Source organism: Lithobates pipiens, unplaced genomic scaffold (genome assembly GCF_037356315.1).
Source record: "Lithobates pipiens isolate NorthernLeopardFrog02 unplaced genomic scaffold, aLitPip1_a1.2 Scaffold_16, whole genome shotgun sequence".
Taxonomy (NCBI): Eukaryota; Metazoa; Chordata; class Amphibia; order Anura; family Ranidae; genus Lithobates; species Lithobates pipiens.
In genome coordinates, this window is record NW_027507748.1 from 590,820,245 (window position 1) to 590,892,333 (window position 72,089).

At 42.4% G+C, this 72,089-nt stretch overlaps 2 protein-coding genes across 2 annotated transcripts; both read left to right on the forward strand.

Annotated features, from left to right (window-relative positions):
• The first annotated feature begins 1,288 nt into the window (after positions 1-1,288).
• On the forward strand, positions 1,289-18,257 carry LOC143983811 (keratin, type II cytoskeletal cochleal-like). The gene is made up of 9 exons (XM_077483908.1): positions 1,289-2,062; positions 2,156-2,376; positions 8,690-8,750; positions 8,906-9,001; positions 10,510-10,674; positions 15,554-15,679; positions 15,790-16,010; positions 16,602-16,636; positions 16,722-18,257. Exons 1-9 carry the CDS (start codon positions 1,391-1,393, stop codon positions 17,135-17,137), a joined length of 2,013 nt encoding a protein of 670 aa, XP_077340034.1. The 5' UTR covers positions 1,289-1,390; the 3' UTR covers positions 17,138-18,257.
• A 14,440-nt stretch (positions 18,258-32,697) lies between these two features.
• LOC143983812 (keratin, type II cytoskeletal cochleal-like) lies at positions 32,698-52,858 on the forward strand. Its single transcript, XM_077483909.1, has 9 exons — positions 32,698-33,262; positions 34,684-34,904; positions 38,151-38,211; positions 40,052-40,147; positions 41,905-42,069; positions 43,033-43,158; positions 44,529-44,749; positions 45,346-45,380; positions 52,403-52,858. Exons 1-9 carry the CDS (start codon positions 32,768-32,770, stop codon positions 52,621-52,623), a joined length of 1,641 nt encoding a protein of 546 aa, XP_077340035.1. The 5' UTR covers positions 32,698-32,767; the 3' UTR covers positions 52,624-52,858.
• The last annotated feature ends 19,231 nt before the right edge of the window (positions 52,859-72,089 follow it).

Consider the following 72,089-nt stretch of genomic DNA (forward strand, 5'->3'; position numbering starts at 1 on the left):
TGGGACCTGTCACGTGTCCCAGATGACTGACTGTGCTGAGGGGAAGTGACGTCAGGTGCCAGGGCACTGAAGGAGGCTGACTATGAGGGACCCCCTAGCAACAGGCATTTAGAGGTGAGTTAAAAAAAAATCCAATTTTTTATTTATTTATTTATTTAGTTTGGAATTTTCATCATATTTTTTTTGGGGGGGGACACCACTTTAAGTGGTTAAAAAATAAAAATCATTATGGGTATATTTACACTCTGAAGAGAATATGTAAGATATTTTTTAAAGTCAATATAAAAGCTGGTATTACAAGGTGTTGGCTATAATCTATGTTAGTACTAGAAACATCCTCTGATTCAGATTGCCCTTTATTATCATGAAAGCAACATCTATCATATGTTCTCATTTGACAGAAACAGAACGGTATGGGTTTGAGCCTTGAAATCAAGTAAGTCAAGACCTTAGTAAAAAGCAACACCAGAATTTGTGTGTGCAAAAAAGTAGCTTTTTTTTTTTTCTTTGCCAGGATTGGTCAAATTTTTAAAGTTCAGAGTCAAAAGTCCATTCTGCATTTAAACTTGTGAACTTGTTTAAACATACTGTACAAATACTTTAGGTATATATTTTATATAATTTATTATTAATTCTATCCTGTTTCAATTCCTTTAGGTTTATTTTTATTCTTAGTCTGACAAATGTTTGCTGTGCAAATTATAAAGCATAGGAAAATCTGCAACTCTAGGTGTTTTAGAAATATAGCAACATAATGATTTGATTGTTCACTATGCATTCTTTTGTTCATGTAAAATTTTATCTGGTATCTTGATGTCTCGGTGTCTTGTTTATATTCATTTTTCTAATTCTAAAGATACTCTTACACCTTTAGTGGTTTAATCACAGCGTAATTTGCATATTAATGTGCTGGCACAGAGGAAAGTATGCATTTGGATGACATAGTTAGGTGGGACATGGATAAAATTTATGCTTGTTCTGCACATTGATTACAAAATAAAAAAACAGTAGCCTGGAGAGCTTTTCTGGAGAAGGTTCACTAATTAATAGATAAAAGGATTTCATAACCCTAGAGCAATGAAGTGAAGTAATATCTCATACCATCATTTTTTTTTCTTGCTCTTCATTGAGAGGTGTGTCTAAATTTATCAATCCACTAAACAGCTAAATAAATGTTGTGCTGCCAGGCATGCCAAACTTGCCAAGCCCAGGATTACTGTAAATTGATCTTTTGGTTCCCAAGGCAGCCAAGCCCACTTATTAAAAGATATAAAAGGTGCCAGAAAGACTTTTGGGTTCAGAGGGGCTTAGACTTCTTCCCTCTGCTTTTTTGCTTCTGTGGTTCAATTTGTTAATTTCTTCCATAATCTGCCTCTCTACATTTGCTAAAATGAAGAGGGTCCAGTCAATGGGCAGTAAGTCTGTATCAGGCAGTAGAAACTTTTCATCTGCCTCACTTGGTGCTGGAGGTGGTGGTGGTGGTGTTAGGTCCAGTTTCAGTTCATTCTCTGTGGCTAGAGGTGGTGGTGGTGGTGGTGGTGGTGGTGGTGGTGGTAGTGGCTATGGCTATTCACAATCTGGAGGTGGTGGTGGTGGTGGTATGACTTCCAGAAGCTATTATAACCTTGGAGGGTCTAAGAAAATAGCAATGTTCCATGGTACCCGTGGAAGCAGTGGTGGCTTTGGGTCTGGTGGTGCAGGAGGAGGTGGAGCAGGCTTTGGTGCAGCTTTTGGTGGAGGAGCGGGTGCAGGATTTGGGGGTGGAGCAGGAGCTGGTGGAGGTGGAGGAGGATTTGGTGGACCTGGAGGATTTGGTGGACCTGGAGGATTTGGTGGACCCGGAGGATTTGGTGGACCTGGAGGATATGGGGGAGGAGGCTTTCCTGACAGTGGCCATGATTTTCCTGTGTGCCCACCTGGTGGAATTCAACAAGTTACCATTAACCAGAGTCTTCTAGCACCACTTAACCTGGAAATTGACCCAACTATTCAAAAAGTGAGAACAGAAGAAAGGGAGCAGATCAAGACTCTCAACAACAAGTTTGCATCTTTCATTGATAAGGTAAAAAATATATATGAAACCATTGCTAATTACCCTGATGTATGTTTTAGTTTGTATGACATTGTTACCATTAACTGTATGTTGGAATCTTAGGTCAGGTTTTTGGAGCAGCAAAATCAGGTCCTCAAAACAAAGTGGAGCTTCCTGCAGGAGTATGGCCAAAAAGGGGGCACAAAAAGAAGCAACATTGAGCCCCTTTTTGAGACTTACATCAATAACCTTAAGCGACAACTGGATACAATTAATAATGACAGAAGCCGCCTGGAGTCAGAACTGAGAAACAACCAAGACATGGTAGAAGATTTCAAAAACAAGTATGTTTTCTATTTTAGAACATTGTCTGATTTATCATATTGAAACTATATCATGTTATCTCTCTATAGGGTTGATATACTAAAGACAAATAAACTCTGCAAGGGAATTATCATCAGTGCTTAGTGAATGAGGTGGAGCTCTGCTGACTTCCATCAGCCAACCATGTGCAAGCAAAAATGCTGTTTTTTATTTTATTTTTCCTTGCACATAATTGGATATTCTTTGCATAGTGAAGCTTCACCATATTAGCTAAGCTAAAGGAAAATGAAGAGTGCAATTTACCTTTAGTAAAACAACCCTTTGGAGTTTCTTGAGAACAGGGCTTTAGAATTGTTAAAATAACATATATTGTTTAGGGACTCAGACTATTGTTGATAACTGGTGATAATTCCCATTTTTCTAGGTCTTTGCTTTTCCATTTTTCTAAGGTCTTTGCTTTCCTATTTTTCTAAGGTATTTGCTTTATCTTCAAGGTAACAATTTTCTTTTGTGCAATGGATTTAAAATTCTATGAATTTGGACTGTTACATAAACTATAGCATTATATAATTATATAAGATCAATTTAGAGAATCTCTTTTATAGAATACTAGCTACTGTTTTTATAGTACATAAAGTTCCATATATATGGTTAAAACAGTTAGCTTTTATCCCCCCTCTCCAATGAAGCAATAGCTGTAAAATAACTGTAATAATAGAGCTTATGTATGCATATATAAAAACTTCAGACTGATAGATCGTATGTGCTTTTTTGTGCTTGTACTAGGGCTGATGGAAACACTTATCAGTGATGTCAATGATGCCCTGGAACAATCATATACTAACTGTAGGGGGAGGGGACTCACAAGGGGAGGAGACCGATCGGTGTTTCTCTGTACTCGTAACACACAAACGGTCTCCTCTTCCCTGAGAGGACGTGGATCTGTGTGTGTAACACACAGATCCACATCCCGGCTCTGTATTACCGGCAATGGTGGGTGTCCAGCGGTACATGCACCAGCTTCCGAGTGACGCAGCAGGCAAGCGCATGCCCCCTAGACAGCCGGGAAGCCGAGGACATCATATGACGCCTGCCCAGGATGGGAGATCCCTCCTGAGGGGAAGGAAGGGGTTAATAATTGTACAGATATTTACATGTGCAAAGGCTTGTTGGTTCACACCTTAGGTGGATTTTCTCATTTACATGTATTGTGTTCATGATTGTTAGTTGTCCAGCAGATAGTCTTTGTTTAATATCATGATACAAAAAGCATGCTCATTTAGTAACTAAAATTCAATAAGAAATCATCTTTTATTAATATTATGACCATAGTAGGTTGTTCTCATAAATTGATTTGTGATTGGGGATCAAGTTCCTACCTAGCCTGTAAGAAATGGACTTTATACTTTATAGTAGGATGATTAGGACCTTCACATTTTTAATGTTTGTAAAGCAAATGAGATGAATGTTCACTAGGATGTATCTGATGTGTTAACTACATACAAATTATTTCATGCACTGTACATGTCCTAGAAGTTAAACCCCCATAGTTTTATTAAAAATATTGTTGTAGATTCATGGTAAAGTAAAGTGCAATTAGCAGATATCCATAGCAGTCAGGGAGATCTCTGTTTAATTTAATCAAAACAGATTTCTATATTTAAAAAATGCAATAAAATCTGCACAAACTTATCAGATAAGTCTTGATGTACTTGTAGTAAAACCAGAAGTTATGTCACATTCCATAGTAATAAGTTGCCTTTATTTTGTAAAGAAGCATTGGCTGATAAAGGTTAAAAAGGCCAGATGCAAAGCAATAGGATTTTTGGTCTAGATATTGCGGTTGATTTATTAAAGGCAAAAAGGCTGTTCACTTTGCAAGGGAATTTTCCCTTAGTTCACTGATTGAGGTGAAACTAAGTGAACTTCCATCATCCAACAATGTGTGAGCAAAAATACAGTTTTTTATTATTTTCTTTGTAGGTGATTGGATATTATTTGCAAAGTGAGTTTTAACCACATTCCCTAAGCTTAAGGAAATGGCAGAGTGAAACTTCGCTAGCAACTGTCTATTTTGTCTTTTGTAAATCAACCTCATTATTTCATGTGTTCTACAGTACTGTATAGAAGTTGCAAAACTACCATACTTATTTAAAGGAAAATTCCAAGAATTATCTCTGGAAAGGACAGCAAAAGCTAAGAGCCACTTATCTCCATGCTGTTCTTTCTGAGATACAGCTCCTTGAAAACCAGGACCAGAGTACAAAGGTACAGTTAGCTCAATGCTTGTGGTCCGCGCCTCTCTCTTTATCTGGTGCCCGCTGTTCTCTGAATAGTATTAGGCACTGAAGTAGTTACCCCATAGACTACTACTGTATTACCTATTTCAAGACCAGAAGTAGAAAGCGCACACACTGGAAGCAATGAGCTAATGGTACCACTGCACTCTGGTCCCAGTTTTTGGAGTTGTGGTGGAGCTGTTGTGGCTATGTACTAAAACTGAAGGGTGCAAAATTGGCTGCAGCTCTGCATATAAACCAATCAGCCTCTAGGTTTTATTGCCAAAGTTTAATTGAACAAGCTGAGGTTAGAAGCTGATTGGCTACCATGCATAGCTGCACCAGAATCTGAGTGCACCAATTTTAGTAAATCTCCCTCTCTGTATCTTGAACAGACAGCACTGAGTTAACTTAATCAAACTTTTATACATATCTCCCACTTGCCACTCTCCTTTTCAGATAGAATTCATGCTATCCTTAACTGCTTGTCGCCCCCGCACTGTCAAATGATGACGGGGCGGTGCAGCTCTTGTTCTGGGCTGGGCTGCCCACGGGGGCACGCAGTGCAGCAATCGCAGCAGCGCCATGTTGCTAAGACACGGCGCGATCGCGATCTGTGTAAAAGACCTGCATCCACGACTCTTTAACCATGTGATTGGCTGTGTCCAATCACAGCCTGTCACATGTAAACACGGAGATGCTGGTAATCGGCTCTCCTCGCCTCACACTGACAGAGTGTGAGGAGAGGAGAGACGATCAGTGGCATCTCCTCACAGGGGACAGCTAGGGAAGTAATCCGTGCCCTGATTACAATATAGAAATAAAGTGTAAAAATACAGTGTCCACCAATGCTAGCATACAGTGCCCACCAATGCTAGTCATCAGTGCCTGCCAGTGGCAGCAATCAGTGCCCACACTGCCCGCAAGTGCCACAAATCAGTGCCCATTAGCCATGCCAGTCAGTGCTGGCAATCAGTACCGCCTATCAGTGCTGCCCATCAATGCCCATCAGTGTCGCCCCTCAGTGCCACCCATCAATGCCCATCAGTGCCCATCTATGCCGCCTATCCATGCCCACCAATGCTGCCTATCAGTGCCGCCACTGCTGCCTATCAGTGTCCACCAGTGCCACCTATTAGTGCCCATCAGTGCCACCTAATAGTGCCCATCAGTGCTGCCTATCAGTGCTCATCAGTGCCACAGATCAGTGCCACCTATCAGTGCCCATAAGTTGTGGCATATTAGTGTCTCCTCATCAGTGCCTATAACTGCTGCCTCATCAGTGCCCATACGTACCACCTCATCAATGCCCACCAGTTCAGCCTACCAATGCCCATCGGTGCTGTCTCATCAGTGCACATCAGTAAAGGTGAAAAATTACTTATTTATAAAATTTTATAAATTTATAAAATTTACTGACAGAAAAAAAGTAAAAAAAACATATTTTTTCCCAAAATTTTTGGTCTTTTTTTTTAAATAAAAAACCTAGCAGTGATTAAATACCACCAAAAGAAAACTCTATTTGTGTGAAGAAAATGATCAAAAATTTGTTTGGGTACAGTGTAGCATGACTGCACAATTCTCATTCAAAGTTTGACAACGCTGAAAGCTGAAAAATGGCCTGGGCAGGAAGCTGGTGTTAGTGCCTGGTAGGCAAGTGGTTAAACATGCCTATATATTAGCAACAAATTGGCCACATGTTTGTTGAAGACCATTGATTATTATTGTAGCACTAAGCTTATTTTATAGCAAAGAACAGGCCGGTTCACACTGCAGGCGAGGCGAGGCGACTCCGACTTGCCTCGCCGCGACTTGCCGCGACCTCAGCGGCAACTTGCAGATGACTTCTGTATAGAAGTCAATGCAAGTCGCCCCGAGGTCGCCCAAAAGTAGTACAGGAACCTTTTTTCTGAGTCGGAGCGACTCGAGTCGCTCCTCTCAGAACGGTTCCATTGTACAGAACGGGGGCGACTTGCGAGAGCGAGGCGAGTCGTGTCGCCTCGCATCGCCCGCTGTGTGAACCGGCTCTAATGGTGTTGCACAGAGTTGTGTTTTTGTAAAAGGCACAATTTTTTTACCAGGTTCAAAAATAAGCCCTTAGAAAACATACTTTGCTATTTCAAATTATAAGAGGCAATTCCAGAGCTTTGATCATTCTCATCCAGAGTAGTTTCCTTTCCTATACCTTAATGCCTTTGTGTCTTCTACAGGTCAATGCATTATATTTTGTAGCTTATCAGGCCTTAGCTGTGGTGTCTGCATTCTTTTATTTTTTTCCAAGCTTTTTTTTCTTTATTTTTGCCCAATGACTTGGCCAATAACACACTTCCAGATCTAGGATGATAAAACCCAATCTACTGTATCAAGACAATGGAAACCAGATATAATTAAGAACTCCACCCCTCTCCTCTTCTTTGTAACATACATGGGTGTGGTGCTGTAGCCCTCAGAGATCGCTAAGAGCATTGGGGTTGATTTACTAAAACTGGAGCGTTCAAAATCTGGTGCTGCTCTGCATAGAAACCAATCGGCTTCCAATTTTTTTTTTTTGTCAAAGCTTAATTGAACAAGCTGAAGTTAGAAACTGATTGGCTACCATGCACAGCTGCACCTGATTTTGCATTCTCCAGTTTATTAAATCAACCCCAATGTAACTTATAATAGTCAGCATGGGCAGAGAGCACAGGAAATTATCAGCTCACAAGATTTCTAAGATCAACAGGTAATTTTAGCACTTATCAAACAAATATCGCGGAAAGCTTTCAATGGATTTTTCACCAGGCCAAAAGGGACCAAGTAAGAGAAGTTCACAGTTAGGGTTTACATACCCTTTAACCACTAGAGATCAGTGATATAGCCGAATGACGGCTACAGCGCGGACCTGCTTCGCCGGGACTACGTCAACTGACCTTGTCCCGTGCACGAGCAGCCTGCACGCTCTGTGACCAGCGAGTCTATGAGACTCGCTGGATCACAGATCGGAGTAAGGGGTCGATCCCAACCCCTTACCACGTGATCAGCTGTTAGCCAATGACAGCTGATCATGTGATCACAACAGAGCCCTGATCACTGGCGGCCGTGAGAGGGACATCAGTCCCGATCACGGCGAGCTGGCGCCAGCTCATCAGTGCCCACCTGTCCCCTACCAGTGCCACCTAAGAATAGGCAACAGTGCCACCTATCAGTGCCCACAGTGCCACCCCTCAGTGCCCATAGTGCCACCCATCAGTGGCCATAATGCCACCTATCAGTGCACATAGTGCCACCCATCAGTGCCCACAGTGCCACCTATCAGTGCCCACAATCTGCCTCAACAACAGTGCTGCACTTCAGTGCCACATATCAGTGTCATCTACCAATGCCCATCAGTGCCACCATCAGTGCCCATCAGTGCCACCTATCAGAGCCACCTATCAGTGCCACCTATCAGTGCCCATCAGTCCCATCTATCATGGTACCTATCAGTGCCCATCAGTGCCACCCATCAGTGTCACCCATCAGTGTCATCTTATCTGTGCCCATCTTTGCCCATCAGTGCCGCCGTATCTGTGCCCATCAGTACTGCCTTATCTGTCCCCATCAGTGCCACCTTATCTGTGCCTATCAGTGCCGCCTTAACTGTGCCTATCAGTGCCCATCAGTGCAGCCTATCAGTGCCCACCAGTGCAGCCTATCAATGCCCACCACTGCCGCCTCATCAGCGCATATCAATGAAGGAGAAAAATGACCTGTTTGCAAAATTTTCTAACAAACTATTAAACATGATTTTTTTTTTTGCATCTTTTTTTTTTTGTTTAGCAAAAAATAAAACTCCCAGCTGTAATTAAATACCACCAAAAGAGAGCTCTATTTGTGGAATTTTTTTTTATAAAGATTTCATTTGGGTACAGTGTAGCATGACCGCGTAATTGTCATTCAAAGTGCGTCAGTGCCGAAAGCTGAAAATTGGTCTGAGCAGGAGGGGCGTTTAAGTGCCCAGTAAGCAAGTGGTTAAAGACTTCTGCTGCTTTACAATCTATTTTGTACATTTTAACTATGTTATACTTTCTGATAGGTATGAAGATGAAATAAACAAACGCACAACTGCAGAGAATGAATTTGTGGTATTAAAGAAGGTGAGTAGTAATGCTAAGTTAGTAAAAAGATTATTGAAGAATAATACTGACACTTGTAAATCTTACTTTATGTCATAATAGCAATGTTATATGCCATGAAGATCATGTTGTAGAAACTATCTGTACAATGTCCTAATAAGTTGACTCTTCTCTAGGATGTGGATGGGGCATACATGAACAAAGTGGAATTGGAGTGTAAAGTGGATCAGTTAACCGATGAGATTAACTTCCTGAGAACGCTTTATGAAATGGTATAGTTGTCCAATGTCTCCTATGTACTACCTTGTACTTTATCCATATAGAGTAATATACGCTTCTTTGATATACGTAAATGATATAAAAATCACAGGTAGCTGAACATTTTGTGCAGTGTATCACCTGCATCTTAATCAGCTGAGAGAATGACACACCCAGTTTAGGTATAAACATCTAGTAATTATTACTGTCCTCTAACAGAGCATGTTAAATGTGTGTTTAATAAGATGTAGCTATAAATGAATCATTACAGAGGACTGGTTACGAGTCTGCAAGCTTTTACAAGCTTCATGCACCCATGGCCTCCAGGCAAACAGCTAACTACACAGATAAAAGTCATACAGTAGATGTAAGCTGTTGTACCCACTAAAGGATTTGTCCATTCAGTTATGAGTTTTGCACAGCTTTGCCACACAGGACAGCCTAGTCAGACAGGGCAGGAGACCTGATTATTTTTTTTGCTGTCAGAAAGTAACAATTACCAGTCTTGTTCATCCCCCAGCCTGTCGGTGGACAGGGAAAGGAAAAGCTCATATCTCTGTGTTTCTGCTCTCTCCCCCTATCAGCATGCTCCTGGTTAGCACATAAGCACTACATCACAGCTGATTGGCTACTTGTGCTGTTTCTCTCTCCAGTGTAAGCTACATTTTGGTCTGCAAGAGGCCGATAGCAAGCAAAATCTATTATTGATTGCATTAATGTTTGCTTTTTATATATGCCTGGAGTTCTTCTTGAGAGTTAAACTCCAGGCAGTTAAAACACAGCTAGAATACATATACACTATATTACCAAAAGTATTGGGACACCAGCTTTTACACGCACATGAACATTAATATCATCCTAGTATTAGTCTGTAGGGTTCAATATTGAGTTGGCCCAGTCAAGTTCCTCACACCCCAAACTCGTTCATCCATGTCTTTATAGACCCTGTTTGTGCACTGATGTGCAAGTCATGTTGGAATAGGAAGGGACCATCCCCAAAGCATGAAATTGTCCAAAATGTTCCATTGATGTCAAGGGGCACCATAGAGATGTAATTTCCATTGATGTGAACATAGAGATGTAATTTCCATTGTCGTGCATTGCAGTGTGAGGACAGACGTAGGAGAAATTACACTAGTGCAAATGGGGATTAGTGGGGGAGTGTAACATTTATTGGCCCTGTGGAAATTGCCTCACTTCTACCTTCAGCTTATTCTACCCCTGCTTACAGCTAGTAGACCAAAATGGATCATTTTCTAAATACTGTAGATAATTTAGTGTCCGCATGCCTTTTTAAGATTTTGAGCTGTACTGTATGAACCTGGAGTGTATCAATATTATTCAATATGCCCCCAATATAAGTAAAGTGTTATTCCTGTAACAAAATAGTCCTCCAGCTAAAGGAAAGTGACCTATCGGTACATAAATGTATAGATATAATTCTGCCGCTTGCAGGTTTATATTGTAATCTTCTCTTTGATCTTTTGCTAAAGTTCCATGCATGCTTGTGTATCAATTTCAGGAAATGAATGAACTTCAAGGACAGATTGCAGATACCTCTGTCATCTTGTCTATGGACAATAACAGAAGTCTGGATCTCCAAGGGATCATTAATGAGGTTAAAGGTCAATATGAAGAGATTGCCCAAAGGAGCAAATTTGAGGCTGAAAGTGCTTATGCCATGAAGGTAGGTAAAAAAAACATGAACACCAGAATTACTCTAGGAGCTGCATGAATATCATTTGTACTGACGTCATGTAAGGTCTAATAATTAGTGCTCACAGTGTTCTGTAAAGTTGTGTTTGGTGGACAGATATATTATAGAAAGAGAAAATTCTTCCTCATCCGTGGCTGAATTTCCTTACAGCAGACCAAAAAAAAAAACAAACAAACAAAAAAAAATCATTTTGTATCTACTTGTATTGAGAAAAAAGGGAAGTGTAATGCCCTGTACACACGGTCGGAAATTCCGATGGAAAAGGTCGGATCGGATTATATTGTTGGAAAATCCGATTGTGTGTGGGCTCTATCAGACTTTTTCCGTTGAAATTTCCGATGGAAAAAATTTGAGAGCAGGATCTCAAATTTTCCGACAACAAAATACGATCGGTCTTTTTCCGATCGTTTGTAGAGAATTCCGATCGGACAAAATGCCACACATGCTCAGATCAAATTACGAGACAAAAGCTATTGGCTACTAGCTGCAACGCAGTCCCATTGCAACAAACGAACGTAATCACGTTCTGAACGAACTGATTTTCCGACAACTCTGTCCAACCGTGCATATGCAACACCAGTTTCAGATAAAATCAGTTGGAAAAACCTGCCGCATTTTGTTGTCGGAATGTCCGACCGTGTGGACGGGGGCTTAGAAGTTTAGCACTTGTTAGTGATACTAGCAGAACGACTTTGGGTGTGGAGTAATTATTGTAGGTGGTACATCTGCTCATTTTCCTGTAAGAAAGAAACAAAACTGCTACTAAACTTTTACATTTGATAGGAGCCTCTAGTCATATAACTGGGCTTGAGGAGATGTCTGGAGATGTTAGTTCACAGCATGTATGTCACCAATTTGCATAGTGATTACAAATTTGCGGGAACATTGTCATATACTCTCCATAATAGACCTACAACCAAATCATTTTTCAGGTTGAGGAAGTTGTGTCAAATCTGTCTGCCTTTGTTTATCTCCAATACATGGTGGATTGATTGGACTAGTCGTTTACTCAAGAAAGATAGGGTTGTGTGTGCAGTGGACCTTGCTTGAGAAAAATTGTGTGGCTCCACTGTAACATACTGACCAGTTCCCGCCTGGCCTATAGTCAAAGGACGGCTCATATGATATCCTCTCAATGTGCATCTCGTGTGCCATGCTGCGGCGTGATCTGTTACTGGTGACAGATCATTATACTGGGCTGCTGCCATTACCATGTGACCACTGTGACCCATCATAACAGATCACGACAATTGGAAACAATGAATGGCTTTAATTTATGCCATCCATTGTGTACAGTTTTGTTGCTAGATGTGATTGGTCACAGTGATCACATGGTACAGACAGGGCCAATCACAGCCCATCTGTACCATGTTAATCAGCTGTGGCCAATCACAGCTAATCACAACAATACACACTGAGGCCGCGTACACACGCGGGGACTGTTCGCTCAACTTTGTCCGCTGAACAGTGTTTCGGCGGACAGTCCGCTCGTGTGTGGGCTTCAGCGGACAGTTTCAGCGAACAGTCTGCTGAACAAAGTTTTTCGGAATTTCCGAAAAACTGTCCGCTGAAACTTTGTTTCAGCGGACAGTCCCCTCGTGTGTAGGCTTGTTCGTCAAACTAAGTTCCGCGCATGCTCAGAAAGGATTTACACGCCGAAGGTTGTATTGCAGTGTATAGGACGTCGTATTTTTCATACCGTCGTACGTGCCGTTCACGTCATCGCGCAAGTTTCAGCGGACTGTTCGTTCGTCGTGTGTGGCCAAGTCCGTCCATGCTAATTTTGAGCGGACTGTCCGCTGAAACTGTTTGACGAACAAAGTTGAGCGAACAGTCCCTGCGTGTGTACGCGGCCTGAATGAATCAGTTTCATTCGGTAGAACTGTTTGCTTATGACAGTGAAATCCACTGGTATGAGCAAACAAAATGTGTAAGGCCTCTTACACACTGCAGCTTGAAAAAGCTCAGTACAGCTTTTTTTTAATTTATTTTTTTACTGAGTTAATCTCAGCCCATTAATTGTAATGTGCCTATGCAAACAAACGTGCATTCTTCAGTAAAAAAAAAAAAAAAAGAGAAAAATCTGAACTTTTTGTGAGTAATTTACACCTCATGCGCGATTGCATGCAAAAAATGTGTGCAAATTCCTATTTACATATTGCGAATAACATCGAGCGAGAATAAATTTTCGCTCACGTGCACAAATTTGCTTGAAATTGCGTGAACGCATGTGCGTGAAAATGCGCACAAATACATACAAGATATCAAGTCTGAAAAAAGTAGATGCTCAAACAGGAGTATCGTGTGCAAGAGGCCTAAAAAAAACTCCTGATCACTTCCGCAGAGTACTACAGTGCTACTATGGCCACTGTGTGTTAAAAAAATTATAAATAAAAAATAAAAAAATTAACCTCCCTGGCGGTACGATTATTTTGGATTTTAGGTGCTAAAAGCGGTACCATTATTTTGCATGAAAATTTGGCGTTTTATATTGTAGTCCTGTAATTCTTAGGAATAACTCTTAAATCTGTCCAAACCAGAGTCTAGCAGACATCCCGGGTATGATAAAGTTTCATAAATTATAATATAATAAATAACTATAAATAATTGTACCAAATAATAATATAACAATAATAAAAATTATTCAATAATGTAATCAAATCAAAAACACTGAAATTTGCTCAGTTGCAGAATTGTCACTGTCATTACTTTTCAGTATTTGATGACGGATCTCCCCACAAATCGCTATCGCTCAATTCTGCGAGTGATTCCAATTTATTATCGCTGTTTTCTAGCTGGTCTAAAACCATTTTTGATGTAAAATGACAGTTTGGTTGCTATGGACAATCTCCAGTTTCTAGGCATAAAGAACAGTTTTTATTATATAAAACTGCATGCAGAGCACTGGACAGACCACTAGGGACAAAGGGGATGTGAAATATTTACATACAGCAATGTAATCTGTAAGATTACATTATACTGTATGTATACTGTCTGTTTCACTTTTTTGAATTTGGCGCGGATCTCAGTCTCCGTGCGTCGCAACGCTCGCAGGGAACGGAGATCGGCGATGTGATAGATCGAGCGAGGCACGGCTCGCTCGTACAACGGGGAGACAACGCTGGATCCGAGGGAGAAGGTAAGTAAACCTCCTACTGGATCCAGCAATGCGGTCCCGAGTCTGGCTCGGGGTTACCGCTCTTGGTATAAAAATTCCACCCCGAGCCAGACTCGGGAATACCATCAGGGGGGTTAATAAAGAAAAATAAAAAAATAATTATTTATTACTGATCACCGTCACACCAGTTATACGATGACACTGTACAGCACTAGTGACAGTATGTATAAAAACACATTTTTTAAAATTTCTTGAATTTCCAAAAAAACTGACTAAAAATTACAGCTTTAAAAAACTCACCATGCCTCTTGCTAAATACCTTGGAATGTCTGCTTTCCAAAAAGGGGTAATTTTAGCAGGGCTTTTTTCTCACAAAATAGGTGCAGGAACTCAACCACGACTACTCAAACCCCCCCCACACACACACACACACTCACCCACCCTCTAAACTGCATCAAACAGTGGGTGTGGTCAAATTTCACCACTAACAGTGGGAGTGCCTTAAAGAGGCATTAAATACCAGGAGTGCATCATGTACAGTGTAAGAGTGCAGCATTCTGGGAGACGGGGGAGGGGTTCCTGCAGGGTTCAGGAGTGCACTATTTTCAGAGTTTGGGGGTGCTTTACCTACATAGTGCCGAGTTCAGGGGTGTGCTGCATATAGAGTGCCAAGTTAGGGGTGCGCGGCATATAGAGTGCCTTCAGGGTTGTGCTGCATATAGAGTGCCGAGTTCAGCCTTCTTCCACAACTGCTCACCTCTACATCTCCCATCCACATCTCACTTTCACCTCTCTTCAGCTCTGACCTCTGCATGCAACCTCCCCTCCTTCTTAAAAGCTCCACCATCTTCCACATGTCTTATTTTTGTTGGTGTATTAAACTGAAGCACCCAGCTGGCTCTAGCACCTCCCCGCACACTGTAGGTGGCACCTCCTCCCTCTCTTTCAGATCATCTAGTGGGGGTGTCAGCATCCACAATGGACCCCCATCATATGCATCTCCCTTGATCCCATGCTGCACTCTGCAGATCTATTGGAGTCAAGCTACCACTGGTAAACACAGAAGCCGGACTTCTGTGTTTACATGTGATAGTGGTGAGCAGGGAGCAGAGGGCCTGAGCCAGAGGTAGTGGAACTGAGTTCCACCAAGTTCCAGCTGAAACAAAGCCCTGCATTTGAAGGATATTTGTACTGTCCTGTCCGTTTTCAGGCCTCAAGAAATGAGAGGCTGTCAGTATATCAGGATTTATACATTTTCAGATATATACCATAGTTTGTGAACTTTCCTACAGATTAAATAATGTACACATATTTGGGTTATTTTCTCCAAAGAAATGCAGCAGAATACAGTTTGACCTAAATTTATGAAGAAATATTAATTTGTAAAATGTTCTAACAGAAATGTATGTGAAGAAAAAGAAACAATAACAATTTTATATAGGTAGAGTGTTACTTGATCGAGTAATTGTTATTCAAAATGCAACAGCACTGAAAGCTCAAAATTTGGCTGGGCAGGAAGGGGGTAAAAGTACATGGTATTGGAGTGGTTAAATTTCACTTTACAGTGTGGGAGAATATAAGGGGGGATTGATTGACTTAATAATGGGTAGAACATGTTATTTGAAGTGATTTTGTCTTGGGCACTTTCACAAATTATGTTTATTTTTGTAGGCATTGTTACTGTTATATGTGTGTCGTATCTAACCATATTTTCCACATGTTTTTGTTCAGTTCCAGCAGCTAAAAGACACTGCAGGACAACATGGCAGTAACCTAAAATCCAGTAAGACAGAGATAGCTGAGTTGACCCGAGCAATCCAGAGACTAAAAGCTGAAATTGAAAACGTGAAGAAACAGGTGAGCTATCACATAAATTACTTTGGTGAACTATTCACAAATCAGTCACTCAGAATAGCTTACCCATCATGCTATACTTTATAATTGATTCATCACTTTGCTTTTGCTAGTGTGCCAATCTGCAGACAAGTATCTCAGAAGCTGAAGAGCGAGGAGAGCATGCTGTAGCAGATGCCCAAAAGAAACTTGATGAGCTCAATGCTGCACTCAAAAAGGCAAAGGAAGACCTGGCAAAGCAGCTGCGTGATTACCAAGAACTGATGAATGTGAAGTTGGCCCTGGATGTTGAGATCGCCACCTACAGAACATTGCTGGAAGGAGAGGAGTGCAGGTGAGTTCTAGTTAAAGTGGAAGTAAAACCTTCTATCATTTTCAGTGAAGGAAGCCGCCATCTTGGCCTCTAATGATTCTTCAACTGCCATAATGCCACACATGTAATCAGTTATGAAACCAGACATTGGATGGTTTGAAAGTTTGGTTGAGAGCACAACCAATGTGAAAGTTAGCATTTCCGGCATGCCGGGAATGTAAGTGTTTTTTGAAACTGGGTTTACTCCCGCTTTAGAAACCCTCAAAGGGATGACACAAATTGGAGAATTACCCTCTGCAGCAGCATTAGTTGTAACAGAAATACGGGCTATTGAATATTTTTTGATGTCCCCCCACCTAATTAGGCATTGCTACCAGTACTAAAACTGTGTAGGTTTGATCAGCTAGCGATTTATGATAATGTTATGGTCGTAGTCTTTACTTACACTCCAAAACAAAAATAAACTTTTAGAAATGAAAACAAAAACAAAAAACATTTTGTGTCTTTAAGATGGTCTATATTTTTAGAATCTATAATGTTTTGGAGTTATATATATTGTGTTCCGATTTCATAACTACTTATAACTAAATTCTTGTCCCTGTTAAATTACAGAATGTCTGGAGAAATTGTGAATCCTATTAATATTTGTAAGTATACAGAAATTGATTTGTAAATGTTTTGTTAAAGAGCAGTGCTTAATATCCCCTAAAATGCTAATACCTCTCTCTACAGCTGTAGTAAGTGGCTCCACTTCATACAATATTGGAGGAGGAGGAGGAGGAATGGCCATGGGAGGTGGCGGTGGCGGTGGAGGTGGATATGGAGCTGCTGGTGGAGGCGGATTTGGATCTGTTGGTGGAGGCGGATATGGATCTGGTGGTGGAGGCGGATATGGATCTGGTGGTGGAGGAGGCTATGGATCTGGCGGTGGAGCTGGAGGTTCAGGATATGGAGCTGGAGGATATGGAGCAGGAGGAGGAGGATATGGAGCAGGAGGTGGTGGATATGGAGGAGGTGCTTCAATGAATTTTGGAAGCAGTGGAGGAGACTACAGTGGTGGAGGTGGCAGTTTCAGCTCTGGAAGTAGACAAGGCATGACCATCATCTCAAAAACATCTACTGCATCTTCAAGCAGAACAGCATACTAAACACAGCTTAAGCTAAATATCTTCCACACATGTTTCTTTCCTATCTGCTAAAATAGCGACTTATTCCATAATTCACCACCCTCAAACCACAGATCTACACAATTATATATGGTAACAGCAATAAACCTTTCAAAAATGGTTTCCAGGTTCCAGCTTCCATTATGTTAAGCTGAAGTTGAATTTCATACTTTATCTGTCCCGACACTGAATAAAGTTCTTACATTATATTGGAACTGTGTAACCCTTCTCCCATCATCAGTGTATCTGAACACCTGTCAGGGTTCTTATGATAAAGTCTTATGAACATATAGACATTCACACAAAGAAGAACAGCTGGACCCCCATGTGCATATTCTGCCCATAGGAAGGGAGTGATGAAAAATACCAAAGATGTCACCCTACCACATATTTTTGTAGAAGAATTCAAGTTATTACTAGATGCCTACAATACTTCCATATAGCTCCAGAGCAAAAACAGGTATTGTGTGAAAGTGTATCCTCCCTGCCCAGTCTGGTATAACAGGTGAAAGAGACAAAAATATCACACGTCCTTCAAAATGAACTCATGTAGTCAGGGGATAATGACCAAATTTCATAATACCATAGAGTTAAAATGAATAAACCAAATATTTTTTGTTATCTTTATAACCTGCAAAGGTGCATCCACATTAGCAAAAAACAGATAACAGTTGTTTGGAGTCCTTAAGTCATGGAAATCATACCACTGATGCATGAATAATAACAATTCCCTATGTTCCAGTATACGTAACATTACATTAATATGGGAATTTGTATTTTAGCAATGAAAACTACATGTACTTTTCTCTGAATTGCTCACATTATGTCTATGCTGTACATTTCCATTTCTCTAGCACGTTTTGTAAATCTAGAGCTAGCCATGAATATTCATAGATAATTGGCCCCATTCTGAATGGTAAAGACCATGAATTAATATTGAATGTTTTTCTACATGTGTATAGTGAACATTCTGCTTATATCACCGTACCATTTTTAAGAAAAATATGCGCAGTCTGTAAAAAAAATGTTATTCCCTTTGGACGTTGTTTAAACTTCTGAACCGTCTGTGCTGTTGTCTAATAAACTGCATTATTAACTCAAATTCAGTATGATTTGATTATTCGTTTTTTTTTCACCTTATATATTTATATTTCTGGTCAATAATAATACAAATGCAACATGTGTGTTACCTAGGTTATATAGACCGTGATCGAGATGGGGTTAGGGCAGATGATAAAAAAAATGGAATAATAATATCAAATTGTTTAATGGGGCTCAAGCTCAGCTTTAATTTCCAAATATAGTTACATAAAATGCACTAAAGATTCATCTTGTTATTGTAACTTCAAACCTGGAGAAGGCATGGCTCTGGGAGGCAAAATGTCAAATGATATGTTACTTTAGTGCATTTTATTTCTGTATAAGTGTGATTTTAACATAAAACACATTTTTCATTACTTTAAATGTTCTAGGGTAGGCAACCTCGGCCCTCTAGCTGTGGAGAAACTTAAAGTCTCCTGAGACATTGTAAGACCCTGACAATCATAGGCATGACTCCTAGAGGCAGAGGCATGATGGCATGTGGGTTCACCACAGCTGGAGGGTCGAGGTTGCCTACCCATGATCTACATGATACTCTCAAGCCACAATAAACTGCATAAGCCATCAATTATAATGCAAAGGAACACTCAGTTGGTCCTTGCCACACCAGCACTTCCTTAGATTTCTTACATTGTTTTCTTCATAATTAATGGCAGGAAAAGGCATTGGCAGGGGCAGACTGACCATTTGGTTACTCGGCCACTGCCCGAGGGCCCCCATCAGGGTTGCCAGCCTCATTAAAACCAGAGTAAACCACAGTAAAAATCTGTGTTTTTTTTTTCATCTGTCTCTAAAATGTCCCTTACCAACATCCTTTTGGTCTAAAAATCCTGAGATTATAGCTGCCCCAACTCTCCAGTACCTTCTCATTCAATAGAAACATGTCTGTGTATGCTGTGTGTACATGTATGTGTATACTGTGTGATTGTATTCTCTGTGTGTATACTGTGTGGCCCCATAATCTCTGATTGCCTGGGGGCCCATAATATCCTATTGCCCGGGGGCCCCATAATTTCCTATTGCCCAGGGGCCCCATGAGTTGTGAGTCCACCCCTGGGAATTGGTGTCCTTGGTTACACTCACCACTGTGTGGCAAAGTCAGCATACATTCAACTACAGACAGGACGTGTGCAGAAGGTCTTTTTAAAGAATAAATAACGACAATACTTTTTTTAGATTTGGATAGAATGGTGTGGAGTTAGAGCCAATGTCACATGAAATAAATATGAGAGTAAATCTAAAATGCTGTGTTGTCCCCAGCACTGGAATAGAGTGGAATCTTCCAAAGGAGACACATGTTCCCATGGCAACTGTCTAGAGGGGATTTCTATCACATTCGAAAGATGTGCTCTCCCTTCCTGTTGAGGTAGTGAAGGGAAATCTCCCTGGTGAAACAAAGGGGGCAAACAAAAAAACTGACAGTAGTTTAAAGTCTCCCCCTACTTTAACCATAATGAAAAAAAAGCTTTGGCTTTAGATATATTTTAATGTGTCAGCATGTATCACCCATAGGATTACAATGGGAAGAAAATCTAGTGAAAGTAACTATTAAAAAAAAAGGATTTATTTAAGTGGAAGTAAACCCTCCAGCATTTTCAGCCAAGGAAGATGCCATCTTGGCCTTTAATCTTGAACTGCCAGGATGCTGCACATGTGATCAGTTATGACACCAGCCATTGGATGGTTTTACAGTTTGGTTCATTAGCAAAACCAATGTGACAGTTACATTCCCAGCACATCTTGGGAATGCAACTGTTTTTATAAACTGTTAAATTGATGGGTTTACAAAAATACAACTATAGACATTGCAATATGTCCAATGGCCAAAAAGGCTACGCAGAGCCCAACTTACACATGGGGGTTGATTTACTAAAACTGGAGAGTGCAAAATCTGGTGCAGCTGTGCATGGTAGCCAATCAGATTCTAAATTCACCTTGTTCAATTAAGTTTTGACAAAATTCATTAGTAAATAAACCCCATGGCATTGTACAGGATTGTAATAAGACAAACAAACACACACACTCATACAAATATATATAAAACCACTGCTCTACCCCTTCCCATAGAGGCAGTAGCTACTAATGCTGATATTCAGTCAAATATAACACACACATTATATCTTAAATTGTAGTAAACTGGGGAAAAAAATAAAAGCATTTTCCCTGCAAAGCAATGCCATAATGTGCTAGTTTGCACCGCATATTACCACATAATGAATTGCTTACCTTAAAGGGATTGTAAAGATATATATTTTTTTTTAAATAACAAACATGTTATGTGGCTGCCTCTGCTTCCTCCCACAGGTACTTCTCACATTCATGCAAGCTCCCTCGCATGGTGAGAAGCACTTGTGGGCACGCTCCCGTTATACAGCCGGTGGCTATAGCCGCTCGCTGTATCACACGCCCCACCCCCCGGCGTGCCACGTCATTGGATGTGATTGACAGCGGTGCGAGCCAATGGCTGCCCTGCTTTCAATCCATCCACTCCAGCCATTCAGCAGCCAGGCTGAGTGGCAAAGAGGATGTCGGAGGTGAGCGTGGGACTTTCGAGGGGTCAGGTAAGTAAAGCAAAGAGGACTGGGGGCACCGGCACTGTGAGATGTTTTTTCACCTTAATGCATAGAATGCATTAAGGTGAAAAAACATTTACCTTTACAGCCCCTTTAAAATAAAGCCCTCCAGTGGCGTGTTGTCACCGCTGACAGGGCTTCCATCTTCACTTGGTTTTCCTTCTGGGTTCACGTGCTCCAGCCGTTGGACTGGCTGAGCCGCGATTACACCATTGTGGGTATACTACAATGACGTCATTGTGGGTATGACACCATGATGCCATTGTGGGTATGCCGTTCCTTCAGGGCGCATGAGCCTGTGATGTCACCGGCGTCCACAGAAGTAAATACCTCCAAAACATTCAGGAGATGTTTACAGTAACTACAGGTAAGTCTTATTATAGTTTTCAACTAGAAAAATAAACCACGTCTTCTATCATTGCTTATAAACTCAGCAATAGCAAGAAACCCAAAGTAAATATATAACTTTATGTCACTCCTCAATTTCAATGAGGCCAAAGCCGTAGCCCACACAAAGCGTATAAGAAAGATTTTTCTCCCACTCCTGGGCACTGCTAAGAGAAGGGATGTCCAGGAGAGGATGATAGTAGCTACTTATGGCATTGGCAGACATATAAGAGATTTGGTAAATTGTATATATCCAAATATTTTATTCCTATCAAAAATAAATTATATACAAGTAGGGATGAGCCGAACACCCCCCCCCGGTTTGGTTCGCATCAGAACTTTCGAACGGACCGCAAATTTGTACGAACTTTAGAACCCCATTGAAGTCTATAGGACTCGAACGTTCAAAATAAAAAGTGCTAATTTTAATGGCTAATATGCAAGATACTGTCCTAAAAAGGGTTTGGGGACCTGGCTCCTGCCCCAAGGGACATGGGTCAATGCCTAAAATGTTTTAAAAAATGGCCGTTTTGGCGGGAGCACAGATTTTAATGACGATTAAAGTGAAAAAAAAAGTGAAATCTTCCCTTAAATATCGTGCCTGGGTGGTGTCTATAGTATGCCTGTGAAGTGCCACGTTTTTCCCGTGTTTAGAACAGTCCCTGCACAAAATGACATTTAACGGAAAAAAAGTCATTTAAAACTGCTTGCATTTTTAATGTAATATCTGGTTCCCGGCAATATGGATGAAAATCATTGAGAAAAATGGCATGAGTAGCCCCCCCTGCCCATTACCGGCCCCTTTGGGTTTTGTACGGATATTAAGGGGAACCCCGTACCCATATTAAAAAAAGGAAAGACGTGGGGCCCCCAGGCCCTATATACTAAGAACAGCAGTATACAGGCGGTGCAAACAAGACAGGGACTGTGTAGGTTTGTTATGTTAAGTAGAATCTGTTTATAATTTTGAACTGGTACATTTTTAGAGTGTCAAAAAATCTATTTTTAAGCTTTTTGGAAAACATAGGGAAGGGTTATCACCCCTTTATAATTGTTTTTGCCGTCCGTCTTTTTTCATCTCACTTCCTGTTGTCTCCTTCTGTTTGCAAGTAGGAGACGTTTGTAAGTTGGATGTTTGAAAGTAGGGGCCTGCCCTATATGCTCTGCAGAAATGGCGGAACAAGGTGTTGGTGTTGCCACAACATTGTAAGCCCTCAAATTGACTCTTGGTGGGCGCTGGAGCGTCCTGCTGTGAACAATTATATCAAGAATTGTAATTACATGCCATTGTTGAACAGTGGTAGAAAAATTGGGCCTTTGGTGGCTGTGGTGCTGGTGCTGGTGCCACAACAATATAAGTCCTCACAGTTACTCTCGGTGGGCACAGGAAGGGGCCCTGCAGTGAAATATTATATCAAGAATTGTAATTACACGCCCCTGTTAAACAGGGGCTGAAAAATTGGGCCTTAGGCACTGGTGCTGGTGCCACGACACTGCAACCTCTCCCATATACTCTAGTTGTGGTCTAGGAATGAGCCCTGCTGCAAAGCATTGCATCAAAAATTGTAATTAAACGCCCCTATTAAACAGGGGCTGAAAAATTGGGCCTTAGGCACTGGTGCTGGTGCCACGACACTGCAACCTCTCCCATATACTCTAGTTGTGGTGCAGGAATGAGCCCTGCTGCAAAGCATTGCATCAAAAGTTGTAATTAAACGCCCCTGTTAAACAGGGGCTGAAAAATTGGGCCTTAGGCACTGGTACTGGTGCCACGACACTGCAACCTCTCCCATATACTCTAGTTGTGGTGCAGGAATGAGCCCTGCTGCAAAGCATTGCATCAAAAATTGTAATTAAACACCCCTGCTAAACAGGGGCTGAAAAATTGGGCTGGTGGCATCACCCAGAACCAAAAATGTTCTTCCAACATATCAACAGAGGAGGAAGAGGATAGACAATCAACATAACAGGACAGTCACTCAGCATCAGCATATGCAGTCTTGAAGGGATGTGATATTTCAAAAAAAAATATTCGGTTACATCAGCTTCAGGTGCTTGGTAGCTGTGGGTGATCCAAGACTGATTTATCTTTGTGAAGGTCAGTCGATCAACCGAGTCGGTGGACAGGCGCACCCTGTGATCGGTAACAAAGCCACCAGCAGCACTGAAGGTGCGTTCCGAAAGAACGCTGGATGCAGGACAGGCCAGTAGCTCAATTGCATACTGTGCAAGCTCTGGCCAGTGATCCATCCTCAAGACCCAGTAAGCCAGAGAATTTTCGGTGGGAAAGGTGTCCAAGTCTGACCTTGCCCCTAGGTATTCCTGCACCATGTAAATCAGACGCTGGCGATGGTTGCTGGAACCGATCATACCTTGGGGCTGCAGACTAAAAAATTGTCTGAACGCATCGGTCAGACGGCCACCTTCTCCACCGCTCCTTCTGACCGATGCCTCAGCAACACGTTGTCCAGGACCAGGAGTTTGTAACCTCCCAGTCTCTGGGAACACGTTGCACAGACCTTTCTGCAAGGCCTCCCGGAGAGGTCTCATCCTCTGCTCCATCTGCGATGGTAAGATAAGGTCGGCAACCTTACCCTTGTACCGTGGATCAAGGAGAGTGGCCAGCCAGTAATGGTCCCTCTCCTTGATCCGAAGAATACGAGGATCCTTCCACAGGTTTTGCAGGATCAGGGAGGTCATGCAGCGTAGGTTAGCTGAGGCAATCGGTCCAGAGTCCTCTGGGTCACTAAGGACAACATGATCCACAGTTACCTCCTCCCAGCCACGTACAAGTCCACAGGTTTCTTGGGATTGTAAATCATGCCTACAAGACTGCTGCTGCTGCTGATGCTGAGTGCCAGCCTCCACCTCCATGCTGACACAATCCTCCTCCTCCTCCTCCTCGTCCTCTGCCTGTGTGATGGGTGGGACAGCAGGAACACTGTCTGGATAAAGGGGGCCTTGAGAGGCAAGGAAGTCCTCCTCTTCCTGCCTCTGTTCTGCCTCAAGTGCCCTGTCCATTATTCCACACAGTGTATGCTCCAACAGGTGAACAAGAGGTACAGTGTCACTGATGCATGCACTGTCACTGCTCACCATCCTTGTGGCCTCCTCAAATGGTGACAGGACAGTGCATGCATCCCTGATCATGCCCCACTGGCGTGGTGAGAAAAAACTGAGCTCCCCTGACCCTGTCCTGGTGCCGTGGTTGCACAGGTACTCAATGATGGCCCTCTGCTGTGTGTGCAGCCGCTGCAGCATGGCCAACGTTGAGTTCCACCTGGTGGGCATGTCACATATAAGGCGGTTCTTGGGCAGGTACAACTCCTTTTTGAGCTCAGCCAGCCGAGCTCAGGCATTAAATGATCAGCGGAAATGCAAACAGACTTTCCTGGCCTGTAAGCCCGGGTACCTGCCCAAAAACCGCTGCACCACCAGGTTAAGGACGTGAGCCACACAGGGCACATGGGTCAGTTGTCCCTGTTGGGGGGTGGAGAGGAGGTTGGTGCCATTGTCGCAAGCCACCATTCCTGGCTTAAGCTGGCGTGGCGTCAACCACCTCTCGGCCTGCCCCTGCAGAGCTGACAAAATATCTGCCCCAGTGTGGCTCCTGTCCCCCAAACAAACCAGCGCAAGCACGGTATGGCATAGTTTTGCCTGCGTACTTGCGTAGCCCCTTGAACGCCTACGGAGCACCGCTGGTTCTGAGGACAGAGCACTGGAAGAGGCCATGGAGGAAGAAGAAGAGGGGGGTGGAGGAGAGAGGTGTGTCCAGTAGTAGCATTTTGGAGGCGTGGTGGCGGAACAACCTCCAACACTACTGCACATTGTCCTGCATCCTTCCCAGCTGCCAGAAGAGTGACCCAATGGGCCGTGAAAGGCAGGTAACGTCCCTGTCCATGCCTGCTGGACCATGAGTCAGCGGTAATATGCTGACCGCCCTGTCCAGCGAGGCAAGGACATTGCCTTCCACATGCCGGTAGAGAGCCGGAATCGCCTTCCATGAGAAAAAGCGTTTGGCGTTTGGGGACCTACCACTGAGGAACCGCACATTATACAAACTCACAGAAGGGGGGCGAGTCTACCAACTGAAAAGGCAGCAGTTGAAGTGTTAGCAATTTAGCCAAGCTAGCATTCAACCGCTGGGCATGTGGATGGCTGGGAGTGAACTTCTTTCGCCGGTCCAGCAGCTGGGGCAGGGAAATTTGCCTGCTATAATCGGACGTGGGTGTACTGCTAGCAGAGTGCCTGGAAGCAATTGGCTGTGACACACCGAATTCTACACCTTCATTCCTCTCAGAGCAGGTTTCAGAGAGTACTGAAGGTCTAGTTGGGTTGGAGATCCCAGCTGATGAGGAGCAAGGAGAGGTCCACTTTGTTCTTTGGTGTGGGTCTTTGAGGTACGCTTGCCAACGAGCTGCATGGCAGGTCAACATTTGTCTGGTCAAGCATGTGGTGCCCAAGCGGCTGATGTTTTGGCCACGCGAGATACGCTTGAGACATATGTTGCAAATAGCAGCGGTGCGATCTGATGCACTCGTCTCAAAAAAGGCCCACACCAAAGAACTTTTAGAATAACACGCAGAGGCAGCACCCTGCACAGACGGAGCTCTGCGGTGTAATTCATTCGGTGTACTGCCCCTAAGCTGGCCCCCGGAGGGCATCCTGCCTCGTTGGGCATGTGCCTCCTCCTCCTCCTTCTCTCTCCTACCAGGCACCCACGTGGAGTCAGTGCCCTCATCATCCCCTCCCTCTTCATCGCTGGAGCAAACCTGACAGTATGCTGCAGCTTGTGGAACATGACTGCCAGATTGCTGTCCTTCTTGAGCATCCCCTCTCTCTGCGCTCACGCTACTGCCTTCCCCTAGTTGAGTATCATCATCAGAGCCTACAAAACACTGGGCATCCTCCTGGAGCATGTACCCAACACTGTTCTCAAAGAGTTCAGGGGTCTATCGAAGGAGTCACTGATAATGACATTGAGACAAGGGAAGACGATGCGTTGGCAGCTGCTTTGCTAGTACCCTGAGCCTGGGTGAAAGAGGATGAGGAGGATGAGGAGGGCTTGGTCATCCACTCTATCAAGTCTTCGGCATGATCTGGCACAACACGTCCAGCTGCCGAAAATATATACAAGTGTGTCCCATGGCCACGTGCTGATGATGACGATGCACCGCGTCCACGAAAAGCACTGTTGTCTCTAGAAACAGAGCCTGCTTTCCCTCTTTTATCGGCTCTGTCTCTCCTTGTTGGCCTTCCAGACATGGTAATGGCCTGAAGGGAGATGGGAAAACCAGCAATTGGGTAGTATATATTGTGCTGGAGGCACACAACACCTACTAACTCCTGCAGATGCCTTTATTATAGAACAAGAATTAAATGGTAGATACTGGTGTATACTGTGCTGTGCTGGAGGCACACAACACCAACTAACTCCTGCAGATGGCAGATGGCTCAATTAGAGAAGAGCTATATAGGTGGATAATGGTGTATACTGTGGTCAGGGCACACAGACAACACCCATAATCTCCTACAGCTGACTGAAAGCTCTATTACAGAAGAGCAATATAGCTAGCTATATAGGTGGATATAATGGTGTATAGTGCGGTCAGGGCACGCAGACAACATGCACAATCTCCTACAACTGACTGAAAGCTCTATTACAGAAGAGCAATATAGCTAGCTATATAGGTGGATATAATGGTGTATACTGCGGTCAGGGCACGCAGACAACACGCACAATCTCCTACAACTGACTGAAAGCTCTATTACAGAAGAGCAATATAGCTAGCTATATAGGTGGATATAATGGTGTATACTGCGGTCAGGGCACGCAGACAACACGCACAATCTCCTACAACTGACTAAAAGCTCTATTACAGAAGAGCAATATAACTAGCTATATAGGTGGATATAATGGTGTATACTGCGGTCAGGGCACGCAGACAACACCCACAAACTCCTGCAGATTGCTAAAAGCTCAATTACAGAAGAGCAAGAATGCTAAATCGGCCGATAACGATTGGTGTATACTGTGTTGAAGGTACACAGAGAACACCCACTAACTCCTACAGACACCAACACACTACACAAGGCCGCTGCGCTGGCAGCCTTATATAGTGTGGGGCATGTACTACACAGCCTGAGCTATGATTGGCCACATGCATCCTGCCCGCTGTGATTGGCCAAGCATGTGAGGTCACAGTGCATGCTTGGCCAATCATGAGCCAGCAATGCACTGCGATGGCACAGTGCATTGTGGGCCGTGAGCGTCACGCGAATTTGGCGCGAACGGCCCATAACGTTCGGTATTCGCCGAATGTGCGAACAGCCGATGTTCGAGTTGAATGTATGTTCGACTCGAACATCAAGCTCATCCCTATATACAAGTAAAAATTTGACCCAGCATAATAGCTTTGTTAAAAGTCGATCCTAGATGCTCCACAATATGATCCGTTATCAAACTAGATTATCCCCACCAACATAGAAGATATACACTGACAACTGATCGTATCCTTTTACAAAAGGAAAAATGGTGGATTTTTACCTTGAAGAGCCTTGTACTATTAGGAATGAACACTGAATTCAATTTGCAATGTTTTTTAAACTAATATCGAATTGGAACAGGGAGGTGAAGCTGTTGCCGATATGATCCATCTGTCTCTCTTATTCTTTTAACATCTCTTTTTTCATATATTTTCACATATTTTTGAATATCCTTTCTCTATTTGTTGTACATATCTTTGGATATATTAAAGAACCGTATCCGTAATATAATAATGTCTCTTGTTTAGGGACAGGGATGTGATGACTTTGATGTCTTCAATAATTGAAAGCATTGTTGTCTCCCCCCCTTTTTTCTTCCCTTGTTTGTCCCCTGTTTGTTGGCATACAATAATTGAGATATAATATGGATGCTTTACCTTTATTTTGTTTCAGGTAAAGACAGGATGATGTGATTTATTCAACTGCTAACATCTTTCTTCTTCCATAATCTTATGATTTTATTTTTATTTTTATATGTTTAGTCTTTATATTTATTTTTGTTTGTAATTCGGATACAGATCTCAGACTGGGCAAGGGAGTAGAAAGCTGTGCTGTAGTGGTCATGTACTAACAAGAAACATGCAATTAGCGGGAGAGGGCAGAATGACAGAGATATTAGCTCATCATTCTGGTGTTTTTCCTTTCACTGTCCTTTCATGGGCCTGAAAGACTTGAAAGTTCTACCTAAGTAAACTTAAAAAAGAAGTGGGTGGGCAGCATTAGCCACATTGTGCAAGCATGCACAACATAATTGCATGCTGTGCCACACTTACCTCGGGGTGTGCTATTTTCCAGTGACGTGGGATTTAAGCTCTCCAAATACACTCTGTGACCCCCATGTTCTTCCCCTCTTGTTCTGGGTTTGGCATCTTCTTTCTTTGCCCATTGGTCAGGCACTCATAATGATATGTCTGTACATGTGCGCTTCTCACTTGGCTACATTTGCCCAGAATGAGCCAGGACTGTACAATGTACTGCATGTGCACTGAGGTCAGTTAAAGGAGAAGTCCAGCCTGACCTTTTTAGGCTGAGCTTCTCCTCCGGGTAACAGGAGTGCAATTTGTTTTGCTCTCCTGTGACCTGTTTTCAGTAGAGAGCAATCTGAAGTCTGCTCTCCTCTCATGTCACTGCAATCAGTCGAGGCACCGCATCATCCCTACTTCCCAAGTTTGAATCCACCAGCTGCCTGGACTTATGGCAGTCTGCCGCTCCTCGCCCCTCCACAGCTCAGTGCTCCAATAAGCATGGAGGATCAGAGCAGGAGAGATACTGACTGACAGGCAGCATCTCTCCACTCGGGTAGGGGAAAGAACCGAGCCATCGGCAGTGCTCGTGGCTCGGTTCTCAGTGCAGAGACGCCAGGGCACAGCTACAGCATCGGTCTGATGCTCCATCCACCTAGTTAGGTAAGAATCTAAAAACAAAAACAAAAGCCATACTTCTCTTTTAACAGAATAAAATAATACTAGCAGACAGGTAAACGAGTCTCCTGGTAGAAGTTTCTTCTACCAAAAGACTCTACCTGTTGTATATTAAAGGTTTAGTTCCACTTCACCTGTAGCGAGGGCTTTTTTTCTCACAAAATAGGGGCAGGGACTCCTCCCTTCCGAGTCACCCCTGGACCCCGCCTCCTATCCACCTCCGAGCACCGTTCTTTGATTTAACTCCTTATGCACCTCCCAGTACCACCCCTTTTAGAGAATTTAAAACCGAGTATCAGTTTGTGGTCCTAAGTATTTTGTATAGAATTTTTTAATGATAACAAGAAAGGCAGTAAAATAGATCTAGCAACAATAAACACCTAATGACAATAGATCCACCCCAGCAACAATGGACTCCCAACAGCCTGCATCAATAGACCCTCCAGGAACATTAGACCCCTCCCTCAACAGTAGATCCTTCCCAGCAACGACAATAGTGCACCCACCAGCAACAATAGACCTCTACACTAACAAAAGACTCCCTGCAAAAATAGATCCCCCAGCGACAATAGATTCTTCAGCAGCCAGCAACAAAGTCCCCTCTCTCAACAGTAGATCCCTCCCAGCATCCATTGACCATTTGTAGCATAAGACCAACCCCCCCAGCAACAATAGATCCCCTATGAGCAACAGAAGACCTCTTCAGCAACAACAGACCCCCTTTCCTCTACAAAAATAGATCCCATCCAGCAACAATAGATTTCTCAGCAGCAATAGACTCTCCAGCACACCCTGACACCCCTTGCTATTACACAAATACAGTTCTGGTGGTGCTGAAACTATGTTCTCCCACATTCCTGCTAAAAGCCCTGCCTGTAGGAAAGAAAAATCATATCTTCTACTCTTAGACAAGGTTGTTCCGTGTCACAGAGCTAAATTTCAGGACTGGGTGGACAGAAATTCACATGTTTTACCAGGTAAAACAGCTTCTTATATGTCATATTGCATCTGCATGTAGAGCTGTTTGCCTGGAATTAAACTTTCTAGATGCTCCCTGGGGATCTGTACAGGTAAAGGACATATAAAGATTGACCTGGGAGAAGCCTAAAAGGATAAATTCACCTTTCCAGAAAAAATAACAAATGCATATATTTTTTCTGAAAAAAAAGTGCACTTATTATTTTTTCACGATCTGGAAAGCATTGCACCCTTGATCATTGGAGCAGGGGTGCAATGTCAGGCTTCTGCAGACAAACCCTGCAACATTCTGCCCATACCTTCATACATGTTGTCTGTTTGAAAGCTGCTTATGAATGAACTACAAGAGAGCACATAAGCACCCCCACAGTAGATGATGGTACTTGTATTGCATTTATTCACAGGAAACTGTGTGATTGAAACCCTGCATGGCCACACTCTTTTCCAAAGTGACAGCGGGAGTGGAGAGAGGATCCCCCACCCACTGTCACACTGAGTGGGGGATTGAGGGAACTTGTGTCAGGAGTTGGAACATATTACATGTTCCGCCCTAAATAGTGGTGGAAGATGAAACATGTTCCAAAAGGTGAACTTAGCCTTTAACTTTGGCTCCTAGTGGAGTTTATGTGGCAGAAAAGGAAAGAGCACATGTGGATTTTGGAACAGTTTTTTCCCTGCTATAATGTGTGTGGCTAATTCCTGAAGCATTGCCTGAATTTTTCCAAATTTCTATATTTTACACTTCAGTAAGCTAACTTTTTGATACTTCACAGGATGCCTAGAAACACCTATCTATGACCCCCAGTGGATAAATAAGCACTGTCAATGGTCTGGTGTTCTGGTTTGGCAAAGGATGTGCAATGCTTTAAAATGAAACCTGGTTCGGCATTCACTTATAGTATTTCCATGTAACAAATCAAATTTATCTAGAAGTCCTTTCACCTTTTAGAGATGATTTTTTTGCTATGCAATTTATACTTTCCTACGTAAAACACTTTACATAGTTAGAAAACTTTGCATAGCTATCACACCACACCTTTTGCATTTATTTCTCAAATTGTTTGTCGCTGTTGCCCTGAAGTGTGTCATGTCTGTTTGATGAATTGGTTGTTATTTTAAGGAGTAGCTAAAATTACAAGGGCATTCTAAAAAATTACAAGGGCATTCTATTGGGCTTCTAAATGGTAGAAGAAGCCAGGCACAACATGCAGCATTAGTGGCAGCCTACTGTACTTGGCCTGCCAAAGGGAACTGGTTGCTGTGGGTTAATGTGTCTTCTGCTGTGCTCTTTACTCATCTCACTCCTTATTGAATAATCCCACATACATATTATTCTTCTTCTACGCAAATACAAAAGCAAACATGTATGTAAAAGGCATAGTACATTGTGTAAATTTGAATAAAACATGTCTGACTCCAAAGGGTAAGGATGACCTTTACAAATGGGTATATCCTCAGCATAAGACTCCCAGGGGGAGTTCTTCTTTAAGACTTTCTTCATTTTATTATTTTCAGACTTTTAGACAAGAACCTGTCTTGTAGGCTTTCTAAGTCTAGAGGCATCTACGGGAGAAACTTGCCAAGTATTAGAATCTGATCTAAACTACAGGGCAGAAGTTCAAGGGGAAACTGAACAAATTACATCTGAAATGCATACTAGGAAATTCAATAAGGCACTTACAATGGAAAAAATATACCAATAAGTGCGTATTGACTGGTTTGCGCAAAAATTATACCGTCTACAAACAATGGGATATTTTTTTTTTAAATTTTTTAATAGTAATGGCAGCTATAAGTGACTTATAGCTGGACTGCAATTTTGCGGTGGACAGTCAGGACACTAACTGACACTTTTGATACTTTTTGGGGACTAGTAACACTAATACAGTAATCTGTGCTGAAAACAAATGCACTGTCACTGTACTAATGACACTGGCTGGGAAGGGGTACCCACCGATAAGTTTCCACTGTGTCTAATCACAGCGGAAGCAGGCCTCAAACCTGGAAGTGCAGGATCATGTACTAGGTACTTGATCCTGCAGCTGAGCTGACTTGCCATTGTATATATACGGTGTACAGTCAGAAACTGGTTAAACATGCAGAGACTGGGGATGATTTACTCACGTTGAAAACAATATCCAATTCCATGCAAGTAAAAGGAAAAAATGATTTTTATTTATACGTGATTGGAAGATGGAAGTCAACAGAGCTTCCCCTTATTCCCTAAGCTAATGGAAAATGTCCTTGCAAGGTGAACAGCCTATTTGCCTAAATTTACCAAAAGTAATTTTGTTGCTAGAAAAAAATGCTAGAAAAAAATGTTAATTTGTATAATTTCTCATGAGAATGAAGTTATATAACTTTACAACCCAGACAACCTGTAAGCCTTCAAGCAAAACAACATATTTTCCTCCAAGTATGTTTAGCAGGTTGACAACAAGAAATTGCTTTAAGGCACGGCAGGGACACAAATGTAAACTGATCACCTTTAAAAATGGCCAAGCCCATCATTTTATGAAGATAAAAGGATAAGAGTAGTAAAGGAAGTGCCCTTGCTCACTTATTGAACTTGCCCACAGTGCATCTCCTGCTCTACTGCTGCAATCATGAGCTGGAACAACCGATTGGCATCCTCTAATGCATCATCTTCCAGAGGTTTCAGCTCAACCTCTGTAGGAGGAGGAGGTTCCAGCAGGGGCACTATCAGCTCATCCTCTTTTGGTGGGCTCCGGGCTGCCCCAAGTTCTGGATTTGGCAGTAGAAGCCTCTTGAATGCAGGCTCTAACAAAAGAGTTTTATCACTAAGCAGTTCCCGGGAGTCTGGTTCTGGTGGTGGCTTTGGCGGTGGCTTTGGTGGTGGCTTTGGTGGTGGCTCTGGAGGTGGCTCTGGAGGTGGGTATGGAGGTAGCGGTGGTTTCGGAGGTGGTTTTGCTAGCTTTGGGCCTGCCGCTCCATCTGCAGGTATTGTAAACGTCACTGTTAACAGACAACTCCTGGCTCCAGTCTCCGTGGAAATTGATCCAAACGTTTCTGTAGTCAAGAAAGAAGAAAGGGAACAGATTAAGAACTTGAACAACAAGTTTGCTTCTTTCATAGACAAGGTACAGTGTTATGTGTCCAATTCTTGTCATGCTTTTAACGTATTTAAATTTCTTCTATTCAGCCTTACACTGAAATTCAAGTTCTAAACACATCAGTAAAGCTTTATTTATAGATATGATGCAAAACACAGAGGTGTCTAGTGTCAAAGCAATCAGATATCAGTTTTTATTTGGCTAATGCAGTTAGTCCAATGAAATATGATCTTTTATTGCAGGGATATGCAATTAGTGGACCTACAGCTGTTTCAAAACTACAAGTCCCATCATGCCTCTGCCTCTGGGTGTCATGCTTGTGGCTGTCAGAGTCTTGCAATGCATCATGGGACTTGTAGTTCTGCAACAGCTGGAGGTCCGCTAATTGCATATCCCTGTTTTATTGGTTACTATTAGAAATTTCTTATCAGTTAGCATATTTTTGTTGACTAAAACTCTGTAATACGCTTACTTGATTTTTCATTACAAAGGACAACATATAGCGCAGCAGAGCAACAAACTGAGCTATAAGCTTTTCTTTGTTCAGAATATTTTTATATGACCTGTGATTGCTAAATTAAAATCTATTTGCTAGCTATGGGTTACTGTACTGTGGGGTTGATTTACTGAAGGCAAAAAGTCTGTTCACTTGCAAGTTCATTTTTCCTTAGCATAATAAATGTTGTGAAAATTCACTTTCCAAAGAATACCCAATCACGTGCAAGAAAAAAAAGAACAGTATTTTTGCTTACACATAATTGGATGATGGAGGTCATTAGAGCTTCACCTCATTCACAAAGCTAAGGTAAAATAGCCTTGAAAAGGATATAGCCTGCTTGGCTTTAGTAAATCAACTCCATTGTGTACCGATTTTACTCATTGCAATGTCTTCCTGATTAAACCTGTTCCACTCGTATGTCATGATGATGATGTGCACAGAACATATGAGTGAAAGATAAATGTTGGTTGGCTGTATGAGTGCACCGTGCTCTTTGCATGTCTACATGTCTTTGAATATGTAGAAATGTCTAAATATCTGCAGTCACTGGGTGTGGAGTGTGCTTATACTAGATCACAATGATGTTTTCTGTGGCTATGTCACTAGTCTATTACTGGCATGTCTAAGGCCAGGTTCACAACATTACTGTATCTGTCTCACAGCAGGGTTCCGATGTGTCCTAGTTCACCATTTCCGGTCCGATTTCAGCCCAAATTTTGAGCTGAATTCAGACCTGAAACGGAACAAAAAACGCACAGTGTTTTTGTGCAAAATGCACCGGACCCACTGCGGAGATATGTGAACCGGCTCTATAAAGAGCCGGTCAAAATCTCCTGCTATTGCGAATTGGATATAGGGAACCCGCATCCAATTCGCAATGGTGTGAACCCAGCCTCAAGAGAACTTGACAATAGTATAATATGTTTTTCTGATGACAATTTTTTGATAGGTGAGATTCCTGGAACAGCAGAATAAAGTGCTTGAGACAAAATGGAACCTGCTTCAACAACAGGGTGGTGGACAATCAGGCCAAAGAAGTAACATTGAACCCCTTTTTCAAGCCTATATAAACAGTCTAAAGAAACAGTTAGATAGTTTTTCAAGTGATAAAGGACGTCTGGAATCAGAGCTTCGCAATGAGCAGGATCGCGTTGAGGAATTTAAGCGCAGGTACAAACTTATGATTCAGGTGCCAATCAAAGTTATAGTACAGTAAATTAGGATAATATGCTATAAAATGTATATATACACTCTATAAACATAGCATCAACATTTATTGTAAAGTCTTGCTTTCTTTTGGTTTTAAAAAAACCAAACATGTTATTTATTTGTGCAGTGGATTTGCACAGAACAGCCCAGATCCTCCTCTTCTCGGGTCCCTCTTCGGTGCTCCTGGCCCCTCCCTCCTGCCGAGTGCCCCCACAGCAAGCCGCTTGCTATGGGAGCACTTAAACCAAGCTGCAGCTCCCTGTGTCCATTGAGATACGAAGCTGCGGCTGGGCCCCACCCTCTCTCTTTCCTTATTGGCTAACTGACTTTGACAGCAGTAGGAGCCAATAGCGCTGCTGCTGTGTTTCAGCAAATCAGGAGGGAGAGTCCTGGATGGTGGAGGCACTCGTGTACATCGCTGTATAGAAAGGGGGCTCAGGTAAGTATTAAGGGGGCTGAGGGGGGCTGCATGCATTAAAATAAAAAAACCTTCTGCGTTTACAACCACTAATAAAAGAGCGCTGAGCGAAATGATGATGTAAAAAATGTAGTCATTCATAGAAATTATGTGTATTTTATTTATGTCAGTTCTGTAAAATGAGCTACAGACTTTGCAAATTACCATTTATCCTCAGACACACCAATACAAAAATGGGTTGTCTGGTTTGTCAGTTACGTGCCTACGTTAGTGCAGTTTGACCTAAAGTAGCGCTAAACAATATCCTTATTCTTCAAAAATAATCCAGAGACATCCACTAGTCAATGGCCATGTAAATTATTTTTCATTTGCTGCCTCCTTGTAACATGCTCTGTCAGCTCCCGAAGCTCTCCTTTCCTCCCTCACTTCCATTTCTTTGGAATGAGCAATGCATGTTCATTTTTTCCTATGTGCATTGCTCTTTGGACACTACACATTCCATAGTCCATCTCAGAGATAAAAAAAACACAGTCACTTCCAGTGCTAATAAGTCTTCCAAAGTGTGGAACAACAGATATCAGACAAAATGGTGGTGTGAAAGGTATATATGGTATCCAAAACTGGGTGGCTGTTGTCTTCCTCAGATGGGGTAATCCCATCTGAGGAAGACTACAAGAAAAAACAGAAATGGAAGGCGCGCACACCTAGTGCATTACCAAAGATAATTGAATAATAAAAATGTTTTATATAAAAGTAGGTACTCACAAAAAGCAACTAACAAAAGGTCATAAAAACAATGCATGGACATGCACAGAACACAGGGTACAGTTAACGCGTTTCAGGGCGCACCGCCTTCCTCAGAGTTAGGCCTAGCCTAGCTGCATTGTTTTTATGGCCTTTTGTTAGTTGCTTTTTGTGAGTACCCACTTTTATATAAAACATTTTTATTAATAAATTATCTTTAGTAATGAACTAGGTGTGCACGCCTTTCATTTCTGTTTTTCTCATAGTCCATCTCAATAGTGAGGAACATTCCTGCATACAGTGGTATGATGGAGAACGAATGTAGCCTGCCTCTAACAGGAAGTCACATAACAGCAACATAAAAATATACATTTGAAGGAGCAGGAGCCTTTTTTGAGTTAAAGTAGAACTAAAGACAAAACTTTTCTTTTCTTTTTTATTTATTTTTGGATCTTTTTTTTTTTTTTTTGCCATCTGTCTTACTGGGGGGACCTACCTTCACTTCCCTCACTTCCTGTCCCATAGTAAAAACAGAAAGTGAGAGGAAATCCTGGTAAATTAAAGGAATCCATTGGGGCCCCCTAGGTCAGAGTAGAGTCCTCATTGGAAGACTTCACATCCATTACTGTTCTGGGAATAACCCAAAATTTGGGATTTTCTTTTACTTTTACTTTTTGATGATAAACAGGACAAATAGAGAGGGTGAATCTCCCAAATGTGGGCAGAGTGTTTTAATCTCACTTCAATCTGTCCAAAACTAAAAAAAATACGTTTTGCAAATGTTTTGCCTTAAGTTACAGCCTATTTTAATATTTTAACACATTACATAGATTTTTTTTTTCAACCAGTTTCGTATTACTTTAAGGGCCGGGTCACACAATAAAATGCTCTGTGCAATCCTGTGCGATTCATATGCAATCCAGGTGCAGTGCAATTTCAGCCCATTCATTTAAGTGGGTTGACCACATCAAAAATAGTGCATGAATTACTTTAAAAACGCACAGCAACTGGATCACATAGTACTACTGTACCGTGTGATCTGGTACAGGCAAACACACTGCAGCTGCGACCTGTGTTCTGGGTGTCGCTAAATAAACACTGATACCAGCTGCAGATTGCAAGTGCAGTGTGTTTTTAACATGATACAGGAAACCCATGTTCTGTGCGAATTTCCTGCACCATATGTGAACTAGCACTTAAGGGTAACTACATTTCTGTAGAAAAAAATATTGAAAAAAAAAAAAATATATATATATATATATATATATATATATATATATATATATATATATATATATATATAGCATAGCAACTCATATTGTAATATTATGTTATTCAAAATTATCTTTCCATCTGCAACACTATAATTTGATGTAAAATGCAATGCAATATGGCAACCTGGAGGTGTTCTGTACACAGATCGTGTATGGAACTCCCCTCAGAAATGTAATTGATTTCCTTCTTGTGTGATTGGCTCATTGATATTCCAAGAAGTCTCCACTAAGATACTTATAGGATTTTGGGTTTGTCTGCAACAAACATTTCAGTTTTGGTGAGGGTTAATCATGTGTAAAGGGCTGCAAACCCTGCCACTTTCCTCATTATAACCTTGCAAATGCAGCAGCTGATTGATAACTATAAAGTCACTCCCATTCACATTCACATGGAGACAAACAGCTGTTTCTTCACATCTATAAAAAGTAAGAATCAGCAAAGATCACCCAAATGGGAATGTTTTTTTCTCAATGAAAGTGGAGTTACTCTTTAGGACTAAAAAGTAGCACTGAACAGATCAATTATTATTAGCTCCTACAACAGGTAACTGCCCCCGGCCCCTCCCCCCACACTCAGGAAACAACAATCAAGAACACGTAAATCAGATGTTCATGAAGATTGGTGATATGTACTTGCTGAGAGGCTGCTGCATCAAAGAAAGAGGACCACATGTGTTTCCCAAGTACTGAAGTGATTTAAGATTTATTGAATACAAGCATTTGTTTCACAATATCACATTTAACTTGTATTTAACCTATATTTCTTCATAGATATGAGGATGAAATTAACCTGCGCTCTGTGACAGAGAATGAATTTGTAGTCCTCAAGAAGGTAATACTATACCCTGACCTTCATAGAAGTACGTGTATATTTTGCAATATCTTCTGAGCTATAGAAGGAATATAGATGCTTGCAGATGGTATTATTCGTTTCCAAATTGCATGAAATTCTTTACATCTCCATGATCTCCTAAAGCTCTGAGACTTGACCCTCAAAAAGCATCAGATGACTTGCACCTACTGCACTTTGCTGTAGTTTACTCCTAATATTAGTCCTCCAGATCATGGAACTGTGAAAATACCTGGCATTTGGAATATGAAGGTAATACACTTGTGATATTTGTATTTTATTGAATTTTGTTCATAAACTACATACAGTTTACTGTTCTGTGTTCCAGTAGCTGCACAGAGACTTCTTGTCCCGTTCCCAGGAACAAAATCTAGACAGGCTGAGTGCTGCTCAGCGATTCACAGGAAGCCTATAATATCAATAACTACAAAGCTGCCTCTGAATGACTGAGGTTGAAGATGGTGACATCATCCTCCCACCTCTCCACTTTAGCCAATCAGAGGAAGTTTTGTGGTTAATAATAAAATGCAAGACTTACTGTGAATGGCTGAGCAGCACTCATATATTAGAGTTAGTAAATGAAATGGTTTGGCCAGCTTGGCCCAAACAAACTATTTCAAGTGAAAGCAAAGTTAGGCTTTGCATGTGATTTGTAGTTTACATTGTTGTGGTGCATCCACTTGCTTTTTGTAAAGGCAATCTATTCATTATAACTAGGCTGCCAACATACCTCAGCTGACCAAATAACATGCATGTACCATTTGTGTCGACACCCCGTAGTGCACCACAAGGCCCAATATGTGCATTTCATTGCACTTGCAAGCATTGTGCAATACCAGAATCGGTACAGTTTGTTGGAGTGCCATTCAGAATGGCTGACACTGCACATCTATCTATGTGTTCATGCATGTCACCGTGTTTTTGCTTGTGTTACACAAATGTATGCATTAACTGAAAGAAATCTTGAAAAAACATGGAAGGTGCAATTGCTGACTGTCCTCTGAAAATTCTACTTGTCTGGCTGTCATGCTGGTCCTGTTGCTTAATTTCTTTGAAAAAATTGATTTGGAATAAGCATGCAAATCAGAATTTTCAGATTTATCTAGCTGATTTGCATACTTATATTATGTCAATGATTAAAGTGTAGAAGACAATGGTCAGCATGACAGCCAGGCAACTAGCATTTTCAGAAGAGTGTCATACCCACATATGACAAGCTTATCTCCCAATTTAATGGCATTTGTAGACCTGGTATTTAAAGTAAGCCAACTTTATTAAAGTGGTTTTAAAGCCTTAAGGTTTTTACCTTAATGCATTCTCTGCATTAATGCATATACATATATGTATATATATATATATATATATATATATATATATATATATATATATATATATATATATATATATATAAAACTGGTTCCCCTGCAGGCTCATGTCATATTGTGCTAGTATGCACATTGTAGCACAGCTCTCTTAATGGACAGCATGCTGCCACTGGCAATCAAGTTATGTGACAAGGAAGCAGGGGGCGGGTCTGAGCCACACTGTCCCTTTCTATAGACACAGGCTAGCTATCCTACATGAGTGCCCCCATAGAAAGTGACTTTCTATGGGGGCACTTACTGAAGAGGAGGAGCCAGGAGCGCTGGCAGGGGACACCAGAAGAAGAAGATTGCAAAACCACTGCACAGAACAGGTAAGTGTGACACATTTATTATTTTATTAAAAACAAAATTAAAGCTTTACTATCATTTTTAGTATTGAAAGGTCTGTATTTCCTTTTCCTGTTATTAATTCACTTGACAATTTTTTTCTTTTCAAGGATGTGGACGCAGCTTATTTAAACAAAGTGGAGCTTGATGCCAAAGTAAATGCATTGAATGATGAAATTGCCTTCCTAAGAGCTCTTTACGAGCAGGTAATAGATAATCAGTAATGAACATTTTCTGTGGTTCTGTAGTTTGTGATTGTTTGTAGAGCTGACTTTTGAAACCTTAGCACAGATCCAGTAAAGGGGAATTACAGCCTACACCTGTTTTTTAATTGAATGGAGATGTGTCAGTAATAATAATAAAAAAAAATCCTTTAGTAATTCCCTTTATTTTTGATAAGACCCCATTAGGAGAAATGTTCTTACTCTCCCTGTGACAGGGATCACATGGACAGGAAAAATTGAGAGGTATCCCCAATGAGGTTACTGACAGCAATAAAAATCTGAGAGCAGTTTTATCTTACATCTGAAATCGAAGATAAGCAAATGTTGACTAAACTTGAGAGTCATGTGAAGTCTCACTTGAATTTTGGGTGTTCTTTTCATATTTCATATCTGCGCAGTATTGCAGTGTGAAATATTGCCTCTGTGCATGAGCTTCCTGTAATAAAGACCGGTCACTGCTGCTCTCTCTTCTTGTGCAGGGTGACTGGTCTTGTATCCACCCCCTCCTGTAGTTCTCTGTAGGCATCCTGTAATGCTAAGCTCCTCCCACCACTCTGCTCCCTGCAGAGGATATGTACAGCCCAGTGATGGCGTTACTGACAATTTTTCAAAGTTATACCTAAGGTTTGTAAACATTTGTTGCACACCAAGTGGACTTATATCCTTTATGGCTTTAGAGGAATATATGTAAATGAATGTTTTTGTTTGCCATTCCGCTTTAAAACAAAATGCTTCTGCAGGAATTACACTTTGAATAAGAAAGCAAAGCAATATTTAATAAAGTGATCCTAAAGCCCCAAGTTGTTTATTCGTCTGTGCATTAAAATGAACTAAAGTCTCTTTTTTTTTTTTATTAAAACTAACAAACATGTTATGCACACCTGCTCTATGCAGTGGTTTTGCACAGAGCAACCCTGATCCTCCTCTTCTCTGGTCCCTCTTTGGTTCTCCTGGCCCCTCCTTCCTGTTGAGTGCCCCCACAGCAAGCAGCTTGCTATGGGGGCACCTGAGCCGAGCCACAACTCCATGTGTCCATTCAGACATGAAGCCGCAACCCTGCCCCGTCCTCTTTCTCACCTCATTGGCTGACTGACTTTGATTGACAGCAGCGGGAGCCAATGGCTGTTTCAGCCAATGAAGATGAGAGTCCCAGGCAGTCGAGACACTCCTACAACATCACAGGATCTAGATAGGGCTCAACTGCTACACACAAAAGGCTTTTAATCTTAATGCATAACTGCAAAAAAAAAAAAAAACTCCTGACTTTACAACCACTTTGAGTACAATAAAAACTTCTGTGTCTAGAAATTGCTAAGACCATTAAATATAACCATGTTTCCTTCTAACTCCATTGCTTGCAATAGCAAAGCAGTTACAATATAGTCTTGGACCCTCTGTACCCACCATCTCATGCTTATAATATACCAACTTACATATGTCATAAAAAGAATGACAAAAAGAACATCAGTGAATCATGGCAAACCAATTTTGCTTTATTCCTGATCTAGACCTAGCACATCCACAACTAGTATATCATTTTCACCATATTCTAGTTTCTCTTTTTATAATTTGCATCCCCTCTCTTTATGTAGTGAAATCAAATCAATCATTTTAGGATGGTTGCAAATTTGAAACTGTAACACTTTCACACGTTTTTCTTCTCTCTTCCTGTTGTGTCTCTTATCTTTCATGTTCCTTACTAGTGCAGTGAAATAATTGGATCTTTGTTGAAATTACAGGAACTGAATGAACTTAAACAACAAGTGTCTGACACCTCCGTCATCCTCTCTATGGACAACAACAGATCTCTCAACTTAGATGACATTATTGCTGAAGTCAAGGAACAATACGAGGATCTTGCCAACAAGAGCAGAGCCGAGGCAGAGGATGCTTACAAAAACAAGGTGAGAACTGATCCTACAATGCATTAAAAAGATAGATTCCAGTGAGATTCAATTAATTGCTTAATATTTCTTCCTATATTTATATAGCAACCACATAAAAAAAGGGAAGGTATATCTAGAATACAGATAATACTCCAGTCATACAAGGATGCACATGCCAACACAAAGGTTACTCTTGCTCAGAGGCTAAAAGTATGTTCTGATGTGTAAAAAATCAAGAGTAATCCTTTAACATTATAATCCTTTAATACTGGACCTGAGCATAAAGCTCTATGAAATAATTGTTCTTTGTTTCAAATCAATTACAGTAAAACCTTGGTTTGAGAGCATTTTGCAAGACAAGCAAAATGTTTAAATAAATTTTGACTTGATATACAAGCGATGTCTTGATTTACAAGTAGCATCATGTCCCAACTAAGTATAAAAGAGAAGAGAGACACCTATAAGTGTAGCAATATGGTTATATTTATTGTAGGTACAACATTCAGCAACATATTGCTACACTTAGTGGTACCTCTCTTCTCTTTTATATTCTGTAGCTCCTGCTGGATTTTGCTTCTAATCCCCTTGTGGAGGCTTTCATTTGTGGATTGACATTTTACGGTTACACAACCAGGTCACATTGCTATAATCTTTTTATATGGATTATAAACTGAAGGACCTATGAATAAATGTTTGTGGAACAAATCATTTGAGTTTCCATTATTTCTTTGGAAATTTCTTTGGATTATAAGCATGTTTCTGGAACAAATTATACTTGCAATCTCAGGTTTCACTGTCATAGAAATACAACTGGTAATTTGCTAAGACTCAATGGAGATTCTTAGGCTATGAAAGCATAACACAGGCTCCAGTTCTGGAAGGCAGGAGTGCTAACCAAGAAGGCAGTACAATACCAGATCCCACACTAATTCCTGTATTTTAATTGTATGTAACTATAGCTATTTGTGTTTCCATCAACAGGTCCAGCAGCTGCAGAGTGTTGCAGGGCAACAAGGAGATGAGCTGAAAAACCAGAAGAATGAGATTTCCCAACTTACTAGAGCCATCCAGAAACTTAAAGCTGAAATTGAGAATGTTAAGAAACAGGTAAAAATTTCTTCCTGAAATGCGCTCAGAAAAAAAAAAATCCTATTACATTTATTGGTCAGTGGTCACCAAATGTTACCTAAATCAGAGGAGTATTTCTGTTATGATCATGTGTGTACAGTAGATAATACAGGCATACTCCGCATTTAAGTACACAATGGGGTTTATTTAGTAAAGCTGAAAAGTGCAAAATCAGGCTCACTTCTGCATAGAAACCAATGAGCTTCCAGGTTTTATTACCAAAGCTTAATTGAACAAGCCAAGGTTAAAAGCTCATTGGTTTCTATGCAGAAGTGAGCCTGATTTTGCACTTTTCACCTTTAGTAAATAAACCCCATTGTGTACTTAAAAGTTGGGTTTGTCTGTAAATATACATGCCAGAGTACATCAGGGTTCTCCGGATTCTTTTATGCTGAGGCTTTGACCACACATAAGCAGACTTTAGTTATTTCTTGGGATGGTACTGTAGAAAAATGAATGCTATCTTCTTTCATCAGGAATCTAAGACTGTTATAGGTTAAAACTGAAATGTAATACGGTATATCTTTTTGATTAAAGAAATAACCGTGTTTTGAATTTTCCCTAAGCACACAAGCAGAATTTCTGTTGGAAAAAGTGTGATGGGAGCTTTTGGTCGGATATTCCGACCGTGTGCATGCTCCATACAACTTTTTCTGTCTGAATTTCCGCCAGCAAAAGATTGAGAGCAGGTTCTCTATTTTTCCATCAGAAAAAGTTCCTATCGGAAATTCCATTTGTCTGTATGCAATTCCGATGCGCAAAAGATGACTCATCCTCGGAAACAATTCGATGCATGCTCGGAAGCATTGAATTTCATTTTCTTGGCTCTTCATAGTGTCCTACATCACCGCGTTCTTGACGGTCGAAAGTTCAGAGAACTTTTGTGTGACTGTGTATATGCAAGCCAGGCTTGAGCGGAATTCCATCAGAGAAAAACCATCCAAGATTTTCCGATGGAAATTCCGCTTGTGTGTACGGGGCATAAGAGCATTGAACATTTAAACATATTGGTGATTGAATGAGGTTTAATACCCAAATATTATTGAATGAGTAGTATTTTTTCATATAATTGTTTATTCATAGGAGTGTTTAATGCTTCAGCATTGATATTAAAGATATTTCAAAAGTCAAATATTAAAATCTAAATCTCAAAAATAAACTTTCTTTTTATGGATTTTCCCAGATAAAACAGTTTATTTTTTAGCGGTCTTTGGTTAGAAACAATTATACTTTGCTTGTTCATTTGGCAAAAATACAAACAAATCTGGAATTCACTTACAATTGCTATGTATTTTTTTTTATATATATATCTGAGTAGGCTATCTGCTTTGCATTTTGCATATTTTTAGATTGCAGCTCTGGAAGTCTCTATTGCTGAAGCTGAGCAAAGAGGAGAAAATGCTCTAAATGATGCTCGCGGTAAACTGGCAGAACTAGAGGCTGCTCTGCAGAGGCTGAAACAAGACATGTCTCGCCAATTAAGAGATTATCAGGAACTCATGAATGTGAAATTGTCCTTGGATATTGAGATTGCAACCTACAGAAAACTGCTAGAAGGAGAAGAAAGCAGGCAAGTTGCATTTAAACTTGGAGCTTAAGTTCATTCTAAATTTGTTCTCTTTAAAATAAGTCATCAGACATGAATATATTTAATTAGCTTTCTTACAAGTCAAATGATTACCTTATTCAGCTAAAAAAAGGTTCCAAGCTCTCAGTAAGGATTTAATCAATTTGACAATTGCTGTATGCAAGCAGCATAATGATTATACGTGTAGATGTATAAATTGTTCCATTCCTAAAGTAGGCAGATGAAGACAGAGGAGCTAAAGTTTGTTTGACATTGGTTCACAAAGAATATCTATGCGTAACAAACCCCCACCTGTGTTATCTTTATCTCAAAATAGGTAAATTGAGCATATACAGTATACGAAGATTTAAAGACTAGCCAAATTGTGCAACTAAACTATTATATTCATCTAACTCTGCATTGTTGGCCTCTGGTCTTCTTTTCTTTAAAACGTTCAATGCAATGGATTTTCAGTCAATGTCACGTAAAATATATAATTTGGACAGAATGTGGTAGAATTTAGAGTTCTAATTCACTATATGTCCATGTCTATGGTTTATTCAATTGCTTTATCTTTTTATTTTATTTTTTTTCAACAGAATTTCAGGGGAAATTAGCAACCAAGTGAATGTTTGTAAGTATCTTTATAATATGGCAAACTTTATATAAATATCAAGTCAGTACATCAAAACTACCGTACTTGCACTTCAGAACCTGCCCATCCAGATCACAAAGTTTATTTTACTGCGTTATATATTACTATCATTTCTTACTATCAAAGCTAACTTCTCTGACAAATCCATGATGGATGCAGTCATGCCTTTTGATTATAGTAGGGGACTCTTCACCCTTTGGCTCATGAGATGAAATCCATTGGCAACTGTTTGCCTTGGCTTTAGGACAAATATAATATAATTAGCTGCAACAATGGATAGGCACAGAATTTATTTTTCTGAAGCCCTAGACAAAAAATAAAACATATTTTCTCACCCACAGCTAAATATGTATTTGATGGAAGGTAAAGTTTGAAACATGAGTAATAAAACACTAACAAACACTGCTAATTCAGACTTTCCATGGGAGTATCTTGATGCTATTTGAATTGAATGTTGGAAATGGACATGGATAATTGTACTGTGATTTTATAGGGGCGGGTGCGATGAAATTTGAATTGCTAAACTATAGAATGTAAAATATTTTTCCTAACACTTAGACCCCTTTCACACTGAGGTGCTTTTCAGGCACTTTTGTGCTAAAAATAGCACTTGAAAATCACTTCCCATTCATCTTAACCACTTGCCGACCGCCGCACGACGATGTACGTCGACAGAATGGCACGGGCAGGCATAAGGGCTTACATGTACGTCCTTGCCTGCCCGCGGGTCGGGGGCCCGATCGGGAGCGATCCCGGACGAGGGGACGGCCATTCATTCATGGCCACCCCCTCGCGATCGCTCCCGACGAATGAAAATGCTCCGTGACATCACTTCCTCTCCTGTAATGTAAACACAGGAGAGGAAGTGATGTATTCTCTCCTCCGTGTCGGTATTTTTCGTTCCGACACCGAGGAGAGAGGATCGGTGAGTTGCACCAACACGACACTACACAGTAGAACATGCCAGGCACACTCACACCCCCCCGATCACCCCCCCAATTACCCCTGCCCCCCAGTCACAGTGACACCAATGTCATTTTTTTTTTTTTTTGCATTGGTGTCATTTGTGACTGTAATAACTGTTAGGGCAGTTAGGGTTAGCCCCCTTTAGTTCTAATGTACCCCCCTAACCCCCCCAATAAAGGTTTAACCCCGTGATCACCCCCCGTCGCCAGTGTCACTAAGGCTGGGTTCACATTGCAGCGGTTTATGAGAACGAATGTGATTCGCACCGCACTGCAGTGCAAATCACATCCGATCTCTGTGCGATTCGAGTTCAGCCATACAGATAGTATGGCTGAATTCGCATCGCACCCGCCGCACCCGCCGCACCCGCCGCAAATTCGCACAGGACCCTTTTTTTGGCCCGCAGCAGAATCGGATCGCATGGGTGTTCACACCATGCGATCCGAGTTTGCAGATCGCACTGCGATATGCGAACTGATCTGGGGGTGTCATTAACATTTCACTGACACTCCCAGCAGTTCGCATAGGGCAGTGTGAACTGCCGCCGGGAGGCATGCGATGCGGGAACCCGCCGCGGATTCGTGGCGTTCCCGCATCGCTCCAGTGTGAACCCAGCCTAATAAGCGATCGTTTTTCTGATCGCTGTATTAGTGTCACAGGTGACTCTAGTTAGGCAGGTAGGTATTTAGGTTCGCCGCAGCTTTTTATAGCGCCAGGGACCCCCATATACTACCGCATAAAGCCCCCTGATTGCCCCCTAGTTAACCCTTTCACCAGTGATCACCATATAACTGTTACAGGTGACGCTGGTTGGTTAGTTATTTTTTTATAGTTTCAGGGCACCCGCCATTTATTACCTAATAAAGGTTTAACCCCCTGATCACCCGGCGGGTGTCATTTGTGACTGTAATAACTGTTAGGGCAGTTAGGGTTAGCCCCCTTTAGTTCTAAGGTACCCCCCTAACCCCCCCAATAAAGGTTTAACCCCGTGATCACCCCCCGTCGCCAGTGTCACTAAGGCTGGGTTCACATTGCAGCGGTTTATGAGAACGGATGTGATTCGCACCGCACTGCAGTGCAAATCACATCCGATCTCTGTGCGATTCGAGTTCAGCCATACAGATAGTATGGCTGAATTCGTGTCGCACCCGCCGCACCCGCCGCAAACTCGCACGGGACCCTTTTTTTGGTCCGCAGCAGAATCGGATCGCATGGGTGTTCACACCATGCGATCCGAGTTTGCAGATCGCACTGCGATATGCGAACTGATCTGGGGGTGTCAATAACATTTCACTGACACTCCCAGCAGTTCGCATAGGGCAGTGTGAACTGCCGCCGGGAGGCATGTGATGCGGGAACCCGCCGCGGATTCGTGGCGTTCCCGCATCGCTCCAGTGTGAACCCAGCCTAATAAGCGATCGTTTTTCTGATCGCTGTATTAGTGTCACAGGTGACGCTAGTTAGGCAGGTAGGTATTTAGGTTCGCCGCAGCTTTTTATAGCGCCAGGGACCCCCATATACTACCGCATAAAGCCCCCTGATTGCCCCCTAGTTAACCCTTTCACCAGTGATCACCATATAACTGTTACAGGTGACGCTGGTTGGTTAGTTATTTTGTTATAGTTTCAGGGCACCCGCCATTTATTACCTAGTCTCACTAGTGTACCCCTAAATTTAGGGGTGTCTACTTTCCAAAATGGGGTCATTTGGGGGGGGCTTGTGCCATCTTGGCATTTTATGGCCTTCAAAACTGTAACGCCCTTAGAAAGCCTGAAGGCGGTGCTTGGTTTTCGGGGCCCCGTACGCGGCTAGGCTCCCAAAAAGTCCCACATATGTGGTATCCCCGTACTCAGGAGAAGCAGCAGAATTTATTTTGGGGTGTCATTTCACATATGCCCATGGCATGCGTGAGCAATATATCATTTAGTGACAACTTTGTGAAAAAAAAAAAAAAAAAAAGTTTGTAATTTTCCTGCAACTTGTGGCAAAATATAAAATATTCCATGGACTCAACATGCCTCTCAGCAAATAGCTTGGGGTGTCTACTTTCTAAAATGGGGTCATTTGTGGGGGTTATGTGCCATCTTGGCATTTTATGGCCTTCAAAACTGTAATAGGTAGTGAGGAGTGAAGTCAAATATTTACGCCCTTAGAAAACCTGAAGGCGGTTCTTGGTTTTCGGGGCCCCGTACGCGGCTAGGCTCCCAAAAAGTCCCACATATGTGGTATCCCCGTACTCAAGAGAAGCAGCAGAATTTATTTTGGGGTGTCATTTCACATATGCCCATAGCATGTGTGAGCAATATATCATTTAGTGACAACTTTGTGAAAAAAAAATAAAAAAAAATTAAAGTTTGTAATATTCCCGCAACTTGTGGAAAAATATAAAATATTCCATGGACTCAAAATGCCTCTCAGCAAATAGCTTGGGGTGTCTACTTTCTAAAATGGGGTCATTTGTGGGGGTTTTGTGCCATCTTGGCATTTTATGGCCTTCAAAACTGTAATAGGTAGTGAGAAGTGAAATCAAAAATTTACGCCCTTAGAAAGCCTGAAGGCGGTGCTTGGTTTTCGGGGCCCCGTACGCGGCTAGGCTCCCAAAAAGTCCCACATATGTGGTATCCCCGTACTCAGGAGAAGCAGCAGAATTTATTTTGGGGTGTCATTTCACATATGCCCATGGCATGCGTGAGCAATATATCATTTAGTGACAACTTTGTGAAAGAAAAAAAAAAAAAAAGTTTGTAATTTTCCTGCAACTTGTGGCAAAATATAAAATATTCCATGGACTCAACATGCCTCTCAGCAAATAGCTTGGGGTGTCTACTTTCTAAAATGGGGTCATTTGTGGGGGTTTTGTGCCATCTTGGCATTTTATGGCCTTCAAAACTGTAATAGGTAGTGAGGAGTGAAGTCAAATATTTACGCCCTTAGAAAACCTGAAGGCGGTTCTTGGTTTTCGGGGCCCCGTACGCGGCTAGGCTCCCAAAAAGTCCCACATATGTGGTATCCCCGTACTCAGGAGAAGCAGCAGAATTTATTTTGGGGTGTCATTTCACATATGCCCATAGCATGTGTGAGCAATATATCATTTAGTGACAACTTTGTGAAAAAAAAATAAAAAAAAATTAAAGTTTGTAATATTCCCGCAACTTGTGGCAAAATATAAAATATTCCATGGACTCAAAATGCCTCTCAGCAAATAGCTTGGGGTGTCTACTTTCTAAAATGGGGTCATTTGTGGGGGTTTTGTGCCATCTTGGCATTTTATGGCCTTCAAAACTGTAATAGGTAGTGAGAAGTGAAATCAAAAATTTACGCCCTTAGAAAGCCTGAAGGCGGTGCTTGGTTTTCGGGGCCCCGTACGCGGCTAGGCTCCCAAAAAGTCCCACATATGTGGTATCCCCGTACTCAGGAGAAGCAGCAGAATTTATTTTGGGGTGTCATTTCACATATGCCCATAGCATGTGTGAGAAATATATCATTTAGTGACAACTTTGTGTAAAAAAAAAAAAAATTTAGTTTTTTGTCATTATTCAATCGCTTGAGGCAAAAAAATAAAATATTCAATGGGCTCAACATGCCACTTATCAATTTCCTTAGGGTGTCTACTTTCCAAAATGGGGTCATTTGGGGGGGTTTTGTACTGCCCTGCCATTTTAGCACCTCAAGAAATGAGATAGGCAGTCGTAAACTAAAAGCTGCGTAAATTCCAGAAAACGTACCTTAGTTTGTAGATGTGACAACTTTTGCGCAAACCAATAAATATACAATTATTGACTTTTTTTTTACCAAAGACATGTGGCTGAATACATTTTGGCCTAAATGTATGACTAAAATTGAGTTTATTGGATTTTTCTAATAACAAAAAGTAGAAAATATCATTTTTTTTCAAAATTTTCGGTCTTTTTACGTTTATATCGCAAAAAATAAAAATCGCAGAGGCAATCAAATACCATCAAAAGAAAGCTCTATTTGTGGGAAGAAAAGGACGCAAATTTTGTTTGGGTACAACATTGCATGACCGCGCAATTACCAGTTAAAGCAGCGCAGTGCCAAATTGTAAAAAGACCTCTGGTCATTTACCAGCAAAATGGTCCGGTCTGAAAGTGGTTAATGGATGCTGGTGGGGTGAGAAAATTCTTGCAAACAGCATTTTTGGAGCACTGTAAAAAGTGCCTCAAAAACACCCATCTCCATTGAAATGAATGGAAAGCGATTTATCCGCCTCAATACAGGGCACTTTCAACCCCTTCCTGCCCAGGCCATTTTTCAGCTTTCAGCGCTGTCACACTTTGAATGACAATTGCGTGGTCATGCCACACTGTACCCATATGACATTTTTATTATTTTCTTTACAAAAATAGTGCTTTCTTTGGGTGGTATTTAATCACTACTGGGTTTTTTATATTTTTTACTAAAAGAAAAGACTGAAAATTTAGACATTTCTGTCAGTAAATTTTGTAAATAAGTAATTTTTCTCCTTCACTGATGTGCGCTGAGGCTGCACTGATGGGCACCGATAGACTGCACTGATGAAGTGGTACTTATGGGCACTGATGAGGTGGCACTTATTGGCAGTGATTAGGTGGCACTGATGAGCACTGATGGGAACTGATAGGTGGCACTGATGGGCACTGATAGGCACCGATAAGCAGCAGGGATAAACGTGACTGATGGGCGCAATCGATTGGCCATTGATGGGCAGTACTGATGGGTATTGATGGTCAGCACTGATAGGGGGCGCTGATGGGCACTGAAAGCCAGCACTGACAGGCACCACTAATGGGGACAGATTGCTGGCACTGGTGGGCACTGATTGCTGGCGCTGGTTGTGCTTTATTGTAATCAAGGCACTAATGATCAGTGCCCTGATTACCTATCTTGCTGTCCCCTGTGAGGAGATGCTGCTGATCGGTCAGCGTGAGGCAATTAGAGCGGATTTCCGGCACTTCCGTGTTTACATGTGACCGGCTGTGTTTGGACACAGCCGATCACATGGTTAAGGGGCCGTGTCATCGGCTCTTTACAGCAACACTCCCTATGGATCCATCCAGAAATGTGGGATCTCCAAAAAAAGGATAATGCAAACCAAAATCACAAAAACAATGCGTGGAATGAAATTGCTGCATATCATATACAAGATTGCAGTGTCCTTCCACGTAAGCAAAAATCCAGTAAAAGTGAGTGCAAGGGTGTGGGTATAGGATTAGTTCCAATCCCCTAACCCCAGTCCCCTAATCCCAATCCCTAGTCACAGTCCCCTAACCCTAACCCTAGTCCCAATACCCTCATCCCAATCCCCTCCTCAGAATCACTAGTCCCAACCCCCTAACCCTAACCCTAATCCTGATGCCATAATCCCAATAAATCATGGGGTACATATTGTTTTGCGACTTTGCAGTCCAAAGTTGCAGGATGTATGTCGAACAAGTGGGAAAAGGGCAGATCAAACAGACAATATAAATCAATATATTCATTTACGTTGCAAGGCTCATCCGGGTGTAATTTCAGAAATTGTCCTCTTGATTGCTTGTAGGATGGTTTGAACCCAAAAGCGATGTCGCTGCCTCTTTTTAAGGATATTTTTCAAAAATAGTAGCACAAACAGCAACATCAGCTCAGCAAACTCCAATTTCTCTCTCTTCCCTCTCTTCCTTCCATGAAATACAAGGAAGTGCACAGGAAGTGATGTGTGTGTGTGTGTGTGGGTGTGGGGGAGGGGGGGGTGGATGTTAGATAATGCCAAAGCTTCTACAGTGCTCCAAAAACGTCTTAAAAACCAGGCAAAAGCGCAACTAAAGCTCTAGCCATTTTTAAGGCATTTTTGAAGCGCTTTAGTGTGAAATTACCCTTAGATAAGAATTTTTATGAAAAAATGGAATAGACTAATGCATAGTGGAACAATCTAAAAATGTATAGGTAGTTGTTGATCCACTGACAAGACTTGTGTTAAAGATTAAGTTAATGTTAACGATTAAGCTCAATATTCCTAAACTGTATCTGTTAACAATGTATGTACTTTTGTTCTGCAGCTGTTGTCAATTCCTCAGCCAGTGGTGGTTCTGGCTTTGGTGGTGGCTCTGGCTTTGGTGGTGGCTCCGGCTTTGGTGGTGGCTCTGGCTTTGGTTCTGGCTATGGAGGCAGCATCTCAAGTTCATCGGGCACCATCACCAATGCTGCAAGACCAAAACGACCAGCAGTGAAGATCATCTCAACAACTGAAAGCCTTAAAAGTTTCCATGCTACCTCATAAAATTATCTGAATATGCTGTGAATCAAATAAATGGTCTATGAAAGTCTCTTGCCGATCACTGTGATGTTCAAATCACTCTGCATTTGAACAAAAACTCCTTGAGATTTTCTCCACCATCCAGATTTTGCAAGTGAAGGTGGTTGGTTTGGGAATACTAATTGTTTTAAAATGAGATGCTAATGCACACTGCCTTTTCTTTAATGAAACAATTAAAATAAATGATTCATATACAACATTTCCAAGATTTACTGTGTGATCTCTAGAATAGTATTACTTTTTGGCACTTATAAAAATAAAACATAAATAGAGAATTAGTACCATTTTTTTTCAGTTAAAGGTATAAACTTTATTACACTTATTTACTTTATCAAAAGATAAAACTACAGTTGACTTTGAAAATAAAACAGTGTCTTTGGTAAGCTCCATACTCAATGTGGTAAGCTCCATGCACAATGTGTTCTCTTTCTGTGCAAAAAGTACACTGTTAGATAACATATTGACATCCCCAATGGCCTTCTTTAATTTGAACATTTTGTGCAATAAATTGCTACTAAATAGACATATCCAAATATCCATGAGTCAGAAGTATACCTTACACTGCAGCCCAAATATCTAGCCTTTGCATAACATCAAGTGTCATAGAATGACACTTCAATCTCATGGAGATCAATCTGAATGTGAGGAGCCAGGTCATTCATTTTGTAAAGTAATCATTTAAATATTGAGAATTTGTTCAAACCCACACACATGTTAAATATTGATTGGACTCTGGGCAAACATTTTCTTTCTCAGAGGTTACAGTGTATGAGTACCACTCACTGACTGGCTGCTAGAGGTTACAGCACACATTATGGCTCACTTATTATTTTCTAGAGGTTACAGCACAAGACTTCTGCTTTTTGATTGGTTGCTAGAGATTACTGTGCATCAATACTGCTCACTGGTTGCTAGAGGGTATTGAACATCATTACCACTCACCAATTGGTTGCTAGAGGTTACTGCACATTATTACTGCTTACTGATTGGTTACTAGAGGTTACTGCATATCCTTATCACTCAATGATTGGTTGCAAGAGGTTAGAGCACATAATTACTGCTCACTGATCGGTTGCTAAAGGTTACAGCACATCATCTCCTCACTGCCTGTGCACCATGTACTAGGGAGGTGAGGGGACCCATTAATAGACAGAAAGCTCCTAGGGATTCTAGGACTTCTGGGATCAGTGACAATGCTGGGGGAGAGAGCGTGTGATCATCAGTGGAAATTCTGGGGGGTTGATGGGATCAGTGGCAGTGGTGGGGAGATGGGATTAGTTAGGAGGCAGTACACTGTGTCAAATTCTGAATCATGTAGACCATCATGTGGACATCTTTGGCAGGTATATAGTGGGGGATTCTACACTGACCACCAATGAAAGGACGAATTTACAATGACCACCAATGTGAGTTGTGCTGCGGGATCTCACTGATCTCTACTGTCTTCTGAGACCTGTGTGAGCCGGACATGGCGTATATCACCGCAGATACTGCGGCGATCTATGCCTGGAAGTCGGAGCAAAAACCTGGATTATACAGGTATCTTCTTTCCCCGCTCCCCCCGAAAGGTACCAAATATGACACCAGAGGGGGAAGGAATCCGAAAAGGGGAAGTTCCATTTTTGGGTGGAACTCCACTTTAAGGAGCTCAGTCACGTAATTGCCAGACCATTGTTTCTAATTTTTATGAACAGTCTAATGACTGGTATGGTACCAGATGATTGGAGAAAAGCCAGTGTAGCACCAATTCTTAAAAAAGGACCAAGATATATCCCTGGGAACTACAGACCAGTTAGCCTAACATCAATAGTATGTAAGCTCTTGGAAAGGATGATAAGGGACTATATACAAGATTTTAGTAATGAAAATGGTATCATTGGCAGTAATCAACATGGATTCTTGAAAAATCATTCTTTCCAAACATATCTATTAACCTTCTATGAGGTGATGAGCTGCCATCGAGATGAAGGAAGGCCCATAGACGTAGTGTACCTGAATTTTGCAAAGGTATTTGATGCAGTTCCCCGCAAACTTTTACTATACAAACGAAGGTCTGTCAGCATGGACCAAAGGGTGAGTACCTGGATTGAAAACTGGCTACAAGGGCGAGTTCAGAGGGTAGTGATAAATGGGGAGTACTCAGAGTGGTCCGATGTGGAAAGTGGAGTCCATGAGGGTTCTGTCCTGGGACCAATCCTATTTAATTTATTCATAAATGATCTGGCGGATAGGATAAATAGCTCAATCTCAGTCTTTGTGGATAATACTAAGCTAAGCAGGGCAATAGCTTCTCTGCAGGATGTGGAAACCTTGAAAGAAGATCTGAACAAATTAATGGGGTGGGCAACTACATGGCAAAAGAGGTTTAACCACTTAAGGAACAAGCCTTTCTGAGATTTGTTGTTTAAGTTAAAAACAGGGTTTTTTTTCTAGAAAAGAACCCCCAAGCATTATACATTTTTTTCTAACACCCTAGAGAATAAAATGGTGGTTGTTGTTGCAATACTTTTTGTCACAACCTATTTGCGCAGCTGTTTTACAAGCACACTTTTTTGAAAAAATACACTTTTTTGAATTAAAAAAGAAGACAACAGTAAAGTTAGCCCAATCTTTTTTATAATGTGAAAGATAATATCACGCCGAATAAACTGATACCCAACATGTCATGCTTCAAAATTGCGTAAACATGCCTTGTAATAGAAAAAAAGCATAACAGGAAAAAATTTAAATAATGCATTTAGGTGGAAAAAAACATGAATGCAATCTATACAATGGGGAGAGAACCTCTGCGAGAATCTACTATGGAAAAGGACCTGGGGTTCCTAGTAAGGGACAGGCTCAACAAGCAAGCAAAGCCAATAGAATATTGGCATGCATTAAAAAGGGAATTAACTCCAGAGCTAAAACGATAATGCTCCCACTCTACAAGACTCTGGTCTGGCAGCACCTGGAGTATGCCATCCAGTTCTAGGCTCCAGTCCTCAGGAAGGATGCGCTGGAAATGGAGCGAGTACAGAGAAAGGCAACAAAGTTAATAAAGGGACTGGAGGATCTTAGTTATGAGGAAAGATTACAAGCACTGAACTTTATCTCTCTGGAGAAGAGAAGCTTGAGAGGGGATATGATTTAAATGTACAAATACCGTACTGGTGACCCCACAATAGGGATAAAACTTTTCAGTGAAAGAGCATTTAAAAAGACTTGTGCATTCACTAAAATTAAAGGAAAAGTGATTTAATCTGAAAATGCATAAAGGGTTATTTACAGTAAGAGTGGTCAGAATGTGGAATTCTCTTCCACAAGCAGTGGTTTCAGCAGGGAGCATAGATAATTAAAAAAAACTACTATATAGGCACCTAAACGACCACAACATACAGGGATATACAATGTAATATTGATTTAAAAGTGCACACACACTGGTTGGACTTGATGGACTTGTGTCTTTTTTCAACCTTACCAACTATGTAGTGTCCCCCGTTGTAAATCCGTCGTCAATCACAGCACCCACCGCAGCTGAAAAAAAAACAAAAAACACTCTTGCTGGCACGAAAGCTGGCTGCTTACTGCAGGCTAAGCCTTTGACATTTCTTGTATAGATAAGGGGCAAGGCCACCTGGTTACATCACCTGGTGGCGCTGCCCCCCTTTTGATGACACGGACCAGTGAATGACGATGACCTTCTACCCATTTTATAGCTCTGGCTATAGCCAAATGACAGCTTCAATGTGGACCTGCATTGCCGGGAGGCCATCAATAGATGTCATCCCCTCTGCACACTCCCCACTCGCGTCCTGCAGGGAGCACCCTGAGTCATTGAGACACGGGTGATCACAGGTCAGAGTAAGGTGCCAATCCTGGCCCCTTACCGTGTAATCAGCTGTCAGCCAATGACAGCTGATCACGTGATGTAAACAGAAGATCGGTAAAAAAAAATTCTCCTCTCGCTGACAGCATGAGTAGAAAAAAAAGCCGATCACCGGCTTCTGTGCAAGAGACATTGGTGATGAAGAGGAAGAGGCACAGCCACCTCATCTATGCCCACCAATGCCGCCTTCCAGTGCCATCTGCCAGTGCCCACATTGCATATCAGTGCCACCAATCAGTGCCCACCAGTGTATATCAGTGCCACCAATCAGTGCCACCTACGAGTTTTACCTATCAATGCCCATCATTGGACTGGTGCCAATCAATGCCTCATCAATGCCACCTAGCAGTGTGGCCTATCAGTGTCAACTGCCAGTGCCCATCACTGCCCATCACTGCCACCTATCAGTGCCCATCAGTGCCAGCTATTAGTGCCACCTATCAGTGCCATTTATTATTGCCCTTAAGTGCCACCTATCAATGCCCTTCAGTGCCCCCCATCAGTGCCCCCGATCAGTGCCCACCAGTGCCACCTCATCATTGCCGAACAGTACTGCCTATCAGTGTCCACCAGTGCCCTGTCAATGCCGCCTTATCAGTGGCCATTGATGCAGTCTATCGTGCCCATCAGAGCACCCTATCAGTGCCCATCAGTGTAGTCTCATCAGCGCACATCAATGAAGGAGAAAAATTACCTGTTTGCAAAATTTTATAACAAAATATAAAACTTTTTTTTCTGTCTTTTTTCATTTTTTTTTACAAAAAATAAAAAACCCAGAGGTGATCAAATACCACCAAAAGAAAGCTATTTGTGGGGAAAGAATTGTAAAAATTTAATTTGGGTTATATTAACCGCTTCCCAACTGCCTCACGCCGATATACGTCTGTAGAAGGGCACGTACAGGCAAAATCACATACCTGTACATTGCCCTTTAAGAGGCGGCGGGGGCACGCGTGTCTCCACGAAAAGTTCCATGAGTCCATTCCCAGGTCTCGCGGACTCGATCGCCATGGGGATACCCGCGATCGCCTCACAGAGAGGAAGAACGGGAGATGCTAATGTAAACAAGCATTTCCCTGTTCTGCCTAGCAACAGTGACACTGATCTCTGCTCCCTGTGATTGGAGCAGAGATCAGTGATCTGTAAAACACAGCCACCCCCCTCACAGTTAGCAACACGCACCTAGGATACACTTAACCCCTACACTGCCACCTAGTGGTTAACCCCTTCACTGCCAGTGTCATTTACACAGGAATCAGTGCATTTATATAGCACTGATTGCTGTATAAATGACAATGTTCCCAAAAATGTGTCAAAAATGTCTGATGTGTCCACCATAATGTCACAGTCATGATAAAAATAGCTGATCACCGCCATTAAAAAAAAAATAAAAAATTTATAAAAATGCCATAAAACTATCCCCTATTTTGTAAATGCTATAACTTTTGTGCAAACCAATCAATAATCGCTTATTGTGATTTTTTCTACCAAAAATATGTAGCCTAAACTGAAGAAAAAAATAATTTTTTTTATATATTTTTGGGGGATATTTATTATAGCAAAAAGTAAAAAATAATGCGTTTTTTTCAAAATTGTCGCTTTGTTTTGTTTATAGCACAAAAAATAAAAAACGCAGGGGTGATCAAATACCACAAAAAGAAAGCTCTATTTTTGGGGAAAAAAAGGACATAAATTTTGTTTGGGAGCCAGTTGCAGGACCACGCAATTGACAGTTAAAGCAATGCAGTGCCGAATTGCAAAAAGTGCTCTGGTCAGGAAGGGGGTAAATTCTTCCAGGGCTGAAGTGGTTAATAAAAAGTGCTGATTTTACTCTGCAATGTGCCCCATTTATTTTGAGAAAAAAAAAATTCTAGTACAAAGCATGGCAAAAACTTTCATTTTATCAGCGGAACTATAGGGGTCGCTGCAGTCACACTTGCAACTGGGCCTTGTCATTCTGCCGCTGTGGGGGAGCCCCAGGACACGGCAACTCCCCTGCACCCCTGGCTGTCCGTTTAACATGCGGGAGTGGGGGGGTTGCCAGCGGTTTAGACATTAATGTCTGTGCGTTGAGTTATTTTGAGGGGACAGAATATGTACACTGTTATACAAGCTGTACACTCACTACTTTACATTGTAGCAAAGTGTCATTTCTTCAGTGTTGTCAAATGAAAAGATAGAATAAAATATTTACAAAAATGTGAGGGGTGTACTCACTTTTGTGAGATACTGTATTTTATATATATATAGAAAGGCCAGTATGGTGGCCTGGAATTATGGGAGGAGCCCGGTGGGGTATATAACTAGCCCGTTTGCCTGCCTTCCTCGTCGGTTCCGGTGCGCGATATCTGATACGTCAGAAATCAAGGACCGACTGTTGGAGACCAAACGTAGCGAGTTGTGTTCGTGAGTCCCCGTGTTTGTCTTGATCGTGTCCATGTTGTCAGTCGTCTTATCGTTGGCGTCCGTGTGTTTTCCGCCCGAGTGTCGCAATACTCAAAGAAATTGCCGTTGTCGTACAACGCGTCTGGGCCGGCTGTCGCAGGTAGGGCTTCGGCACCCATATTCTCATTTCATGTGTTACGATGTCACTCAAACACGATATCCTGAACTCACGAACCTCTCACCTTTCATTTCACGAATGTTTTAAACCGTGTCACTCGTACTCGTTACCTCATGTCACTACTCCTTTTTATTGCGAAGGAAAGTTGTTATTTCCTTTCGAGACGCGTCGGTCGTGCCACATCGGGCACTTCATTTCGTAGGCACGTCAGGTCGAGCCGAACGACTCCCCAATCATTACTTAAATATTCAAATCGGTCGAAATCACTTCGATACCGCAGCCGACTGCTCGTTACATTAATTCTAGCAGTCCGGATCATTTCGAATGTCGTGTCCTTTCAAACGGTAAACCGGTCCGACCGTTCCAAATACGATTCATTTCATACATATTGAGTAATTTCGATCATTTCATTCCGTTCGAATTATTTTGATCATTTCATGTCACTTCGCATCATTTCAATCTTTTTGATATCAGATCGATTCATTTCAGTTCTGTCACTCACCACGTTCCGGTGCGAATCCTGTCGCATCCCCGATGCACCGATTCGCTTCGGAGTGCCTAGTTATTCGGCCTCATTTCTGTACATGCTCCAGAGACTGAGTCACTCGCAGGTTCAGGCAAAATCTCTGATTCTAGTCTTTGTCATGGCATACCATTTCTGTCACTTATTACGCTCCGATTCGAATCCCGTCGCATGCATTAATGCACCGATTCGTTCCGGTGTGCCCAGCTGCTACGCCTCATTTCAGTACATGCTCCAGAGAAGGATTCTTTGTTGTAACCATTTGTCCAGTCGTTGATTCTTGTCTCTGTCATGGCATATAATTTTCTGTCACTTATCACGCTCCGATTCAAATCCTGTTGCATTTATTGATGCATCGATTTGTTCCGGTGTGCCCAGCTGTCACGCCTCATTTCAGTACATGCTCCAAAGACAGGATTCGTTTGTTTCATTCATGGGCACATCCTCTGATTCTTGTCTTTGTCATGGGTATCATTTCATCTCACCTATCACGCTCCGGTACGAATAGTCACATCCATGCACCAAATTCGTCTCGGCGTGCCCTAGGACAGGCCTCATTTTCAGTACATGCTCCAGAATCCGTTTCGTGCTCGGTCGCAAGATGGTGGCATGGCGATCCGGACATCTGTCATGGCGGATTCACTCATTTCACGGTCATATCGCTTCCCGGTTCAAGTCCAGTTGATTTTCAAGCTTTGGATTCCTACCGGGGGCCTGCCTCACCGACCTCATTTCACTATAAATTGCTTCAAAGGTTCATACCTGCCAAAAAAAAAAAAAAAAAAAAATCTCACCTCCATGAAATCACTATTTTGGCTAGCATTTCTGTTCAGGTATAGAACTCTCAAACTTCACCTTCATCTCCTCAGGTCAGTCGAGTTTTCAGTAGGTCCACCCTGCACCTGGTGGGACGGTGCCTCCTTAGGTAAGAAAAAAGAAAAAAAACGTCTTCTGGGAGGAAACGCTCATGAACGGAAGCATCCTTCTTGTTAAGCATATATGCTTTTTCAGGATCTCCAACGTGTCTTCTAATCCATGTCACCCTCATATAGGTTCCGCGTAGGAGAAAACCCGAACCCAAGGACCAATAGGCTCGCGAGGCCTGGATTACGCCACCATGTCTCGGGCTGGCAGCGAGGACCTCACTGCCCCATTGTCTCCGTCTCTAGTCTCAGAGAGTGGCAGCCAACGGTCCCTCAGAGCATGGACCATTCCTAGGATGACAGCTGAGCTTAGGCGCAGAGGCGTACCCTTTCCGGCAACAGCCAGGAAGGCCGAGCTGTTCAGGCTCCTCTTTCCTCCCCCAGCGGGGGCTGAGGCTAGTACCCAGCAGGCCTCACTGGGCTCTATCGCCTCTTCTATTTCGCAGCTCCATACCTTGGTGTCTTCCCTGACGACCTCAATGTCAGAGGTCCAGAATCGGGTGGCCCTCCTCGAGACCCGCCCGCCCGTGTCTCCTCCAGTACCAGCATCCCAGGCAGTGACTAACCCTCTCGCAGGTACCACCGAGTGTACATCAGTGGTGTACCCCTCTCATCTGGTATCAGCTAGCATCAGGAAGGACATCTTAGAGGGCAAGGACGTCAATCTGGCTTCGCTTCTCATCTCCATTCATGAACTGGCAGAAAACAAGGCTTATACATGGGGGGACGTGTCGGTGGTCCTCAAGACCAAAGACCCCAGGCTGGACAGGAAGCTTTCTGTCACCAAATTCACACTGGCCTTCGGCATGATGAGGGACATCATCTGCTCAGTCTCCCCTGGCAGGAGGGAGGAGCTGGATCGCTACCTCCATGTGGTAGTAGATCTAGGTTATAAATACGGCGGGTTTTCATTTTATGACTACCACCGCTCCTTTTCCGCCAAAGCGGCCGCCAGGCTTGTCCAGTTCCAGACGCCTACTGATTGGAGCGTCATGGATACAGAACTATTCTGCCACCACTTTGCGGGGCTACGGTCTCCTCTTTGTGCGATTTGCCAATCGGCTACTCACACCGCGACTTGGTGCGCTAGCTCAGTGGCAGCCCCGCCCTCAGACGGTCCTTCTACCTCAGGTACCGCTCAGGGCTCACAAGCGCCGGCACGCCTGCCACAGACGGATACATTTGGGTGCTCGATCAAGACCATGGGGGGCGCAGCAATCTGCAACAATTTCAATAGCAGCTCATGCAATTTCAGTCAGTGCAGGCTGCTCCACGTATGCACACAGTGTCATAGGGCTCATCCCAGGATCATGTGTGAGGTCAAACCGGTTAAGAAATTTTGACTAAGCCGGGTCAACGTCTCGTGGCTCAGCATCTACCTCACCGATCATCCTACCCCCTTACTATCCGTCTACCTTGTTCAGGGCTTCACTCAAGGCTTTCACACTGGACTTATTTCTCTCCCTCACCTCACGCACGAATGCCAGAACCTGCGGTCAGCAGCTATGGACGAACGAGCCGTTGACCAACTACTACAGTCAGAGTTAGACCGAGACTTCATCTTAGGCCCTTTCACACAGCCCCCATTCAACACCTGGAGAGTCAGCCCTATTGGGCTTGTCAAGGGCAAGTTCTCTAATAAACTCAGATTGGTGTACGATTTGTCAGCGCCTCATTCCTCTTCTGTCCCCAGTCTCAATTCCCTTATCCCCTCAGAGGAGTTCTCCCTCAAGTATACATCTGTAGACACGGCCATCCAGGCCATTCTCAAAACAGGCACAGGAACCTGGCTCTCCAAGGCCGACATCTCGGACGCCTTCAAGCTCCTTCCCATCCACCCATCTCTCTGGTGCTGGCATGGCATCAAGTGGAAGGAGCGGTACTATTTTGCCACCAAACTTACATTCGGGTCCAAGAGCAGCCCCTGGCTCTTCGATACTTTCGCTCAGACTCTCACGTGGATCCTGCTGCACGTAGCCCAGTGTCGGGGAGTCATACACTATCTGGATGACTTCCTGCTGATCGAGCCACCCGGCTCACCTCCAGGAGATCTGCATAAGTTGAGGGCGGTCTTCAGCAACCTCAACGTCCCCATTGCCGAGCACAAGGTGGACGGTCCGACGCAGACCATCACCTTTCTAGGGGTCAGCCTAGACACCAACACTATGCAGGCCAGCCTCCCCCTGGATAAACTGGCCCGCATCAGGACGGTCCTGAGGGACTTCACCCGTGCCAGAACTTGCACCAAAAGACAGCTACAGTCCCTACTCGGCATGCTGAATTTCGCTATGCGCATCATCCCTCAGGGTCGCGCATTCGTGTCACGCCTATTAGTCTTACTGTCCCTCTCACAGGACCCGGAGCAAGTCCTCAGCCTGGATCCCGCGGCGATAGCAGACCTTGCTATGTGGGAGGAGTTCCTATCCTCTTGGAATGGCGTGTCCCTGTTCATTCCCTCTGTGTCTTCTCTCTCACCCCAGGTGGTGACCGACGCAGCGGCCTCCACAGGCTTTGCGGCTATTTTTGGCCATCTGTGGCTCGCAGCTCCCTGGCCTCCCCAGATACTGGCTATTCCTGGCTTCACCGAGACGTCCTCCCTCTTTGAGTTGTACCCTATCGTAGCTGCAGCTCACACATGGGGCCGCAGTTGGTCGGGGCAAACGGTGACCTTTTCTACAGATAATTTAGCCACTGCGGAGATCATTAATAAAGGCAGATCCAACTCTCTAGCAATTATGTCCTTCCTTCGCCGACTGGTCCAGCTTTCTTTATCATTTCAGTTCAATATCCATTGTTCCTTCATTCCAGGTAAATTCAATCAGGCAGCGGACGCCCTCTCCCGCTTTAACTTTGTTTCTTTTTTGATCAGGTACCCGGAGCTGGACCAACATCAGCAGCTATCCCGGACTGGTCTCAGCTGACCCTGGATTAGCACCACACCTCCTAGCGGCGACCCAACTCATCGAGCACTCCCTCTCACGCAATACCCTCAAAGCCTATCAATCGGCCTGGAGGGCCTTTAATCGCTTCATGACGTGTCACAGCACAGAGACGTCCCGTGTCAAGCAAGTCCTAGGCTTCATTTCCCACTGCCACTCGAAGTTGGCGTTGTCCTTTAATACAATCCGGCTATATCTGGCCGGTGTACAACATTTCTCGTCCCTCCAGGACCCTACCGAACCTTCCTTATTTTCTTATCACGCCGTACGGGCTCTTATGCGCGGCATCCAGAAGCGCCAGCCAGTGGCCCGCACCAAACGGCTGCCTATTACAGGAGACGTTTTTAGAGATATGTCAGATATTCTGGCCACTTCACCTTTTGGTCTCCGCATAAGTATCGTCTTGCAAGCAGCCATACACCTGGCCTTCTACGGCTTCTTACGGCCAGGCGAGTTTACTTGTAACGGCCCCTCAGCACGCATGCTGTGCAAGCACCACCCGGTCCGATACGAAGATCATTATATTCTACACTTAGCAGTCTCCAAGACGCAGCAGCTTGGCTCGGGTACTGACATACATTTCTATAAGACCAACAACCGCTGGTGCCCGGTCGCCATTCTCACCCGCTTGTTAAACCTTCTGGACGGTCAACCAGGGTCTGGGCCGCTTCTGCCATTTCACACTAAACCACTGAACGCTGCCCAGTTTATGGAACATGTCAGGATACTTCTGGGCATCCTTCACCTCAATCCTAATCACTACTCCGGACATTCTTTCCGTATCGGAGCAGCTTCAACCGCCTCCCGCCAAGGGGTCCCGGACCATGTTATCAAAAAGTTGGGCAGATGGAAGTCCACCTGTTTCGCCCGTTACATACCCAACCCGCAAGTGGAGATGGCCCAGGGCTTTGTTAAGCTCACCCAGTCTCAAACTTGAAACAATAAATATAACCCCTACCTGAATGTTTTTGCCCCCTTATTTTGGTATACCGTACGTTAGACCAGGGCACACTTTCAGGTCTATTTCTGGGAAGGGAGTTTATGTTAACCTTGTTTGTCATCCTTATACGTATCGGTCAGAGGGCTCTAGACCATAAATAGAAAGGCCAGTATGGTGGCCTGGAATTATGGGAGGAGCCCGGTGGGGTATATAACTAGCCCGTTCGCCTGCCTTCCTCGTCGGTTCCGGTGCGCGATACCCACCCACCCATCCCCTTTTTAGGGCATTTCTCAGGCATTATACTCCTCATGAGAGTACTCATTTCACTCCATTTCATATTTATCTCATTTATACCCATTTCTCTATCTAGGGTATGCCCCCTTATTTTGGTATACCGTACGTTAGACCAGGGCACACTTTCAGGTCTATTTCTGGGAAGGGAGTTTATGTTAACCTTGTTTGTCATCCTTATACGTATCGGTCAGAGGGCTCTAGACCATAAATATATATATATATATATATATATATATATATATATATACACATCTATGTGTATGCCTGCCCAAATGTATGACTTTCTTTACTTCACTGCTATGGGCTCTAGCCTGAGATCTTTTGTAGACCTAGCAATGCCCCTGGGGCCCTTCATGGTTCATGGTTTCTTGCACCAGGGTCCTGAAGATTCTAGTTACGCCTCTGCATTTTATTTAACTAAATTCTATTTTACTCTATTCACAACAGTACATTGTGATGTATTATAGGGCATTAGAATACACTTTGCTGTGCAAAAATTCTTTGTGTCCTTTTTTTTAGCACACACCAGTGCAGCAGGTTGGAGTGAACTAAAGCAATAAGACATAAGGCAAAATTGCCTTGTCTTTGTTTTGGGACTGCATTGGGCAACTCTGCCTAACACAAACCAACAGGGCTAGTGTGAATGAGCCATAAACTAGCTGCTGAGAGCAGATATGATAAACAGAGTAGGACCTTCCCTGTCAAACTGACAGCAGGTCCTTGCAGTCAGATAGAAGTTATCGTACAGAGGAAAAAAGGACCCTCCTGGAAAAGGAAGTCACGGGTGGACCAATCTGCTTATAAAGGGATTTTTTATTGCACAATTGATAAGGACAAAAACTAGGTACCCACCACCAACACCTAGACTAGTGTTAAAATAAGGCAACGTTGTCTATATAAAAGCAGCCGCGTCATGTATACATCAAGCACACACCATATACACCTAAATAATTTTAAGGTACAAAGAGTGGCGGTTAAATGGGCACATAAATCCTGGTGACTAACACCATCACTGAATGTGCATATCCCATCACTGTTGACCATCAGGCCCCCATCTGGGGGATACAGGGGCATTATATTGGGAGTCCACACATTTAAAAAAATTAAACCTGTACGAAGCAATACCACTGGGTTAACTGAATTGACTCTTATTCAACTAGTGATATAAACTTTATAGAGGGCGGCATATAGCCACTGACAGTCAATAATTAATTCAGATCTTCAGCTTCAGGCCAGACCATCTTAGCAGGGGTAATCCAGTGTGCATTAGCAGAAGTAACCCAGGACTGCATTGGGCAACACAAACCAAGAGGGCTAGTGCGAATGAGTCATAAACTAGCTGCTCAGAGCAGCTATGATAAACAGAGTAGGACCTTCCTTGTCAAACGGACAGTAGGTCCTTGCAGACAGATATATGGGCAGATGTGTGCCAAACAGGAAAGGGCTCTAGGGTGTACCAGGTGTCCAAGAAACTTTTTTTTTTTACACTTAACAGTCATTTATGACTAGGTCTTATGCCATGTACACATGTTCCGATTATCGGACCACAAAAGTCGCTTTCGGACAGATCGTTCGATAATCTGATCGTTAGTACGCAGCTTTCGACAACCGATCACGACAGTCCGTCCAACCAAATCCAAAGGGGCAAACAGGAAAACTTTGGTTGGATGACAGCCCATCGTACAATAATCGTGTAATCAGTACAGTATGCGTCCGATAAAAGTCATTCGTCAAACACCACGCTTGATCGGAAACATGAAGATAAACCAGAAGGACACACGGGTCACACGTATTTGACATCATTTAAAATACATAGCTACGTACAACGGAAGATTTTTCCAGAATCATACGACAAAAATCTTACACACATTTTGCTCTGATGTATGTGATCTTAGTTGTATGCAACAAAATGTGAACGATCTGCCTTACGATAATCGGAACGTGTGTACGGGGCATTAGTCCTGCAGGTTACATAGGAGGACCAGCTTTGCTGTAACTTGACAGCTATTTTGGCAGCTAACTTGACAGCTTGACAGCTATTTTGACAGCTCTGTGCTCTGTTGATAGGGAGTGCCCTAATCCTTCAATACAGAGTGGGTGGTTCTTACACTGTAGAGCTTCACTGGATACACAGGGAGAGGCAATCTTTCCTTGTGTAACCTACAAGAGAGACCCCGTCCTCTCAGTGTGACAGCTTATTCCTGTACAGTGCAGGAGACAGCTTGGTGGCTTTAAATCAAGAGGGACTCCCACTAGCATGGCACCTGAGATGTGTGTCTCTTCTGGCACCGCTTTATTTTACTCATTACAGGCATTTATATAATAATTTACATTGCTTTTTTTTTTTTACAGTATATTGTACATTTACCTCAGTCTCTGCCCTCAGGGAGCTTACAATCTAAGGTCCCTAGTTTACATGCATACATGCAAATTCTAGGCTCAGTTAACCTACTAGCATTTCTTTGTGGGAGAAAACCAGAGTATCTGCAGAAAAACCACACACGTACAGGGAGAAAATGCAAACTTCATGCAAGTAGTGTTGTGGTCAGAATTTGAACCAGTGACCCCAGGGCAGCAAGGGCTAACCACTAAGACACTGTGCTGCTTTGCCCTGACCCTGCCTTTTCAAATTTGAGGTAACAGTTGGGGGTAAGATTCTCTTCTGTTCAGCATTATTGGGTCCCTGTGCACAACGCCAGGTCTATGGATTGATATAGTTGGACAGGAGGAACTTGAGTGTCCTGTACTGAGTCCTAACTTCAATCCTATGGGATACATTGAAATGCACATTGTGATTACAGTCTTCTTGTCCAACCTTAGTACCTGATCTCACAAGTGCTATTTAGCCTGGATGAGCACAGATTACCACAGACCCAATCCAAAATCTTTCAAAGGATTGTGGAGGTTAAAGGGGTTGTAAGACCCCTTTCACACTGGGGCGTTTTTCAAGCGCTTTAGCGTTAAAAAAAGCGTCTGTAAAGTGCTTGAAAGAAGCCTCATCTGCAGTCCCAATGTGAAATGTCAGCGCCCGAAAAACGCTTGTAAAGCGCCGCTTAAACTAGCAGCGCTTTACCAGCGTTTTTCGAGCGTTATTGGGGCGCTTTTAACCCCTGCTAGTGGCCAAATAAAGGGTTAAAAGCGCCCACAAAACGCTGCTGCCAATAGCGTTTTTCAGGCGTTTTTCGGGCGTTTTACAAGCGCTTCCCATTGATTTCAATGGGAAGGGGCGTTTTAGGAGCGTTGTATTCACCGCTCCAAAAGCGCTGCAAAGAAGCTGCTTGCAGGACTTTTTTTGATGCTCTGCCAGCGCAGCGCCTCAGTGTGAAAGCACTCGGGCTTTTACATTGGGATTGCAGTTGCAGCTTCTTTCAGGCGCTTTTTTTAACGCTAAAGCGCCTGAAAAACGCCCCAGTGTGAAAGGGATCTTGGTGTGAAAGCACTTGGGCTTTTACATTGGGATTGCAGTTGCAGCTTCTTTCAGGCGCTTTTTTTAGCGCTAAAGCGCATGAAAAACGCCTGAAAAACGCCCCAGTGTGAAAGGGGCCTGTTTTTTCACCTTAATGCATTCTATGCATTAAGGTGAAAAAACATCTGACAGTGCCTGCGCCCCCAGCCCCCCTGTTTTACTTACCTCACCCCTCGAAAATTCCGCGCTCACGCTGCTGTCAATCACATCCACTGACGCGGAGCGCCGAGGGCGGGGCCGTGTATCACGAGGAGTGCTTCTCACCATGCTAGGGAGCTCGCATGAACGTGAGAAGCACCTGCGGGTGGAAGCCGAGACAGCCACCAAGGGACCCCAGAAGAGCAGGTTTGGGGCCACTCTGTGCAAAACGAGCTTCACAGTGGAGGTAAGTATAACATGTTTGTTATTTAAAAAAAAAAAAAATCACTTTACAATCCCTATAAGATACTAGGTGATTGTGATAGGCAATTCATATTAATGCCCATGTTTTTTTAATGAGATGTCTATTAACCGTTTACTGACCACATAAGGCATATGTGTGGCAGCATGGCACATATGGGTCCATGGGGCCAAAGTTTCACATATATATAGTCTCTGTTTATGTAGGGAAGTCTGTTCTGCCTCTCAGCATTAAGACGTACCTAAAGGTTCACTGGGAGGTGTTGGGAAGGGATTACACTCTCATAGGATTAATAGTAATGTATTACCATACAGTGTACTCATGGACTGTAACATAATGTACTCATTAAAAATCTAGTAAAGGGCATAGTTCATAAACATATGAACTACTGTTAATGATATTTGTGCTTACAAACCAAGGAGGAAATATTGCATTAAACAATTGATCCATATACAGTGTCTTGAAAAAGTATTCATACCCCTTGACATTTTCCACATTTTGTTATGTTACAACCAAAAACGGAAATGTAATTTATTGGGATTTTATATGTAGTGGCACATAATTGTGTAGTGGAAGGAAAATGATAAATGGTTTTCAATTTTTTTTACAAATAAATATCTGAAAAGTATGGCGTCCATTTGTATTCAGCCCCCTTGATTGATTGATACCCCTAACAAAAATCTAGTGGAACCAATCGCCTTCAGAAGTCACCTAATTAGTAAATAGAGTCCACCTGTGTGTAATTTAATCTCAGTATAAATACAGCTGTTCTGTGAATCCCTTGGAGGTTTGTTGGAGAGAACCATAGCGAATAAAAAGCATAACGGAGGCCAAGGAACACACCAGACAGATCAGGGATAAAGTTGTGGAGAAGTTTAAAGCAGGATTAGGTTATAAATAAGTATCCCAAGCTTTGAACATCTTACAGAGCACAGATCAATCCATCATCCAAAAATGGAAAGAGTATGGAACAAATGCAAACCTACCAAGATGTGGCAATCCACGTAAACTGAGAGGCCCAGCAAGGAAAGCATGAATCAGAGAAGTAGTCAAGAGGCCCTTGGTAACTTTGGAGGTGCGGCAGAGATCCACAGCTCAGGTGAAATAATCTGTTCATAGGAAAACTATTAGTTGTGCACTCCACAACTTTTATGAGTGGCAAGAAGAAAGCCATTGTTGAAAGAAAGCCATAAGAAGTTCCATTTGCAGTTTGCAAGAAGCCATGTGGGGAAATGGCAAACATGTGGAAGAAGGTGCTCTGGTCAGATGAGACCAAAATTTTACTTTTTGGCCTAAAAGCAAAACGCTATGTGTGGCAGAAAACTAACACTGCACATCACCCTGAGCACACCATCACCACCGTGAAACATGGTGGTGGCAGCATCATGTTGTGGGGATGCTTTTCTTCAACAGGTACAGGGAAGCTGGTCAGAGGTAATGGGAAAATGGATGAAGCCAAATACAGGGCAATCTTATAAGAAAACCTTTTATATCCCATTCACACGATCGGATTTTCCAACAACAAACGTTGGATGTGACCTTGTTGGTGGATAGTCCGACCGTGTGTATGCTCCATCGAACATTTGTTGTCGGACTTTCTGCCAACAAATGTTGGCTAGCAGGTTCTCAAATTTTCCACCAAATTTGTTGTCGGACTTTTTGATCATGTGTACACAAGTCCGTCGGACAATAGTCCACGCATGCTCGTAATCAAGTATGAGCTGGAGATATAATTAACCTTCATAATGAAGATATCATGTATGTCTTGTACATCACTACGTTTGTAATTGTTGGCCGACATTTGTGTGACCGTGTGCATGCAAGACAACTTGGAGCCAACATCCTTCGAACAAAAATCCAATGTTTTGTTGTTGGAAAGTCTGATCGTGTGTATGGGGCATTAGAGTCAGCAAAAAACTTGAGACTGGGATGAAGGTTTACCTTCCAACAGGACAATAAACCAAAACATACAGCCAGAGCTACAATGGAATTTTTTAGATCAAAGCATATTCATGTGTTAGAATGGCCCAGTTAAAGTCCAGACCTAAATCCAATGGAAAATCTGTGGCAAGACTTAAAAATTGCTGTTTACAGATGCTTTCCATCCAATTTGACAGAGCTGAAGCTATAGGAAGAATGGGGAAAATGTCACTCTCTATATGTGCAAAGCTGGTAGATACATACCCAAAAAGATGTAATTGCAGCAAAATGTGGTTCTATCAAAGTACTGACTCAGGGGGGCTGAATACAAATGCATGCCATACTTTTCAGGTATTTATTTGTAAATTATTTTGAAAACCATTTATAATTTTCCTTCCACTTCACAATTATGTGCCACTTTGTGTTGGTGTATGACATAAAATCCCAATAAAATACATTTATGTTTTTGGTAGTAACATGACAAAATGTGGAAAATTTCAAGGGGTGTGAATACTTTTCCAAGGCACTATATGTCCAATATATAGTATAGTAATGCTACCGCACCTGGTTTGTCCAACACTGCCACTACTGTTACTATTGCTATCGCTGCTACTAGTAATTAAAATTATAACAGCAACATATTATATCGTGTCAGTAAACAAGAAACCACACGACTTGCAGCTCCAGGCCAGCCATAATGATTATACAATCTTGTTTTTATCTGTCTTCAGTTATTTATTTCTCATAAGTGAACAGTCACGATAACATTCTTATTACAGTGATTATGTGGGAAAATAATGCTTTAAGAGGTTGTCTACATTCTAACGTTTTTTTTTAAATGGAGCCAAGCCCTTTCTAATATTGTAGAAGATAAGATTTTGCTTATATTGCATTACATTCTGGATGACACTCCTCTGTGACATTCTTCGCTCAAGTCATGTATAGCTTAATGAGTTTGGAGCAAAGACACACCTGCAACAAACGCTGGGGGTGGTGAGCCAACGACTTCTCATCTAGGGGTAGATTTACTAAAAATGTACTAAAAATGGAGAGAGCAAAAATCTGGTGCAGACATGCATGGTAGCCAATAAGCTTTTAACGTCAGTTTGTTCAATTAGGTTTTGACAAAAAAAAAAATGGAAGCTGAATGGTTTCTATGCAGAGCTGCACCAGATTTTGCACTCTTAACTTTTAGTAAATCAAACCTCCTGCAGCTCTAGGCATATACTTAAGCAACTACAGGCATACCCCACTTTTAAGTACACAATGGGGTTTATTTACTAAAGCTGGAAAGTGCAAAATCAGGCTCACTTCAGCATAGAAACCAATCAGTGTCCAGGTTTTATTACCAAAGCTTAATTGAACAACATGGGGTTAGAAGCTCATTGGTTTCTATGCAGAAGTGAGCCTGATTTTGCACTTTGCAGCTTTAGTAAATAAACCCCATTGTGTACTTAAAAGTGGGGTATGCCTGTACTGGGTCTCAATGTGTAGAAATAAAATGATATTATCTGAGGGGGCATGGTTTGACCTTGCTGGAAGATGGCCACTTGAAGTCAGAGCTCCTGCCGCTGCAGGTCTCTTCAGCTCTCCTAAG

Coding starts and splice junctions, on each gene's coding strand:
- LOC143983812 (XM_077483909.1), top strand. CDS start 32,768: ATGAGCTGGAACAACCGATTGGCATCCTCTAATGCATCATCTTCCAGA. Junction 42,070..43,032: donor AGGATGCTTACAAAAACAAG/GTGAGAACTGAT, acceptor TTCCATCAACAG/GTCCAGCAGCTGCAGAGTGT. Junction 43,159..44,528: donor TTGAGAATGTTAAGAAACAG/GTAAAAATTTCT, acceptor GCATATTTTTAG/ATTGCAGCTCTGGAAGTCTC.
- LOC143983811 (XM_077483908.1), top strand. CDS start 1,391: ATGAAGAGGGTCCAGTCAATGGGCAGTAAGTCTGTATCAGGCAGTAGA. Junction 2,063..2,155: donor TTGCATCTTTCATTGATAAG/GTAAAAAATATA, acceptor TTGGAATCTTAG/GTCAGGTTTTTGGAGCAGCA. Junction 16,011..16,601: donor CTGGAAGGAGAGGAGTGCAG/GTGAGTTCTAGT, acceptor GTTAAATTACAG/AATGTCTGGAGAAATTGTGA.